The 72,089-nt window shown below is 42.9% G+C and overlaps 2 protein-coding genes across 2 annotated transcripts in view; one reads left to right on the top strand and one right to left on the bottom strand.

The window, feature by feature from the left end:
• The window catches only part of LOC134025251 (transforming growth factor beta-3 proprotein-like), a 7,969-nt gene extending 6,658 nt beyond the window's left edge, over positions 1-1,311 (bottom strand). Inside the window, exon 1 of the mRNA XM_062468151.1 lies at positions 524-1,311. Coding sequence (XP_062324135.1) covers positions 524-896 — 373 coding nt within the window. The 5' untranslated portion in view covers positions 897-1,311. The remainder of the gene's footprint in view (positions 1-523) is intronic.
• A 35,674-nt stretch (positions 1,312-36,985) lies between these two features.
• On the top strand, positions 36,986-71,383 carry LOC134025123 (steroid hormone receptor ERR2-like). Its single transcript, XM_062467996.1, has 7 exons — positions 36,986-37,455; positions 46,531-46,946; positions 50,263-50,379; positions 57,637-57,747; positions 58,056-58,217; positions 63,764-64,033; positions 67,005-71,383. The coding sequence occupies exons 1-7, from the start codon at positions 37,406-37,408 to the stop codon at positions 67,247-67,249; spliced, it is 1,371 nt and encodes a 456-aa protein (XP_062323980.1). The 5' UTR covers positions 36,986-37,405; the 3' UTR covers positions 67,250-71,383.
• Positions 71,384-72,089: the final 706 nt, after the last annotated feature.

The raw sequence follows: 72,089 nt of genomic DNA, 5'->3' as shown, positions 1-72,089 counted from the left end.
CTCTTCTTTGGGTCTGACTGCAATGAAAAATGAATACAGTATCTAGGCAAAAAGACAATGATGGAGGAGGAGTTTGAGTGAGTTTCCACAAAACACTGGTCCTGGATTGCAACAGGTTGGTTATGAGCAACCTCCGAGGTCTGAATGTGTAGACATTCCCTCTTTTCTGAAATGAACACCTTTCTGCTGAATTCATTTCTGCTCTCGAACCCAGTCTCTCGCCATTGCTTGAGGTCTATTGATAGCACTCTCTTTAAGATAGAGATCCATGTGTCCTCACTAATTGTAATACAGCAGTATACCTTGCCTGTGCAATAGAAAAATATTACTAAAATATGAATTTTCATTATGATATCATTAATATACCTATTATGAAATTATTTTAAACATAATATAGCTAGATGAGCTAAAATAACTAATTGACGCGCTTTCCATTCACTAATCTCGCGCGTAATGCAACGCCAACCTGTGCCACAGTTGTTTTCCGCGTTAGACTGTAAACTAGTAGTTTTTAATAACTTACTGTTTTCTGGTGGTCCTTGGACCATGCTGAATTTATATATTTCTTTGGCATAGTACTCGGTCTCTGTGTTGTCTTGGCCGCAACTTTGCTGCCGGTCTCTTCGCAGCTCCTCAAGTAGCTCCCTCGTGCTGTTATACAAGGCTTGTATTTGATAGGGGATTTGACTTGGTCCAAGAGAGTGTGGCGGACTGGTCAGTCGGAGTTTGCTCAGAATTTGTCCCCGTATTGCCTCGACCCTCTTCCTTTTCACATGGTCAATATCCACTGTGGCACATGTAGATAAAGAGAAACTCAAAGTTGCGCAATTTATGAGAAGAACAAACAGTAAAACCTTTCCCAAATACATATTTCTGTCTGCATTTGGTATGTTCATTCAATGAATGTCTTCACAGGTGAATATCATCCAAATTAGTTTGTCTGTTTAGCAAACTTGATAGCAGTTTCCGTTGTATTTTGTCTTCCAATTTCCAATTATTCCTTTCTTGTGGCAATTCCTTTTTGTTCTATTGTCTTCAGAATTCCAGCTGCATATTTGCTCATTAGTCATTATTTTCTTAGCAATTCCGCACGAATGAAAACCCGGTGCTTTTAAAAAGAGTATGCAGCTCAATCTCCATCTTAACGCTGGTCGAATTCTAAAAACAGTTTAGTACTTTTCGTTTGCATTCCAAGTCGTTTCACAACTTGCCATTATTTAGCCTATTTCATTTTTTCCTGAAACAAATGCTTGCCACTTGATCTGTACTCCACAATCTCCCTTAGTACCCTTTGTCTAACTGTCACGTTGCCGAATTATGCGCACATTCAGTATAGGCTCACGTTTATTTTATACAGAGTTGTGACGTTTGATGGAGGAGGGACCGCAGGTTATCGTATTATCAACATGATTCTGCAGGCAAAGTTTTTTTTCTTTCTATTTTTTCTTTTTTTTGTACACTGTTGGCCATACTAATCCAAAACACTGACTATTCTAAAACGAGTATACCCAATATGCAACTGAATGATTTTGTATATTCATTTTTTGTATTTATGTATTTATGTATTAATAATTATTTTATTTCAGATGCTATTGATTAATAATAATATGATGTGGTTAAGTTTTTACTGGAAAATTCTAATTGGGGTTATGTTCATTTGTGAGCACAGACAATACATGACTAGCTTTCACAGACTTACTAATACTTTGGGTACCACAATCTGTTCTACAAGGTCTCACAGTGAAAGATGGTAGCACTCCCCCTAGTGGAATATACTAGATCTTGTAGAACATACGGTTCATACGGAGTGCTGTTGTTGTACTGTGCGCCCCCCCTCCCCCCTCCACACACACACACACACACACACACACACACACACACACACACACACACACACACACACACACACACACACACACACACACACACACACACACACACACCGTCTAAAATAGATATGGAATTGCATTTTTGCTTTGAACTTTAAAACGCTTTGGCTACAATCTCAGTAGCTAGGCAATTTATTAGCATTTCACTCCCTAGAGCTCTCAAGAGCTCTTACTTACTGCTCGTTCACTAGCCTTGACTCCCATCTCTTCAAGGACAGCAGTTCACAAATGTAATACTATCTTCCTCATATCTTGCAAACTCCCCAGCAATTTGGCAAACATTGACTTTTTATGTGGTTTGTACACACATTCCAAATGAATCAAGTCTAGGCTTCTTGAGACTTTTTTTGACAAACATTTTTGGGGGGGATTATAACCCCCCCCAAAAATGTTTGTATCTATTGAAAAAAAATGTTGTATCTATTTTTATTCAGAGACCAGGGGCCTCGTGTATAAAAGATTGCGCAGCTTTCATACCAGAAGATGGCGTGCGGCCAAAACTTGAAAAGTACCTACGCACAGAAACATTCACGTGTATAAAAAAAACGGTCTTACGCCAGGTCCTGCGCACTTTTCCTTTATAAATCACAATCAACGTGAGATTGACCGCACGTGAACGAGCCACTGACCCCGCCTTGCCTCCTCCTATAAATGAATATGCAGATGAACTATAAATGCGCTCTTGAGGTCATTTCTTTGTCTGAATTAAAATGGCTAAGCAAAAAAGAAAAATGTCACAGACTGTGAGATCAAGGTTCTAACAACAGAGGTGGAGGCGAGAAAATGTGTCAACATTGTATTAGCAACAAAAGAAAGTCGGCGGAGTGGAAAACTGTCACTATTTGCGCCCTTTCTTGTTTTTAACCTGTAGCACTTTAGGTAATATCATGTGCATTACAAATACAATTATTATTATTATCATTATAGGGCCGTAAATGCTGTGGGTTCGGAGAACCGGACCATGGCAGAAATTATGAAGAAATGGTCCGATGTAAAACTCGAAATTAAGAAGAAACGTTCGTTTGAATGACACCCTCAAGTTTAACAGAAGTTATTAAGTGGTGGCGGATTAAACAGTATATAGCATTTTCCGTTTGGGTTTTGGCATTTTGATGTGATCATCCACATAATGATCAAACTTTTACTTGTATGTTTTTTGAATAGTGAACGTTATAGACGTATGACAGTAACGGTAGTGGAAACGTTTTTTTTTATTTATTTATGTTTGGTGGGTTTCGCACTTTTCAGTTAGAATTCGCCACGTTACAGAGCCAGACAAGACTTTGCGGACGATCAGCACATTCTCACGTCAAGATAATTTGTATACATCACACCGTGTGTGAACCAGCGTACGAAAGCTTTTCGTGCGTACTCAACGTTTATACATGAGGCCCCTGTCTTTACAACATGTGATTTAACAGGAAGGAGTTACTACCCTTTCTATAAAAAATTGCAAAATTGCAACGTTTGTGAACACTAACTCCCTTGTTCGTTTTGTACTACTGCCACATTAGAATGGACATTTTCATAAAATAGCTGAACTCAACAAAAGTACCCCTAACTTCCTATATCATACTCTATAGAGTTTCAAATGAAACTCTATAGAGTTTTTTGTCAAGTAAGGTTTTCCCGTGCCCTCTGCAACCCACAATTCACATAAAATGCATTTTTCTGCCATGGAGGAAGGTCTATTCACAGGACTTTCAAGTTATAATTATTTGCCTTTTTTCTGTAAAAAAATAAAAAATGGTCCTCCTCGATCTCTATTCCTAGAATGCGCTTACCGTTTGGTCACATTTCTCAGACCCCAAAGTTCAAAGGTCTAGAGCAAGTAGCATCTATTTTGCTAGTTATGGTAATTTCCACTGGTATGCACAATATCGAAGATTTAAAATACCCAAATAAGGTAAATATTTGTCAAATAACTTTTCCTGCATAGGAAATACTGAAGTGCAGTTTGGGATTTTCCTGTTACAGGTTTTGGTCTTCAGTCCATTCAATGTTAATCATCTTTGAGTCTGACCATCGTTACATTTTCACATGTAGCACTTACTCTTACGTTTTGAATGTTGAATGGCAATGAGATTACTTTATTTACATTATCTAAGTAACACATGCATCCATCTATAGCATAGCACAGGAGCAACGCCTGTACAATACAATAACATATCCAACAAGTTCCTTCACAAAATAATGGACTTTTGGTTCACTGATTGATCCTACTGTCTCCCTGGAGATGGCTAAAGTTTCAAGAAGGTAGGCGCAAAAGTGAGAATTTTCATGAGGCACTCTTGTTTTTTTCTGCCCTTCCCTCTTTCTCACACTACAAAAGTGTTGCCTCATCTCCTTCCTGTTGGGAGGTATCTGGGAAAAGTGAGACAGGATTGATTTCTCTGCATCAAAGGACTATTTGTGTACAGTGAAGCACATACACTACATCTGATACCAATTCATTGATCCCCTGTTTTTCTTCCCTGCCCCACTTAGTTGACGTGGTTGTCTGGAAGAAGAAAGTTTCAAATCCAGTGTCGCTACGATTCCAGTGGATATTGCAAACTAACACAGTGGATGTTGTAGTGTGAATACATAGTGCTTTACAGTTTGTTTTTGTGTCTGAGACAATGGAGAAGTAATGAAACCACCATTTCATCCTTGGGTTTCAGGGTGGTCATCATCATTCCCTCTTGGAATCTTTTGTTCTCCACGGACCCATTTTGGGTAATGGGAACGGTTCTTTTATTTATCGTTTTTGAACTTGTTTCCTTTCGAGTTGCTCCAAGTACTCGCTGGAATGTCTTCATTCATAAGATGGCCTTGGTAGGTCGGGCTCAACTGAGTGATCTCAGCCCAAAAACAGGGCCACAGACTATTTGTAGAACCAAAGAATGAGCGGGAATTAGATGGTTTCTTCCCCTGCAGAGCTATTTTAGGTCATGCACCCGATCCCTGGCATCCTTCAATGAGTTTCCCACACTCCCCGTGGCACACTTTCTTGCACCACTGACGGCCATTTCCAATTTTTCAGTCTTTGTTTCTAGGGGTAACTTGGGAAGGCAGTGACAGCAACAACGAGGCATATTTGATTTGTTGAGATTGTGAGTGAAGGTCACTTGCTGTTGTTTGTTTCTGTAGCTTGGACTGTGACTTTGTGAGGATGACCTTTGTCCAGTTTTCCCCCCCGAGGGACAATATGCTATCCTCTGTAGTTTTTCACTGTTTATGATGTTTTGTTAGTTTAGAAAAGATTTGGAGAAATGTTAGATCTCACAGTTTACTGAGATATGACTCGCGAGATGCTTGAATACTGTACCTTTTGCTTCAACAGGTCCATCTTTTGAATACCACTTTTTGAACCATTTAGGCAATGGTTTCTTGTGCAAAATATGACATAATGCTTTATGAAATTATTACAGTATTATTAAGTCTTAGTATTCAGTCTAAGGATTGAAAGGCCGCAGATTGATCACATCCACGTTCACATTTTCTAATAACATTATCTAATGTAATTTTCAGAGACATCAATGCTGATGTTGAAGCCATATTTGTTATTCGTGTGTATAATCTAAAAAGAAGTTAGTGATCAATTGGTCTTAATCCTTCTCTCTCTCCAGGCTACTTGAACAAGGACATGGGTTCTGGATCTTTCTGCTTGATGTTACTTCTGCGGGTCTTCAAGTAATGAACTTCTTCACACCAGATACTGGGAGGAAAAAGACCAGCGCTTTCAAAACCAGATGTCTGCTCCTATTGGCTCAGGTGCTCTCTCAACCTCATTGGCCAATGTAATGAAGTTGGCAGTTCTCCACTGAACCAGTAGGTGATGCTCCTCAACAAACAATACACGCGTACTTTCCCCTCTAAAGGTATCATGAAATGACAGTCCACGGATAGCTGTTTTCAAAAGTATTGTATGTTTTTTTATTGTATGTCTGCAAATCCCCAAGTGATCCCTACTCTACACTACCCAACCTTTTTATCATACCATACCAGTATATTCTTATCATTTGGCCTTTCATTGGAATGCCTCATTGATATGATTTATATAGTGGTGGAGCCAACTGAAATATTGAATTTAGCTGTTTCCACACAAAAGAAGTGAAGGCAGCTCTCATCTACTGCCTCTTCGAAAATGGGCCTGTCGAGTTGATGAACAACAGTAATTAGTAAGCTTTCATCACCTTCTATGGTGTTTGAAGGTCCTGGCTCCTCGGTCGTCAACTTCTGTCTGAATATGAGAAACCTCGGCACCCGAGCAGTAGCCAGAGCAGACAGAGGAGCAGGCAGCAGGTCCATGTGTTAAGCTCATCATGGTCATCATCATCGCTGGCTCTCGCGGATCTTTCGAATACGAGACAGAGCTGCCACCAAGGCCCTGGTTAGAGGGCTCTGATCTGTTTAGCAGCTCGCTTATCTCAGACGTGGATGTCTGTCAGTCTTGTCAATGTCTGTTGGAATCCGTTTCAAGGGATTGTCTCCTTGAATGTGAATGGGTATGTACGTTGAGTGTGTGTGTGTGTGTGTACGCATGTGCATGTGGTAAGCATCAAGTGAGTAACCGTTCCCAAGCATCTCTGGCAGGAGCACAGGGGTGATGTCATGATATTCCTTTGTAACGGTCACATGGAGGAATAATGTGAAATGGAAGACACACACACACACGTGCGCTCGCCAATCTGTCACGGGACTCCCAGACATCATCATCGAAGTCTACTCTTACTCAGAACTTCTCCCAGTGAGAACATTGCCACTGGTTGAGGGAATCACTCTTGGGCAAACTTCCTGTCTACAGCACATTACACTGAAATGTGGTGAATACAATCGAGTGACAAATTCACACATTAATCTCAATTGAGTCGAGGCCAGATCTAAATGATCAAGGTCTTACCCATGAAATAATGATATTTTGCATAATATTCATCATGGCGTTGTGGAAAGCATGTTTACAAAGTTTTGAGTAAAACATAATACTGTATTAACGTAATCCTGAAGTAACATATTGAATTGAGAGACCCTCTGAAATTCTTCATTCAACAACAGTACCGAAGCTTCAAAATGGGCCTAGTTGCCAACTTGTATGTGGCAGTAAAAACCGATACCCCACCCACAAGGACATATGGATGAATACTCCATGCCACCAACGAAAAGGGTGCCGCACGATATAGACGGCATATAATTCCTTCTTTATTTCCATGGCAGACCTCGTCTTACTTCAGTGATATTGGAGACAAAACCCCCGCCCGAGCCCCTCGAGCCTCCCCAGTCTGACTAGACAGACAGTCATACAAACGCAGATACTCTGCCAAACCAAGGAAAACGCTGACAGGCCAACACAGTTAAGTCTGCCTGTCTCAGGAATAACAAGCAAATGATTCATATTTGGGGATGGAATGCTAACAGGAGGCTCCTAAAACCTCACGCTGAGCCGTCACGAGGGAGTGCGAGATGTGGACGTCATGGCTACATTACCTCCGATGACTCATTCGATGGGTTCACCACGCGCACATCTTTTGTAACGCAGGGAAGAACTGGTAGGAAGACCAGACGATGACTGAGGGTGAAGTCATGCTCGACAGGTGTACTACGGCGAAGGGCTTGAGTCAGCGGATGTCTGAATTCAAAAAGTCCATCTGTAAATATGTACACTGTAAAGAGGGTGTAGTGGGGTCGGGATGAGTGCTCCTTGTGTCAACCCCCTGGATATGAGCAAACAATCAGAAAGGACTAACTGACAACAGAACACATTCATTGTAGCTCTTATATATGCAGGGGCATAGCCAGGACATTATTTCTGGGGGGTCCAGCTCTGGCCAGTCTTTTATTTGGGGTGGCACTTGATTGTCAAAAACTACTATTTTAAAACTCACACACTGCATTACTCAGAGCAGCAGTTTTCTAACGGTATCCAGTGGTTTGCTGTTAGCTGCGTGGCCCCCCCTGGCCAACACGTGGCTACGCCCCTGTATATATGTATAATAATATATATATATTGATATATTTTGGGCCTTTTTTTCAGCATAGATAGATGGGAAATAAGGGGCAGAGGGGAAGACATGCGGAAACCGCCCAAGCCAGAATCAAACCCAGAGCGAAGAGTTGGCGTGTGGTACACATGTGGTACGCCTTACCTGGTCAGCCTCTGGGACACCCCAACTGAAGTGATATGAATGAATTTCATCAACACATTGTGTAACTGTGCATTCGAGTGATTCTTGTATGTCAAATGTGTTCATGCATTCCTATAAACGTCACCAAACTCTACCTGCGACCTGGTTACCTGTTAGCCTCCAGAAGGGGAGGCTGCAGGCTCTTCTTCTCTAGTCACCTCATCCACGGTCTCTTTGATTTTTTGGCTGTGCCTTTTGGCAGTCCTGGCTTATGACTCTGTCCCATAAGATGGCGTTTTGTGCCGTAGTCTACGATGTCACCGGGGTGAGGGAGGTTCACTTTGCATCTTTGTCCAAAGGGAGGGGGGTGGGGCAGTATCTGCTGAGCTAGGGGATTCTGGAAAACAGAGGACAATGTGTCATTGGGGCCCACATGAATATGAAAGAGCGGCTCCACCAGCATTGGTCGAAGTAGAGGCGTATGGTACATCTTATTAGCAATTTGCTAATATGAGCTAAAGACACAGTTCATTATATTTTTTTTTTTGGTGAACCGAGTGATGAGCCAAACTGTCAAAAAACATTCTTTGGTAACTCTGAGGTATATAAGTACCCGTTTTAGCATTCATCACATTGCATCATGGAGAGTGTACGCCATGACATCATTTCCCGCACTTTTCATAGATGATGTCTTAGTTCTGTCTTGGTTATGAGCTCATAAGTGCACTGCTTTCATTTAATGCAGCAACTCAATCCATCCTTGTCATTCGGCAAGGAGCTTTTTTGGAAAGTTATGCAGAAAAACAAGGTATTCCATTAGGGCTTTCTTCCTTCTTGTACGCTGTCCACCTTTCTCTGGGTCCATACAGCATTCCAGAATGACCACATCAGGCCAGTTTACGATTCCTATTGCTATAGACCCCTTGTTTTCCCGTAGGAGCCACAAGTGGAGTCAGAGTTCGCAGGATATTAAGGGAGTGGGAGTTTGGAGCAGGGCAGTGCTGGCAGGCACCACACCGAAAGTGTCAGCAAAGAGAATCAGATAAACTTTTTTGGGGGGGGTGGCGGCAAGGCATGATTAAAAACAGACAGTTTGTGGTGAGCTTAGATGTTTCCTTTTTGGTATGGTTGGACCCCTCTGCCACACACTGTTGGCCAGATTACAAAAGTTGGACACACACACACACACATAACACAAACACACCTTGCAGCACACACAGTAATGCTCACGCCGACAGGAAGACATTTAGTACACGCGCACGCACGCACACACAGACGCGCGCACAAACAGAGAGTTGGCCAGGTTGCAGCAAGGCACACTACTGGCCTCCTCATTCAGAGTCTAGACAGGAAGCTAGCCCATGCCAGAGGAGGGATTTTCTCCCTCACACCCTCACACCATTACACACACCACTCAGACCACTGACACAGACGTCTCCTCTCATTATTCCCATCTGTGTGTGTGTGTGTGTGTGTGTGTGTGTGTATTTGTCTGTGTGCGTGTTTGTCTCTGTGTCTGTTTGTTTATGCCTGGGCATCACAGAAAGGAAGTGTGCGCATGAACATGCTTACTCCAGTGGTTTACAATCTCGAAAAGAAATCCCGTCAACCACAAAGAACAGCAATTTCGTGTCAAAACAAACCATCTCACTCTGTCAGGACCTGACATATTTCCCCTTGAAAGCGATCATTTTGATGCCCCTTTTTCCACCTATTCTTCCTGTTATATTTTCGAGGAAATGAGGAGGCGTCGAGTGAAAAGTTCAGCTCGTCCTTCCTGGGTACAGGGGTGCGGCATGTCCTGTAGCGCTTAGCCAAATTAAACAGAGCTCCCACTGTTCTCATCTGTGCACCTGTGGCCCCTGCCAGGCCTCGTTGTGACCTTTGACCCCACACAGATGGACCTGCATAATAAGACAAGGGTGCGCGCGGCTACATGCCATTCTAGACGCGCCTGATAGGTACAGTAAGGAGCAGCGTGTCTGTAGTGGGAATGAGATCGGGACAGTGCACAACTGACCCTGAAGGGTGGGGTGTGTCTTTGCGTGTGGGGTAATGTGTCCGTTTACTGTTCAGTGAATGTACGAGATGGATTTGGGTGGTTCAAGCTTGCTTTGAGAATGGCGGGGAGATGTTTTTGAGCCCCCCCCCCTCTCTCTCTGTCATTTCCTTGTATCCTTCACATGCTTCATCATAGCTCATCAGAGTCTTTGATCACTGAGGAGGAGAGCTATTTCACTTGACACTACTTTTTAGGAGGGTAATGGTATACAGTGTGTTGAAAGGGCTAGGGAGCTAAAGTACCATGTTGGGTGAACATGAGTATTATATATCAAATGGAAAATCTTTGTAAGATATTTTCAGTGCCAAAAGGAGACAATTGAAATGATGACCCATAGGTTGTAATCAAGAGAACTCGAATGCGTAACAGTTAAAGTGGGGCTTCGGGCAAAATGTGTTTTGGCTCTCCTGTAAAATCTGATACAACACACTAACACCCCTCTGGCTTGAGCCCTCCACTTGTTTTATCTTGAACTCTCTTTCTTCTTGTCATGGTTTCTGTTCTTCTGTTTTTCTTACCTTTCTTTGTCTGTCTCTTTCTCCGTCTCCTTTTGATGCTTGGCTGGACTGAGGCCCCATGACCTTTCTGCCCCATGTCCAGCAGAACGGCCTGTACCTCTCACTCTCCACGTATATGAATATTTATGGCCTCCTGGCTACCGCAACATGGCAACTTAGAGAGGGATGACGAGGAAAGAAAGGGAGGGGGCAAGGGCAGTAGAGGGAAAGAAAAACCAGAAGAGAATATAAGTTTTTTTTTTTTTTACATGGGTTGCTGTAGTATCACTTTGATAGATGAGGAAACGTATTCGGTCTGTGGCCTTTTGTTTTGTGTGCCGACTGTAAATCTGTCGTTCTGTTACTGACCCACCAATTGGATTCAACTTTTGACAGTATAGAAATATATGAGTGTATTTACACCTTGTCCCAAAGAATGCATGACATATGTGCATTAGCCATTCTTGAATTAACAATATATTTCACCCTCTGTTCTATCCGTCTGGGAAAATGGTTCCTTTCATTTCTCACATGAGTGGTTTTCTTATCACAGAGGCCCTCTCTCGCCTGCCCCCGAGACTTGAGTTAAGGCGATAAAACACCCAAATATTCAGTTAAACATGGGCGCCCTCTGCCATGTTGGCCTTCCTGCAATGCCTCCTGGGTAATTATGGTAATAACTCAGCCGTCAGCAGCGAGGCCAGAGGCCCCCGGGATGGCGAGGTCAGGGCGGGGGGGGGGGGGGGGGGGGGTGGCGGGGGGGGGGGGGGTCAAGGTGGGCCTGGCAGGGAGGGTGCCGTGGTTCACTACCCCATCAACCCCCTCTGTCACGTCTGAGGCCCGGGGAGATGTATGGTGGACGCAGGCGATCCATTCGTCCTCAGTGATCAAGATGCTGATGAGCAATGATGACATGTGCAAAGCAGGAAGACGGGTCAGTTGTGTGGCCTTGATGGGCAGAATAGGAAGGTCAGAGTGTAAGATTCTGTTGCTTGGTTTGGGCTAGTTTGGCTATTATAATATTGATGTTTTTCACGAACACTTTTCTTTCGTAGGATAATGCTTTACAGTGTATTGTAACGTGGCACACATTTTGTCAGCTAGCTGGCACACAGTCGGTTTATTTTGAAAGGCTCCAGTTTGATACGCTTCTATGTTGCAACCGTAAAAATCAATTTTGTAATATTTTTTTTCAAACAATTAAACCTAATAAATGAAATTAATAATACATATTTATCTAGTTTTCAACTTGGTAGCCTTCATTGACAATGTTGCCATTAAAAAAGGCTAGATGTTGTTGCATGATTTAGAATGCTACAGTGTTTGCATCGTTCATAACGTCGGTATTTCCTTATTATTTATGATACAAAGGCTGAAAATTCTATAGACAAATATTTCACAGTATGTGAATAATATCAGCAAAAAAACCTCATTTATTCATGTTCACTACTATAAATACCCCTCAAATCTGGGAAATGTTCAAAAAGGTCAAGGAAAGGCATCTCTGAATAGGATGAAACTCGAATCTGCAATCCATAAGAGCATGAAGTGATGCATTTGTTTTCAGCAATACCATTAGTGAAACCTTCCAAAACACTTGTTTGTGCAGGCCCGTAGATAGGGGAAGAAAACTGCAAAAAGGTCCACTTTTGGGAAGAAATCGCCCCCCCCTTCCACTAGGCTACGGGCCTGTATTGTCTTGTCATGCTTCTCTAGGGCCTATCTTTCCCCTCTGCTATATTTAGATTCAATGTTGTAATAGGAATGGAAGAACAAAGACAACTATTTGATTGGCTTGGAATGCTGTCCAAATACCACAGATATTTAAGTAAACGGTGCTACTCAATCAGTTTTTTGGCTATCTATTAGTGACCTTACTTGAAAAGTTTCCGATGGCAGTTATACAATCACCGACTGTATAACCGTACAAAACTTTAATCATGAATCTCAATCAGCATTTTAGGGCAAAAAACAACAGCATATTCTACTTTAAATCGTCTCCTTCTAGAATATCAATTTGTCGCTATGCTATCGGAATCCCTAGCTTCGTAATTGTAAAACAATTGACCCATCCCTGCAGGTCCCACAAGTTAGCTCAGGTGACACTGCCATTGTGACATAGCTCAAAAGGTCTGATCAATGAATACACTGAAGTTGCAGTATCAGATATGACCAAGAGGTCATCTTAATCGTAGCTACATCAACAGCCACAGTTCTATATTTAGCTAGCTTCGCTAAGCTATATTATGCACCCATGCTCTATATCTATCTCATTTATGCTAATCCATTCTGAAGCCCTTAGCATGAACAACACCAGGTCAAACCCTACAAGCCCAGAGAATGAACGCACGGTCTATTCCCGCACCAGATCCTGTGTAAAGCCTCTATTCATGCTTACGTTGTTTTATTCAGAGCCACCCAGTGCTTCATTGAGACCCCTGACCTGCAAACAACTATAAATATTTATTTGTGTGCACAGTGTGGCTAAAAATATACTTGTATTACAATACAGAGTGTCTTGGGGTTGAGAGAGAGATGTGCACTAAGCAGGAGTCAGCAATCCAAGTCAGGGTTCAGTGTCCACGAGAGAAGGAGGGTGTCAGTGTCAGGAGGTATACATATTGATAGCCCTGTGGTCAACGGAAAAAGGACACTTAGTGTCCACAGAGTCTCAGGTGGTATTTGTGGTACAGTGTCGAAAAGCAATTGTTTTGGCGTCCGTTCCCATGTGACGTCATCGTATCTGTGACACCGAGAATTCCCTGTGCTCGTGTTTTTTGTGTCTTTCTTTGGAAAGTTGGGAATACATACTTTGGGGTTAGCATTGTGTGTGTGTGTGTGTGTGTGTGGGGGGGGGGGGGTGGTACTTGTCATGAGGGATTGTCACTATTTACGGACAAGCCATGCTGTCGTCTGTTTTAGTGGGAAACATGCATCACCGGTGCTTTTTTTGAGGGCAGCTTTGCAGACTCAGAACTGGATCCAAACTAAGGATTCCTTTCCATGGTCACACTGTAGATACTGAGTGTAGCCTTACACTAGAAAGTATGTGTCTGCAAATCTGGCTTTGTGAACGATGGTCAAACTAGCATCTTTGCTGAAACCTGTAGACTTGAATTAGGTCCTATAGGAAAGACTTAGTTACTCAGTAGGCAATTTAGTCATACAATCCATCTGGATTTTGATCCCAGTCAGTTGCACATCCATATAATTCCCTTGGCAAGCCGAATGGTTTGCCTAGTGTTTGCCAACGTTCTGTGCCAGCGGGCATCCTCTCCTCACCCGGGCCCAACTCAACCCTGGTGTGCCAGTCACCATCCACAACTTCTCGATCCTCCTCCTCTCCAATCCCTCCTTCACCCCCAGAATGCAATAAATGTCTGGCCATCATTTATTTTAATTCACTCCTCTCCTGCACAGATGAAATGGATTCGTAACCTTGTAGGACAAGGACGTGCATGCCGGCTGCCGTCAGTTGCTGAGTTATTCTCTATTCTTCCGGCATAGGGCGAGAGAGAGAGCGAGAGAGACAGAGAGAGAGTGAGAGAGAGAGAGAAAGAGAGAGAGAGAGAATGAGAGGGCCAATGATAAAGAGAAATAGTCTGGCATGCAAATTGCCGGCTGCCACGTCCAATGAAGAGGCCTGGCAGAGAGTGTGAAACTCAGGACGGGGGTTAACGAGGCTGAGGGAAAGAGAGAGGGAGCACACTGGAGGATAAAGAGGAAGGGAGAGAGAAAGAAAAAAAAAACGAGTATGAGGAAAAAGTGTGATTTATTTGCCAAATCAGGACACGATGAGTGGATTATGGGGAGTCTAATGAGAAAGAGTGTTTAGGGGATAGCTAATTGGACGTGACTGAGTTGAATACGGAACGTGGGGGAGAGACAGATGGGAGTTGGGTGGCGTTCGTCATTCAGTTGACAGTTACTCTGAAGCCAGGAAATACACCAGGATAGGAATAGAGGTTAGTACAGTGGAGGTGTGGCGTCCGAGTATGGAACAAAGACAGGAAGTGAAGACCCGGTGCTCTATAAGAGTGTGTCATCCCGCTTGTAATGTAACAGTGCCCAGGGTTAGGTCCTGGATGTAATCTATTACAGATTCCCCTGAAATCCAAGTGATGAAGACATAAAGCAGGCCGCCTGTTTTCCTGTTCATCAAATTGTAAACAAGGACAGTATGCTCTTGTATAGTATCTGAATGATTAACTTTTTTTCACTTGACTGTTCAATTGTTGTTTGGTCAGTCCACAAAACTGGTGTCATTGATCTCCCTTCTGGTAAAAGGGTGAGGGATAAAAATGAACAATAAATGCCAGTAATGTAACTGGATATTTAAAAAAATAACTTTTTACATGAACACTAAGACAATCCCTCAGTTCTTAATCCCCACTGATGAAAAAATTATACAATTGCTGCACACTGGCTCTAGAATAGTCTTCCCACTCAGTCACCGTTAACCTGTGACCTGAGGCTTGATGTTTATTGGATTGACCTCACAGCTTCCACTAGAGGGTAGTATTTGTCCATAATCTGTGAAAATAGATTATCCTTTTGCTCCAGCCAGTCCATACTTTCTTCTGTTTATGTATGTTTTTGTTTGCAGTTTTGTTACTTTTTTCTTCAAAACATAATTTCTGTTTTTTAGAATTTTTCTTTTGCTCTCTATGTAGTAGTATGATGTAGTGTGATGTTGTAGGTTTTTTCATTAGTGGCTTGGAACAGTTAATTTACCTCAATCATTTTAAAATACAATTTTGTTTATTATAACATATAATAATGTTTCAGATATGGTCACCAAATGGTCTTCATAAGGATTCCCCAAATCAAAATGTATACTAAGTTACATTTATCAAATAAATCCCCAAATTACATTTAAACAGCACAAACATCTAACATCTAAAACACTTAGGCTATGTATCTGTCAAATCTTTTCATTGTGTTCTGTCAGTGGTTTCTTCAATATCTCATAAAGCCACTGCCTTTACCGCAACACTGATCCTTCAGTGATGACATTGCCTTTGTTTGAACATGGAAGTCCTTGGGAATGTTCGCGTTGCATCCACCCAGAGCTTCCCTCCTTTTAATTCATTGCCCAATGCTTCTTTTTCATTTCATGAGTGCTGGGGAATGCACATTTGAAATGGGTCTGGACACAAATGGGATTAATGCCCTCAAGACATCCCGTAAAGCAGCTCCACCTGTAATGTTGTTTGCAGATGCTCCAAACAAGAGTCTCAAGGTAGACGGCGAAGCCGAGCTCGGAACCGGAGGCCGAGCGAGCCTCCATTCCGACCCCCAAGACACAACTTCTACATTCTGCTGTCGAGTTTCAGCAGAGCAGGCCATGGCAGCAGGAGGAGAGCAGTGGGAAATACAATTACATTCTCTCCTAATGTAGGGGAATCTTGTTTACCTCGTAGGCCATTTCATTGAACTTTGCTGCTGTGGCGCAATTCAAATTTGCTTAGAAGTTTCTGTGTGGAGCCGTCCCCCCCAAAAAAACCTGACTTGTAATAATGGTATAACTATTTATCCATGTCATTTGCCATGCAAGCAAACATGCCCACACATTTCATTCTGAAATGTAACTATTCTTTAGATTCTCACAGTACCCTAAACCATTTTGTGATGTCATCCATCACACATTAGTTTGGCTATGCTTGACTAAATACAGCCTGTTATTAAAGCGGTATTATGTCCTGAGATAACATTTTAAGGGAATTCTTGCATTACACTAATAAATTAGCAATATTGAGCTTCGGTGAGACAAACCACGGCTGTGGTGTTGTCAAGTGTTTTATGACGGTCGATTGTGTCCCCAATAACCCTTGACCTCATGACCTCTCTAACCACAAAGGTGATGACAATGGGCTGTTTTACTGTCGTCATAATAAACGCGTCTGATGACACCAGAAATTGGACCGCTTATGCATCAAGGTCTTCTAAATTTACACCGTAAGAAAGGTAGATGTTTTGTTGACTTATTTTCAACACAATATGTAAATTAAGAAAAACACATGAAAAAACATTTAAACAGAATCATTTTCACTGTGCCTTGCTGTTCCATATTTTTCACGCTAACTGAAAATTTATTAAGTAACCTGACAACTAAATACTTTTAGCATGTCTTTTTGAAAATGTACAAATTAGCTGTTGACTCTGAGGAACATGTTTATCTCTTTGCAGTGAAGGTTCAACTAGCAGAATATTTACTATTTAAAATATTCCAAAGATAGATTCCACTGAACCTTTGTCTTTTTTTTTTTTTTTTTTACAAATACACAAGCTTCCAAAATGTCGAAATCTGTAGATAAAATTTCACAGGCATTTTTTTTGTCCACTGGGAAAGTTGGTCTCATGCTGTTTTGGCAGGTCGGTAGTGTGTGATGAGCAGTGTTCTCCATCACAGCTCATCTGCTACACCTGTCATGTTCCTCGGTGTGACACTTGACTGTGTGAGACGAGAATTTCTCACTCAGGTCTGACACTGGCTCACAACGACACCGACCTTTAACCCCCCAGGGCTCGTTGCACAATTCATCAACAGTGCGCTCATCAGAGCACTGAGCTGTGGGGAACTCTCCTTTAAACACAATGCAAGTGTGGCGTGTCAGGGTGCGTGTGTGTGTGTTTTCACAATTCACCAGAAGGATGCAGTGGGAGTTCCTCAGCACATGCATGTTGGAGGGGCGTCTGTGTGTATGACTGCTCATGTCGGTGAAACCACTACTGATGTCCACGGGTTTACCGTAACGCCGCGGTTTGAGATTAGTGCAGGGTCCCCGGGGTCCCGCTCGTCACTCCATTTCCTAAATTGACAGCTGGAAAAACTCTATTTCCCCAGACGTGATTAACGATGCGGGGCGGCAGAGGAGTGCATCGGACGAGAAATCGGAGTGATATATGGAGGAGGTTGGGAGGAATCAGGGCAGATGAAAGTTGTTGGGGGCTGAAAAATGACTGACAGCTCATCCCGCAGGCCAGGGAGGGAGTCTGCTTCTGGTTGTGCACGCTTCTCTTTTCCCGTTTCATTTTGAAACGCGCCCCAAAATGGACGCCTTCTAGTCTGCGGATGATCTTCTGGCCCTCTCTGTCGGCCATACTCTATAGGTGACTCGACAAAATGTGGATGGGCCAGAGGCAATCTCTCTCCTTGTCACATTGTGCTTTTTTTTTTATTTCAATGAATGGTCTGCAGACAAGGTGATGATACTCCGTGACTCATGCTCACATCTATAGAGTAATTGGGCCATGTGACCTCTACAAAAACACTAACATGGGATAGGTGTGCAACCTGTTTTGGATTAACTGGTTGATTGCGACTTTGATGCTTGTCAGGATTTTTTGGAGTACCATTTATTTGGCATGCCATGTCAGTGCATTTTAGTTCCATACTAAATTGGCTCTGGGCTTTGAAATTCAAAATGGATATAGGATACAATAGAATAAACTGAATGTAAATACGTCATGTTTCTTTCTATGATACATATGACAGACAGCACACCATTGTAGCTTTATAGTTTTTTGGGGGGGGTGATCAGTTCTTACTTAGAGCTGGCCTTCCATCTGATCCTTTCACTGTAGCTAATGACACACAGAATCCTGTTAACCACAAGAATCCTCCATTTCTCAATGCGTTGGATCACACCCCATTTGCCTTCCTTGTCCAGAGTAAGGTTTAGCGCTGGCTTTCAGTCAACACCCGCAGTAATGACCCTTCAGACAGTCGTTTGGATAGGAGCAAGCATCTGTCTGTGCAGTAATTGTCACCAGGATTGTAGGGAAGGAGCCCAGTCTTGTTTTCAGTCTTCGGTATCTCTTGTCTAATGCTGCGAGTGACAGGGAGACAATTTGAGCGGAAATAGTTTCCCATCAAAGCCAATTATTTGCTCTGGAGTGCTTCAGCACCACTTGATGACTGGACAGTTCCCTGAGAAGGAAAGGCGTTCTGTGGGTCTCTACTTGTTTCTATGGAAGCTTTGGGGGATCATTTACGTGCTGTATGTACGCTTTATATGTAAATTCCAGTGGTAAATGGTGTATATAGATGCCTGATGCACACTATACAGTATTACTGCTATATTATTACTAAACAACTAACCAGTACCCTGAGTTAGTTGTTGATCTTTTTCATTCAGCAATATCTCTATAGTTTCCTAAATATTTGAACATAAGAGAGGCTGCATGGGACTTTCCAATTCATCCTTTTGTTCCTGATTGTCTCACCGTGCATGCAGAGTTGTAATCGTGCGACTGACAAGAGGCAGGGCTCGTAAGACGGTGAAAGCATGGTAGGGCAAAACAATGACATTATTAACTGGCAGGCCGGTCTTGCTGTCCTGTGTGAACATGCATCATAGGTGGTGACAACTTGTCACAAGGACTGCGTTTTCCCTCTGCATCATGTCAACAGCTGCCACACCCGATCTCTCCGTGCCTCCTCCTCCCTGGGTCGCTTTCCTCTCGGATCCTCTGGATGTTCGAAAGCGGACGTTTTTCCAGTGTTGAAATGGTTATGAATGTTAATAGACTAGGTATGTGTTTAAGGGTGTAACTGTACCTGATATGGCTTATGCGTCATGAAAGGATGTTTGTGTGTACAGAGCTTTTCCAGCTTTTTGACCTCCCACGTTTTGTAATTAGTAGCGTTTATGCAGTCTTGCTCAACTGAGTTGTTTCAGCCTCGTGGCTGTTGCTGATTTTGAATAAGTGCTCAGGACACTTGAGGTCAGTTGCAATTTCAGCCCAGTTAACTGCTCTATTCTAATGTGAGATCTGAGGTGACTTTGACTTTTGATTAATGACAGCTCTCAAAAGTCCTCTGGGCCACCATACACAAGAGCGCGCCAAGAGAGAACTTTCCACTAAAAGAAAATCAGTGCCCGTCAAATGCTGTCAAATCTTTGTCCGTCCAGTATTCAGTGACAACTTAACTTTTGGTGGAAGGTGCATAGGTTACGAGAGGCCAACACGAGAAGTGTTTGTTATTAAGCTATTTGTTCCATGAAGTCCTTAAAGGCTGACTGCCTTTTTCACTTATGCATATTTATATTCCAGTGACATCAAGCATACATGGAACAGCAGCTGCCTTCCTCCTCCACCTCCTCTCTTCTCCTGAGTGGTTCCACCGTGGCAGCCCATGAGAGTATCAGTTTCCCATGAGCCCCTGGGGCAGGCGGCCTGGGGACATGCTACAGGCATATTCGAGTGGGGCTGAGAGGAAAAACGAAGACTAGGGCCTGTGCATCTTGATGACACACAATATGAATAAGAGAGATAATAGTAGGAAAGATAAGGGATGGGTAGAAGGAAGGCATCTGGTCAAGAGAGGAAACTGGATGTTGATTAATAGAGGAAGGTCATTATACGGTCTCTGCAAAAGCTTGGTATATTCCCTTCAGGCTGTGGAAGTCAGTCAATGTTTTGGTCTTGCTTGCCTTGTCTTATGTAACCGTATTTACCCAAATTGACCTGTGATAAGTGTGCTCTGAAAATGTCCCCCAGATTAATTTGTATCCTTAACATCTAAAATACGCAAGTGAATTCTAGTGTGTTAATCAGAAAAAAATAAGAAAAAAATTCCTGACACAATCATTTCTGTTGTTTGGAACCATAAATAGATCATTCGGACTTAACGCACCTCAGCAGGGTTTAATCTGGCACCTTCCACTAAATCATCTGTAGAGCTGGCCCTGTGTGTCTGATGAACAAAAGGCTTATGAAATATATTGTATTATAAAAGCCCATGGAGTGGATCAAATTTGACAGCAAACAATGACAGTCATTTATATACATAAATGAACATAAATAAAAGCCTATGGCCCAGTTGGTAATTTTAAATGCAGCAGTGCACGTAAACATGCATTTCTCTTGTGCACTGATCTTTCTAGAAGTTCATCACCTTTAAAAACAATCTTAGCAGTAATACTTTGTCACAGACAGTCACAAAATCTACTTTCGGGATGTTCAAAGTCTTACAGTACAAATTGAAAATGTCTAACAAGAGGTCATTATCTAAGAGTGTGGCACAAATTTCATTATAAAAAAGGTTGGAACTGTATATCCTTACTCAACCTTGTTTTTATCCTCAATTGTCATAGTATGATTTATTTACAGTATAGCAAATGCACGTTGTGATATTGTGTGCCACACAAGGGCAAGTGGGGTAGTCAGGACATATGAGAAGGTATAATAGTACAATATCTGCTGCCTGTAAATCAACGGCTCACACGATAGGCAAAGATTTTCAAGAAGTACCATAGGTGGACAGTTCCTCTCTTTCAGTTCATCCAGTGGTATTTGCCACTACTCTTATCACAGCAAAAAAAAAGCACAGTTAGTTTTTCTGAAGCTTAATCTGGATCCCTAGATATGTTGAGGCTGTTTCAGTAAATTGTAACACACTGATAATGGCAATGCAGTTGACCAAAGACCCGGACCCTCAGGTACAGTTGCATTGTGTGACAGAGGCTAAGACTCTCGGTCTGTACTCTCCGGTATGATCTTATTATCTGTCAGCCAATTTAACAGAGAGGTCTTTGGGGAGTAACAGTGGGGGAGGTGGAGGCGGCCTGTATGCACACACACACACACACACACACACACACACACACACACACACACACTTACACACACCTCTGCTCTAATTCACACTGACCTCGGTGGCCTCTCTACGACGGCTGTTTTTGTATTTGATAGAAAAATCAATAGCCACACTGCCAGAAAACAGCCTCCGTGAAGAATTAAAACAAGGAAAGTGTTGCTAGCGGTCAATCATTTTTTTCTGTCGGGGAACACTAAGATTTCGATGATTGGACATGTCTGGTTCTCAGCCACTGTTCACTGCCCACTGCATGTACTCTACTCAGTGTACTTGGAGCTATTTAGTCACATGGCCCAGCATAATTTACAATAGAACATGGAGGTAAATGGAGTTAGATGCTCATCTGCAATGTGAAACACTGTCATGCATTTCACAATGACACGATACCAACAAGGAGTTAGGTACGAATCGAAAATGACGTACACGGACGGGGATTGGAAAATGTGGAACCTGATTAGCACGCGCGATGCTGACCTTTCTAAATTGTGTGTAGATGGCCAAGGTCGATTGAAGCGAACGCGTCTCCCTCCTGCCAATCTTGGGGCCGTTTTGAGCAGATGTTGGCACTGCCAGCTGGACATGGCGACCTTGAGTAAAACCTCACAGGGGTCCTCGCTGGCAGAGTGGGCGCCCGGCTCCCCCTCTGGCTATCGAGAAGTCGTCAACCACGGCAGGAACATACTGAGCCGATTGTCCGTGTGTGTGTGCTTGCATGTGGTGCATGTGTATCTACTAACTAGTTTTGTGTGTCATTCAAGCTTCAGTGAAAAGGCACCGGTGAATCAATCACTTGCCCTGTCTAACACCACACTAAATGAAATTCAATGGACTGATTGAGTGAGTGATGGATGATTCACATACATAGAGCCAGAATTAAGTGATGGGGGAACTCTGAGGAGGAGAGTGAGACAGGGGAGGGGAGTGTGGATCTCTTGGAGAGAAGAGAATGTGAGTGTGTGTGTGTGTGTGTGTGTGTGTGTACAGTGTGTGATGTAGACAGGGTGGGTGTAGGCTGAATGGTTAAATGCCCAGGGGAACTTCTGAGCTCATAGACCCACATCTGCCCAGCCAAGAAGCAGGAGGTATGTGTGTGTGTGTGTGTGTATTGGTGTGTCTGAGTACAGTATGGTACGGTGTGTGGACGCTGCTACCATCTGGGCAGCACATCAGGGGCACGCCTGGACTGCACGGTGAGCCAGTCCACTTTTAATCTGCCCGGCGCCCGCTCCCCACCAAGGAAGGTCGACGCCTCAGCAAGGACATCACTGTCACCCCTAGAAACCCAACGGGGGCGGGGTGGGGAGAGAGAGGGGCTGGGGAGGAGGTCAGCACGGACTATCCATAATGGATGGCAGCTGGTATTTAGTGTACTTCTTCACTTTGCCTCGGGGCACCAGTGGAGCCCATCTTTCATTCGCTTTGCTCGAGTTAATGTGGTGCGCTAATGCAGGTGCACTCGATCGAGTGTTTGCGTGGCAACTGCACGCGTGAAACGGTCTCACCAAAACAAGTCGTTTCTGACAAGACGCCTGACTCCTGATGGTTCTGGTTGTGGTTGTTAGCCAACTGTGTAATCGTTCTGAAAGAGCCCTTACACATTTAAATCAAGGAGGTTTTCATAAGATATTGTTTAATATCTTCTTAGAGTGGAACAAGTATGGTTATGATGGTTATTAGGTTGAGTAGACGACTCAAGACACTTGTTCGGTAGCTGATGAGACAAGTTTCATGTAGGCAAGTGCAGTTTCAACAATCTGAAGGGAGATAGCCTACTGGAGGTGTTGCTACATCTGAGCAGTGGATACTGTAGGCTACGCATGTTGTCTCTAAGATATGAATTGACTACTGTGAAATCTACTCTTGTCCAAACGATCCAAGCCTACATATATTTTAAATCAAAAGGAGAATTATCCACAATGATGAGGTTATGGCCACACAACTTAACCATGACTCAAGTATAACGCATGATTTGTAAGGTTTTCAATTTGCCAAAGAGCAAAACCGTTTTAAATGCAAATGACCTAAATAAGATTAGCGAGGTAGGTAGTCCGCTCCCTGTTAATTATCACACGCTGTAGTCAATTAAGAATGCTAACGATGGGACACTTAGCGAACGCTAACCCAATTTACTACAGCTAGGGGAAAGGCAGACTCGGTAGCGAAGGGAATATGGAGGGCTGTGTCCTTATTGGACCCCCCGTCACAGAGGCAAAATACAACTCGGGGGTGGGCACCTCTCGGGTGCTATTGATTCTGAAGTTGGGTTAGCAATTTGCTACGGCGGCTACAAAACTAGAGGGACCCATCCGGTTGTAATGAGAGGTATTTAACTTGCGTTAGTGGCCGCTAATTCTACGGCTAACAGGATTAGCTGTGGCAGGGATGAAGGCGTGCTCTGATTTAACAGTTGTCACTACACCTTGGCAGTGAGAGGCATGGGTGACTGACAGGTCGAAAAGGGGGCCTCATCTGCAAGGAAGGACCTCAGGGGTGTGTGTATGTGTGTATTGGGTGACGGAAGTGTGTGTATTGTAAACGTTGAATATAAGTGTGCTGTGCATGTGTGCTGTATGGACAGTGATTGTAAAATTAAACAATTTACATATTGGATCAGATCATATTTTCCTTTTTTATGATCTAAACTAATAGGAATAATAATAATTAGCAGCACTGTCATTGTTTGGTGTCTATGGAAAGTACATTTTAGTGTATTTCCGTTTCTTCATGGGAGATGCTGTACGACGTGAAACTACTTCCTCTAAGAAAAGCACCCTGAATGTCACATATCTTGGCCACAAGCTGTGGCCAAGATATATCTATATCAATAATGATAATATATCATCCATGATACTGCAGAAAAATGATCTATTGCCCTGTTCTTTGTTGGTTGTCCAGCCTATCTGATATTGATTTTGATATCTTTTGCCATCATCCTCTTTTAGATAGAGGGTGCCATTGTCATTAACTGGATAGGGTACCAATGGCACATCGTTTTTTTGGTTTTGGTTATTCTTTCATAGATAGCCCATCACCCCAGATATTAGATTTGATTCAATATATCAAGACTTCTGATACCTGACTACTCATTGGAACACCCTCATAAATACTGTCCGAGTTTTCTTAACCCTCCCACAGTACCAGTTATTTGAACTTTGACCAACTGTACTCTTAATTAAAGTGACCACTGTATCACCTGCATCGCTCCATCAATGTGGTGTGCACCAGGGCTGCATACTGGTCCCAGTGACATTCAGATGCCTCGATCACCTCACTCTCTCCAAAATGACATCTACTCCTCCACACATAAATCATCATCATGCACAAGCCCCGCCCTCCCCCCCGTTTTCATCTGTGTAACCGGAGCCTCAAGCGTCAGCAGGAAGTATATCGGTGTGAGCGGCCTATTGATCATCGATCCGGCACCATTGATCCATACCCTCCTCCCAGGCAGGAGTGTAATCCTTTTGAATTCATATGGACACTCCTGTTCATCTTTTGGCTCCGATCCCACAAGCAATACACCTTAGGTCATAATGAGAATAGATGGCAGTTTGGACACCCATAGTACCTTTCTTCTCTCGTTGATTTACTGGCCCTAATCAATATTTCTGACTTTGGGTGTAGGTGCCGGAATTATCCGCAACCCTGCGTGGGTCTCCTTTGTTGTGTCCCCACAGGATGTCCAGTACGTCAAACTTGGGAAATCTGTACGGGATCAAATCTATTTCCAGGCCAAGCTATTCCATGGCAGGGCATCATATAAACTTGTGTCTGTATCTACTTTCATGGATAATATAGCCTTAAAACTACAATTGTATAATGCAAGTTAATATAGGCTAACGAATGATAAGTTTGTTGTTAAAAGAGTCTGTCTGATTCAGTTGGGTATTGCACTCTGGTTCGGGTATAGGTGAAGAGTGGCTATCTCTTTTATTGTAAACTACTAAACAAGTTTGGTCTTGGATTTATAGTGCATAGTTTAACACTGATCTCTTTATCAGTGGCACAAATGGCAGAGTAGAGTTGTTTTACAGAAGTATGATCAGCAGATCAATACTCATGATTTACAAACTACATCACATGTAATCAATGAGTATAAAAGTGTATGAAATATGCATTACTGGGGGTTTTCTTATAGCGATAGCGAGCCGACACTGATAAATGGTCAACCCATTTATTTTCGTCAGTATTGATTATACAATCCGTAGAGTTCACTAAGATCGTCTGTCTTGTCCTCTCCTTTCGCTGCCTCCGTTCCTGATATCTGATTTATGGTCTCAAAGGTCAGGCTGAAAGCCACCGGTTAAAGCACTAACAGGCCATAAACCTTGTTTTTTCAAAACCTTCATTTTGTGACATTACATTGTGAATGTTACCACATATTTCAGCAGTACAAAATTAATTAAAAAAAACATGTTGGTTCTCTCAGGGTTTCAAAATATGACACTTTTTGTTTGTGAACAACTGGTCGAAGCCTGGCGGCAGCTACCTTTCCTACGCTCTTATATCTGTCCTGTTTAATCACATCATCCCTTCTTAAAAAAACAAACAAACACAAAATCATTTTTACACATGAATTAAAATCCCCCAGATTTGCTTTTGACACACTGTCCTACGCCATTAACCTGTGCTGCTGCAACAGAGCATAGAGATTTGTGTTTTAATCACACTTTGACACCCAAGTTATGGGCCCCATTTTCTTTGTACTCCTGGACCTCTCCTCCAAACTCCTGGACCTCATGACGGAAAATCTCCCTCGCCTGTATGGCCACTGTGGCCGTTGCTTGTCATTAGAATAACAAATGCTCTGGGGCTCTTGATTTAGTGTGGTGCTCTGCCCCCTGATGTATATTAATACCGCAGCACAGTGCCTCTTACCCAGGGTTCATCATTCATCCGGGTAAAAGAGGTGGAATTGAAAAGCGGCCCTTGTTTTTGCTGGAACTCGGATCACAGTCATTTATTGTGCTGTGAGACAGGGCGGCCCCTCACTATGTCCTTCACCTCTAAATGCAATGCCAGTTCCTGTTAAACTGGAGGGGATATTTGTATGTTGGCGTATTCTTGACATTAGGCAGCAGAGGATAGGACACTTTTTCAATGGGGTTGAAAATGCATATCGTTATTCGGGAGTTGTTTAGGATTCTGTGAATACAGTGTTGAATAATCAATGATTTCAGTGCATGATGGATAGTGGAGTATGGACCACACGGGTAGTAGTGCTGACTAAGGATGTCTTGTTTACTTTGAATAAGCTGTGACGTTGCAGCTGGTTTCGCTTGTGATGTCGTGGTTTCGTCACGGCGGTTGTTTTATTCGGAAGTCCTCAGTGCCTCATTGTCCCTGAAATACCAACATCTGACTAGACATGAAATAAATCTGCATTTGACAAGAACTGTAAGGGGGAAGGCTTTAATCAAGTTCATCTCCGACTCGGCACGGCAATCCCATTTGTGTCCGGAGCTTCTCGCTGAGTGAGTGTGGGTTCTGAGCTTGGTTAAGTGATGATTGCCGGTGACATATCATCCTCCGGCGAGACAGCTAGCATTTCTCTCAGAGGGCCTTTTCCATCTCCGTCTCCGATGACATGGGGGCTCACCCTGCAGTGTGCCTGTCCATCCCTCTTACCAGAAACCAGGCACCTTACCACAACGCACTGTGGCTCTGCCACACTCTGTCGTTGCCTTCATGCACTTCCTCACTCCTTTGTTCTCTCTATCGAAAATCTCCTCTTTCAAACGCGGCTGTGAAGTTCCAGCTTCGAAGCAGGAATGCGCACGACACGCGCACAGAATATGTCTTTCTAGGCGTCAGCTGTTTGAACATCTCACGAAAATGTCATTTGATTTGACTCGAGAAGTAAATTGAAGTTCTCTTTTATCGTTTTTCATTGGATGTTGTGATCCAGACAGAATGAGAATGGGTTGTGATAACTGTTGCCAGGGGTGGAGGCCACAAATGTTATATACTGAGGGAGCAATTGTACTTTTCCTAATTTTCTTTGTCTGTCTCCCTCTGTTGCTGTGCAGCACTCAGGAGAATGTCAATGTGCTTGCGCGGAAAAGGAGTTGAGTCTAGACTCATGATTTGTAACTTCATAGACACTCTCAGGGAATCCTTAGGCCACATTCTCCCTAGCCACCGCCCAGGGCAATTACCCACTTTTGAAATGCAAAACGTTAGATTTTGCGTGGATTATGGGTGTGTATGGGTGTGCGTATGTGTGTAGCTTAACTTGAAAGCCCTGTGCATCTAAACCCACTGGCATCCCAGTGTGGCAGCAGTCAAATTCAATAACATCAGAAAGCTTTGCTACCTTGCGTCGCTAGGTCCATGGAAGGGACCCTCTAAAACGAATTGCAGACAAAGAACACACCTTCAATTAGCTTCTGATTAGCATTTTAGAGGGAGAGCGCGTCTGGGTCCCTTGGGCTCCCACACTCTCGTCAACTCTCCTTTCATATTCAAATCTGCCCCATTAAAGTTACCACGCCTTATATTTAAAAGAGGACTTCAATTATTTTGAAAGAAATGTTGTCTCACATCCTGTATAGGCTATATATAATTGCTAGATTTTAAAGATATTAGACACACAGTCAATATACTCTCAGCATGTTTGTGCTCTAAAGAGCCAGGAGTTCATCAAGATTCTGGCTGCATCCATTGGGAGTTTTTGGGTGGGACAGAAAAAAAACTGAACGGACCGTAAGCAAGTCGAACTAATCTCAACCCAAAGCTCTCCAGAGCTCTCCACTCTGCGCAAAAACATTATGTCCTATTAGAGCACTTTCTCTCACAAAAAAAACACACACAGTGGATCCTCAGTAACTGCCTGCTCCAATTGACTGGGTGATTAGTCAATCATGCAGCTATACTCAGTCAAACCACGTTCCCTTGGGGGCTGGCACAGCGGTTGAGTGGATTTGTGGTCATGGTGGAATTATCATCTAGTGTTGCGGTTCGCTGTTCTCGGTAGGAGACGCCACTATTGATTTGTGCTGTTTTTGTCTGGCTGCCGTCACCTGACTGTGGCATCAAGGTGGCGGGGAGGCAAGGGTGGCACAGTGTCTGTTTGTCACACAGTAGGCGTCACAGTGTAGATGTAAACTTTGTGTGAACTTCGATCACACATTGACTGCTTTTGAAGTCAGGGTTACAGTATGTGAATTCTCACCTAAACAGTTAACCTCAAAGTTAGAGAAAGTGAATGCCCCTAAAACACTGTCATGTGTCAGTTGTAGATTTGCAATCCTTCCATCTTGTGAATGTTCATGGCAATGGGATCACTGCAATTAGGCTCATGGATAATATTAATCTCAAACTTTACATGTAAACCAAACCACATGAATTTTACATGGGCACACATGGTCATATTCAATTCACGTGATCACTGGATTAAGCTAAATGAATGTGAACACGTGTTCACTAACCTTACTTTATATATATTCTAAAATAGTTCAGAACGTGTGGTGTGTACTGTATCTCAACAAATAAGAAATATGTTGTTTCCAAGATGCAGTAGGATGTGAAAAATGGTACATTCACTTCTATTAAGGTATTCTAAATATACATACCTTTTTTTCTTGGTGAATTTTGCAGTGTTATCAGATGGATACAAATGGACGTGTGGTTGATTGTGCATGGACAGACATATCAATATTGAATGGCGGTAAGCCAATTTTTTTTCTTTTCAGAAAGACATGCTTTGATGGGGTGCTTAAGATGCAATATTACTGAAATAGATGATAAGGAAGAAAAACTCACACAAATAAATTGAGACATTCCCTCAATTGAAGGAAATACCCTCTGAAATTGTGAAATTATTTATTGATTTTCCTCCTGTCTTTCGGTCCAATGCCTTTGGGTAATTGCCTTGCTGCTGATGTTGTTGCATCCACCTCACAGTGTCCCAGTGCAGACCACGGGTACTGGTCCAGTACCAAGACTTCCTTGGTCCAGTTCTAACATCAGCAGAACCTAGTCAAAGCAAACCAGTCCCTATGCTCATGATGTTCACCTAAGGCTGTTCCCACCAGTGAAATCCTATTAGTATTCAAAAAATAAAAAACGTGCTGATTTTAAAAGGCAGTCCTAATTAGATTTTGGCTTTTAAAAAGCTGTCCTATCTAGATTTGGGCTTTTAAAAAGGAGTCCCATCTAGATTTCGGCTTTTAAAAAGGAGTCATATCTAGATTTATTTAGTTCTCGGTAAGAATGCTGTCTAACAGTCTATACGGTATAAGAATAAAGCTTACATTTACCAGGTGGCCCTTGTTTTTTTTTTATAACCTTTTTATTTTTTTTACATCCTTCAGCACCTGAATTCTTTTTTCATGACTCTGGTCTCTTGTTTCCACAACGATGACCTCAAATTATAGGGTGAGGGGCAGAATGAGTGTATTGGAAAGCAGGAAGGCTAGCCCCACTGCTACTGTTGGACAACTGTCAACCTTCCATTCTCCATGGTATATTTAAACTAACACAACCTTTGACCACAAGGTCTCATTCCAAAGTGCTAAGTGGGTCACTAAATACCTCCATTGCTGGGCCATTGAAATAGTTGACAGTTGTTTACAAATGGTCATAGAATACTGTATGTAGTACCTAATGTAGCACACATATCTTTTTAGGACAATGATCCTTTGGGCTTTTGGAGAAAGAGAGAGACAAACGGTGGTTGGCAGTCTTTTATTCCCAAGCCCTCATTAATGTTATTTTCTTTATTTAGTCCAGAAAAAGAATCCTATATCCATCACAAAGTGTACCTTCAACACAGTCAGTAATTGTTTCTGGGTCTACTGGTGGGCTACATATCTGAGGATTTTAAGATAGTAAACATGCTTGCAACATTCATTCCGAAGAACTCTAAAAGCTCAAATTTCCACAGACAACACAATTACCCAGCATCTCTGACACGAAACTGCAAGGGTTGAAATCGATTTACATTTTCAGCACCCTAGTGTTGTCTCACTCGCATGCATCATTGAAAAAACGAAATCATAAAAAACGAAGGTAAATTGCTCTGTGATTGTGGCCAGTGAAACCAATACTGTTTTCTTTGCTTTGCTAATTATTAATTACCCATCCTCCTGCATATGTGTTTATTCTCGGTGAGTCCTAATTGTATTTGATGGATGACTGGCAGCTTTGACACCTCATTAGGCCAGATTAATTGAACAACACAATATTTATGTCTCAGCAATGACCAGTTATCCTACCATCTATCATTGAGATGATCTCTCTGATTGAAAATCACTGAACCGTGTAATCCTAATTATTTGGTATCCCAAAAAAACGTATAGCTTCTTGTGGCTTTTTTCTGTCATGATGGTAAATTGGAAACGTTAAATGCATAACGAGGGGGAAAATGAGCAGAAGACACAATCAGCAAATTAATGTGGGTGAATGTTGGGCTGGGGGGGGGGGGGGGGCAGGAGAGGGGGGCGGCGGGAGGTGGGTGCTGGGGTATAGAAGGACATATTGAACAACTGTGGTGTCAAACATGTACACATTTCTGCCACTGAAGGTTGTTAGAATGGTGGCTGGAAGACCATATTGTACCATGTTCATGTACCCAGAAAATGTTGAAAGGACAAAGATGGTAGGTAGTAAGAAATGCTTTATCTTTGTAAATAGGAAGCCTTCAAGAAGCATCCAGTTGTAGTGTGACGGGATCCAAAATAATGTTTCCGCTTTTGCTCTGCTTCTCTATGCTTCAGCCCCTCCCCTACACTTCTCTGCTACATTCCACCATCTACAATCATTCTTTTCACTCAAAGAAAGTTAGTTTAGTGCTCCTGAATGTTACTGAACCCGATATAACCCTCCACTAACTTCTGCAAAGCTTCACCCCTCATGGGAAGAGCACAAACTGAAACTAACAGTACACCTACCTTACAAAAGCAGCAAGAGCAAAGCTTTCGCTACTGTACCATATGGAAAGCCTCCAGGAAGATACCTTTTTTTCCAGGGAATGAAAATTTAAGTTACAGTACCCTAACACCAACACTATGCCTGACTCCCTTGTGGTCTTAGTGGTGCATATAGTAAAAACGAAAGAGAAAGTTTTTCTACCCTGAATAGATTTGGTAAAAAATGTAACTCATTTTCAAATATATACTGTTTTTTCCATTTACACACACAGAGATCACATACAAAGCGTTTGAACAACACACACACAGACACACACAAAGCATTTGGAAACAACCTCTTTGAAACTGCTGACCATATTAAAACAATGGGAGGTGGACCATTCTTAGAAGCCATTCTATTATGCTATTTACACCACAGAATTTAATCAGTTTAACTGGCTTTTTTGGATTGTCTTGACACTTGTTTTAAAAATAGTCTTTTGGAATCCAACCCGGAGAAGTTTAATCCCATTGAACGTGGCCGAGCCTGACGTACAGTAGAATACAAGATTATGCCATCCTAATATAGTCCTTCCACCACCCGGTTATTTTTATCTTCTATTAAGGCAGTGATATCCTTAAAGGCTGCCAAAATTATCCCGTAAAAATGCTGACTGGGAAATATGAAAGGTTCCAGGCGGTTCTAGTGAGCAATCTGCGCGCATGGTGGAGCAATGTGACTGCTGTGCTTGCTATACCAACAGGGGTGACCCCCGTTGGATGGGAGGTGAGACTAAATGAAAGTCATCCGGTGGATCTTAGGAGCCAAGTCTGGACTACCGGGCACCATAAATGAGATTTAGCCACCTTCCCATTAATGATTCATAGAAGAATGCCGTTTTGAACGTTAACCACACATTTGAATCATAATACACTCTTCAAGACATTTAAAAACGACATTTTTGTGAGACGGTTTTATTTTGCCTATAGATATGCACCGTAGATGCAAATGTACTTCAATCTTATTAAAAAAAATCCATGGTCAAACTTTGCCCAATTCTGTGTAAATTATGTTCACCCCCCCCCTGCTGTCATTTTACTTTAGCAGTTGTGTGGTGATTAAGTGCTTTCTGGCAGATGAGCATCGCCCATATGGGTGAGTTGGTTACCCCACCCCCTTTCTATTATCTGCTTTCCTGGACACAGAATGTTGTGTTATCAACAGTATATCAACTTATAAACACAGAATATATACATATATTTGGTTTCAATGAAAGCTGCTATTTGTTATCTTAGAAAACAATTTAGCATATTGTTAAATGCTTTTGGAGAAAACATTGCTTTTAAAGGAAAAACAAGCTAAATGGATTCTAATCGAAAATGCATATTATTGAGAGTAATTGTGAATCTGCTAATAGTTGAATATTATACCTACTTCATCATAGAAGTTTGTTGATCCTATTGAAGCATTTAACCTTTCAAGAGAACTGCAGTGCTGGGAAAAGTTGCATCCAATAAAATTATACAATCATTGACTGTTAAGAAACAATTTTTCCACAAACAATTTCAGTGTGACTACTGGATGTGCAGTAGGAATATTTTGCTGGCCCTGCCTAGAGATTATAAAGATATTATCCTTTACAGCCTGGGGAATAGCACAAGCTAAAAGGCTAATTTCCTTATCAAACACGCAGTGAATCATTTGAAATATTTATGAGGCTGCAAATTCAAGTTAAACATTTCTCAAAGAGAAGGTGATAATTGAAGTTTATATTGCCCAGTGGGCTTTATGAAGAAAATGTTCACGAAGGACCCCTTATTCCACAATTAATGCAGTAAAAAAAGGTTTGGGTTTAAAATAAGTTAAAAAGTTATTAGTAAGTTCAGTTCCTAGCCGTTTTTGTAGTAAATAATTTAACCTAACTTACAATATAAATGTGTAGTCTCTGTAAACAGGTAATGAATATGAAACTCTTGACATTATAGCTGTATAAGAATTAGCTCACACATACTGTAGTTTAGCATGTTTAGTTTGCAATGGCCACATTACATTCTTTTTTCTGATTCTCTTTTCAGGGTTCTCTTTTCTTTTGATGTTACACAAATTCATTCTCTTTTAATGATGCCGCATGGATAATAAAATGAAGGTTGTAAGTTAATATGAAAATGCTGTCCTCGAGTCCTAAACCTTCCTATGGTTTCATATACTCTCCATTGAAGCTTCCTGTGTACACTGTATACTTCATATAAAGGACCACGTTGCTTGCAGCTTCAGAGCTTCACACTTACGAGTTTAGACCTAGCAAGCTTGCTGTCTATGCAAGAGCTTCCCAGCTCTAAAAAGCTGACACCATGGGGGCTGTTTTTGCTAGCTATTCCATTGGAATGAACTTGAGATGAATATATTGATCCACCCTTGCATGACAATGACACAACCTAGCTTGATTTTAGAGGTGAATCCAGGATGGCGCTCCTTGTGTTATGCTGCCGACTTAAAGTGGCCTCAGATTTAACTAGACGAGCTGTTTATAAAAGAGATCAACCTTGGGTATTGAGTGTTTCCATGTGTGATGAGATTTGTAGCTATACAACATATTCTACGGTAGCAGTCAAGATATATTAACAGAAAACGATACCAAAAAGATATACAGAGTAATCTTAGAAGAGGAGAATATATAGGAAATACAAAAGATTGAAGACTTCCTTTTGATGTTATCTCCAAAGAATTTCTTGTGGAAAAATATTGAACGGCTTTTGTTACACATAGAGATAAAGTATATGTTACAAATGTAGCTATCATAGTTACAGCTGTAATACAGGTAAATGTTCCAGCGACTTCGTATCAAACAGTTCTGACTCACGTATTAGCTTACACACAGCATTACTCTCTTAGCCTCCACTCAGCCATAAAGAGTAGAGGCACAAAGTTACTTTAGGGCACGGGGCAAATTAAATGTTCAGGTGAAAGCAACACGGTTTGAACTCGTATCAAGTGAATATACATGTAACTCATGGCTTATGACTGACATCAGACAGGCAAGGTAGATTTTGGACTCCATCATTCGAGTTCGAACATTAAATCAAGAACGTATGACTACATTCTGATTAACAGAGGTGCTTGAGTGGTTTTGTTGGAATTGGTCTTCGTTAAATGAGAAATGAAAGAGCTGGAGATAGAGGCTAATAGCGTTTATTAACCCAGCGTGAACAGACAAGCGTGGTAGCACGGCCTACTGTTGGTCTGCTCCTAGTCGCACAGTTGCCGTTGCCCAAGGAGGAGAGGACATAATAGAAATGACCAATTGCCCTGGCCGATTAATGCAGCCCCGCGGCTGAGGCAATTATCTTACTCTCCACTCCTCCAGTAGGGAGGGGCGGAATGAGGGAGTGGCACTGTGTGCTCTTCACTAACGTTTGTGTCTAGCAGCACTGGAGCAATGGAGACCTGCTTTATCCAAACAGAGGACTTCTGGATTGGAGAAGAGAGGGGGGGAGAGTGTTGTATGTGTTGTTTTGATTAGGAGGTGGTCCTGGGTGTGACATGGGGTAGTGGAATGAATCAAGGGAGGATTAAGTGAAAGTCTCTAGATTTGCATTCACAAACCTTTTTTCATGATTTATTCCGACATGGTGCAAGCAATGCTTGTTTGTGTTCGAGACTTCCTTTGTCAATCTCTGGGTACAACTCTGGATGTTGTTGTTTGGTACAGAGGTCAGTGTGGATGTCAGAAGGTCCGAGACAAAGGGCCACTTACACTCATCAATCAGGATTTTAATTACAGACACTCTAGGTGACGTACAGATTGCGTCTCACTGCCCGCCACAAAATCTAATTACAGCTTATTGACAGATAATGATGGGCCTTTTCATGTGTCAAAAACAAGGTGCTGATTGTGGTCCCTCCAAACAATGCCTAATATCAGTAAACGGCCTTATAGATGCTATTAGGTGGCTTTTGCCAGATGTATGTATCCCATGTCAAAAATAGTGCTGATTAATTTCCTTTTGTAAAAGAGGGATATTGGTTGTTGTATAGCATATTTGTTATCTCTAAGCCCCATTTCTGAGCAATAATTATTTCCATCTAAACCCTTATTACCTATTAGGTACTATGTAGTCTGTTTTGGGTCTTGAGCTGAAAATCAGTTTTGGGTAAATACAGACTAAATGATTGGATTACTGGTCCTTCGTTCGGTGGTAGCGTGATGGCGGGATTAGGGACTGCGCGGCACATGGATTTCCTGTCAGTTACCATGAATCACATCCTCTCTCTCTTTTCTCTGTCAGAGTGAGCCAGGCTGAGAGGGGTGGAGGGTGGAACACACCCGAACACTCCAAATCCTGTTCAAAGACTTAAACCATGCTCCTGCTTTAAGTGTCCAGGGCATGAATACAGACTAAAATAGAAAGGTTGACAGAAAAGGATAAAGTCCAAAGAGATGAGTAGAAGGTGATGGGAGAAGGGACCATTTTAAGCTTCCAATTATAACGTCAGGTAGTTTAGTGAATCTTATTTACTCATAACGCAACCACACAATACCTCAAAACAAATATGTAGGTCTTCACAGTCAAACTGTGGATATTAGGTCAATGTCATTTTAAATGACTGGTGTTATACGTTGAGTGGCCTTTGGTTGTCATAATGTTTGTCTTTGTGAGACAAGAGAAGGAAAAAACGCTTCATGTCATCTTAGCTCTTGGTCAACTTGGTGGAGCTCTCATGCACTAAAACAAAAACAAATCTCTTATATTGATTACGTCTGGATGCTTTCATCCGACCACAAGAATATCCTGATTTCCACGGACTCTGCCCAATGTAGACAGAACATTAAATCCCTGTTATTGATAGGTTGACTTGCTTATATTAAACCAATCAACTTAAGCTCGAGTTGATTCTGATGGAGACTGACATGAAAAGAAATGTATAATTTTGTACCTTTTATGTAAAAAGACAGTTTGAAAATCTTTCCCTGAGGCCCTTGGCTGCGATGCCATGATCAATAGTAGCGTGTGATGGGTTTTGTATTGATCAGGAAAATGTGGGTTGATAAAGTATGGGAGTACACTATCTGTGTGTTTGTACTGTACGTTGAGACTGTGCCCGTTTTATTCAAAGTCACAATATAAATTCAAATCTTACTGTACCGACTACATGACTTTGTCTCCCTCCTTGAGCTGAGATTGCACAGACATGGAAGAGGATATTCCTACAATATAAAACTGTGAAATGCAGTCTGAGATTGCTGGCATTCTTTAGTAGTTAGAGGGTCTGTAAAATGCTAGCTGCATGGAAGGGAAGATAAAAGTGAACATGAAGGATTTTGCCCTGCTAAGCTGCAGCTGAGCCCGTTAAGCACCGTACATAAAGTCATGGCCAAACTCTAGGCTGTAGTAGGAAATGTGCAGTTTGAGAATTGACCGATATGACTTCTAGTCAGAAGATGAGGTTATTGATTCCATTCACTTCATGCGCATTGTTTAAATTGAAAAGGCAACAACAACAAAAATACGGACAAAATAAATGTTTGTGTTCATGTTTTGTGAATGTTGTCTTATAATTCAGCTCTCTGTGAAAAGGCCTTCTTTGGATGTTTGGATTTTTGGATTTATGTTGAGTCCTAATTGGATATTATTTAGTTGCTCTTATACCGGTTGTAACATTGTGTCATGATACAAAGACAAGAGAACTTTACTGAATGTGTTTATACAGTAGAGGATTATCTGTGTTGTGTGTTTATGTCTGTGAGTGTGTGTACTTCACAGGATTCCCTTGTGAATGGCTGTATCCTGACTGGACGTCTGCTGGCCCCACCTTCTATTGCCGCCTGCCAACCCCCTTGGCTGCTGTAAGTCCGCCCCCCTCAGAGCCAGCCAACTACAGCTGCTCCATATTCATCAACCCCCCCCCCCTCCCCTCCCCTCCCCCAGTCTTAAAGAGCCCCTGTCTGTGGAATGGAGACAGTCAATCCTCTCACTGACTCGGTCAGTCTCAGTGCGCTCTCACCATTGCTACACTCTGTCCATTTCTCTCTCTCTCTCTCTCTCTCTCTCTCTCTCTGTTTCTCCCCTTTTCCTTGTTCTCCCCCTTTTACTCTTTCGGCAGCCTCCTTACTTTTGTCATTTCTGTCTCCGCTTTCTCTCTTTGTCTTTGTCTTTCTCTCTAAGAGCCCACACGTCATCGCACAACCTGAGGTACCTGTGCATGTTGGAGTGTGCTGGGTCGAGCAAGAGGTGTTATTTTTGCTGGGGAGGGAACAGGGAGGGAGGGTGACTGCTCCTAGGAAGGTGCACACCTGAAACAACCTTTTTGCGAGTGTGATGGGGAGACTTTGGGACTGACTCTTTCTTCCGGCACTTTTCCTTGTTTCCCACACCTGGAATGCTTAACCTGGACTGATGGATGTTTCCGAACTGTGTATCCCAGACCCTCTCTGCTATCATAACCAGTAGGTGCATCTCTTTTCTATCTGCTTTTCCTCTTTCCTCTTTTTGTCTCGAACTGTGCTCAAACGCCAAATGACTTCAAATGACTCGGCATGGTAGTATATTTTTTTTCCTTTCTTTTCAAAGTTGTGTCTATGTACATGTTTCCTATGCTTGTGTATGGTGTAACTTTGTCAGTGGTCTACGGGTCAAAGATGAAAAGGTTTTTCTAAAAAGTGCAGAAAACTCGCACTCCCATCATCAAGGTTGCCCAATTCAGCCACACGGTTTAAAATGTTCCTCGTCCAAATAAGCACAGTTAATTAATTCACACTCAAGGAATTTATTCAGGATTTTAAAAAGTCCCTTACTTTAATGATAACTGTTCCACAATCTTTTTTGTTGTTGTTGCCTGAGTAAAAAAAAATGCATATAGATGTAAAGTTGCAAATGTTGGTATTTCTCTAATGATATACCAAGTATTTACAGTCAGTCGTGAGTTTCTGTGAAGCCTTTCGGTTCAGTCGCACCAGTGGGATGGCAGTCAGAGCTCAGTGTTTTGGGGAACCTCACCGAGCGCTGGCAGAGACAAGGGGACCTCCTGGGGCTCCTGTAGGCCATCGCCCCCGCAGCACTGGGTCAGGATCCAGGGCTTACCCTGAGCCGAAGGGAATATCAAGCACCAGATTAATCAGAATGATCGTCAGGCAGCCGTCACTAGCAGCTGTGTTTTATCAGGAGGCGAGCCAGACAAACCCGTGTCGGGTCTCGAGCGTGTGTGTGTGCGTGCGAGCGAGCGAGGCTGCTTGTGAGGGAGAGGGAGAAACCACGAGGGTGTGTATGGTGAACATGCATTCGTGTACCAGGCTTGTTCATACACCCCAGGGGTACAAGTTAAATAAAAAGGACTTACTTGGGTGTTTAGGATACATTATACTGGCAAACTGAAGACTATTTTTTGTGGTACGAAATGTCACTAAAAGAAAGTAGCTTTTAAAAGGATGTGAAATTGTAACATAAAAAAAGACCTCATGCTAACTTAAAGCTTTTTTATGATCACTCTGATCCTTTCAGTAAATGTCTTGAATTAACAGAAAAATAAAGTGGCTGCATTACATTTAACATTTCATTGATTTAGCAGATGCTTTTATTTAAAGTGACATAACAATTCTGCATAAATAAATGAGACACGATCATCGTGAAATTATTTGTTTCATGGTTCCATTGAAAATGGGAAATGGACAACCAGTTCAGCCTAAGTTTTATAAAGCGTCCAGCTGAAGTAGACTAAGATTGAGGAACGCTCAATGCTTACACTACTTACACTAATGTTCCCTACCTGTTGCATGTCCGGTCATCTAACGCATGAGTGGAGAGGAAGACGCCTGGGTAAGCCTCTCTAAACTCCAGATGGGATTGGGGAGATTTAAACTTCTTGACACTTTTCATGGGGACTTTGTTTACGAGGGTCTTCACTTCACTTACAAGAAATACAAACACATAAAGACGTGCACAGACAAACGCACTTTAAAATTTGATTTTTAGACCTTATCAAACATTTCAAACTGAATGGAAGATTTAATATGAACATTAATAAACATTTGGTGGTAATTTAACATAACCTAATGCATAATGTATTTAAAAAATGGCCAGGAGGGTTGCTAAAATGTTTTGTTATATTAATAATCTCTTTAGTAATTTTTTATAAACTCATTATTAGCCGTTTGTCATCAATGTTTTTTAATTTGAAGAAAATCCTAGAATGCAATTTTTTAAAGTAAATGACGGTTAATATGCAAAGCATTCAGACTAGTTTGAGTAATGATCCAGTTGACAAGTTGAGCCCTGTTGATCACTGATCATTTTGTTTGTAAAACCCACAAAAATCACCTTTTTGTTGGTACTGTGTAAGGATTATTAAGTCTTGGTGTATCTAATATTTAAATGAAGCTGAATACTGTATTGATATTGATATTTAAATTGCAATATTTGTATTTATGTGGTTTTAAAACTGTATGACCATGGTCTGGGATTATAAAACCCTCTGGTGCGTTAAAAGCTTGACACAAGATTTGTTCACAAGTTGAACAAACACTGATGAACCAACAAAGGCAAATTTATTTTGTCATGTGAAATGACAAAATGAATGCATGATCATCTACAATTTGTTTAAGCACTAAATGTAACTTGGTTCAATTCTCTCAGTGCAAATACCACTACAGAACACTCTATTTAAAAGGTCTCAGTCACTTTGATTGTGTGTTAGGCCGGCCCCATGACATGTCTAGCCATGCAATATTCCTTTTTATGGTTTCACACTGTGTTCAAAACAGCATATGATGTTATACTCTTAAATACTCTTAAATAGGACAACAATCTAACACCTTTTGGATTTTTATTATGATGTATCATGACTAATGAAATAACTACATTTATAAAAATGTATTCATAATAAACATATTTCCTTTTGTACATAGTCAGTAATGAAAGTGTAATATATGAGTACCTGTGCAGTACCTGTACGGTACATATCTGTTCATAATATATGTTCAGTATGTGATATACACTATATATGTTCAATTGTATTATAATGACTACAGATATGAACAGATATGACAGAAATGTATCTGTAACCACTGAAGCTTTCATTTACGAGAGATCTACCACTTGTGCTACACTGGGGTGACCCGGTGCTGAGGTGTATGTGGGATATGTGTTTGGACACGGTTTCTATCTGGCAAATGAGGGAGTGAGGTATAAGCAAGCAAGTGTGTGTGGTGTGTGTGTGTGTGTGTGTAGGGTGAGGGGGGGTGGAGGAATGATTGATGAAAGGAGCATGGTGTTGAGTTTGTCCCAGCTCTTCATGTCCTAGTCTATTCCCCCTATCCCTCAGTGTTACGCTTTAGGTGTGTCCGTACAGCCATGTGTCATGTCTCAGTCGAGGAAGTGCTGCCACAAAAAACGGATTTGACTTCTTTAAGTGTGCTTATTGACCAATCAACGTGAATGTGTACCCACAATGTGGTTACCAAACTGTATTGCTATGTAGTTACATGATAGTTCATGGAACCTTTCATATTATGTTGCCCGAATTGACTTATGCGCTGAACATTTTCACACTCCAGGGTGGGTAAAGAGCTAAATAAACCAACACACACACAACAGGAGAGCTCAGTAGGAGTTTTCTCTTATCTCTCTTAGTATCGCTTATTGTTTGACTTGAGCCTCCCAGAGTTGAAGCTCCTACACCAGTTGTCCCTGACCATGTGACCACGCAAACCCTGGATTTAAGTGAAGCTGGGTCTTTGAGGGTGCGCGTCTGACCTCTTCTGCAGATGGATGAAGTCATCTTACGAGGTGGCCCATGACCCAGAATATACTTAATCCTAACTTGGGGGATTTTTGCCCACCTTATTAGCCTGAGGATAGAGGTTCAATGTCTGTAATGCCCACCTCTCACGCTACGCACTCTGACAGGGGATAATAGAGCTAATAGGTGTCCTCTCTCACACGCTCACACATACTGTACATGAGAGGTCCATTCATGGGTGAAATATGATTTTAGAAGCTTGTCAATTGACTTTGATATTTCTGCGGTGTCATTAGGGCATTACAGAAATGTAACGTAGGCTATTTGGAATCTACGTAGAGATTTCACTATTTCTGCATGGTATTGTTGATGTAGCACAAATCCCTTAAATGGCTCTCCCATGAATGTTATTTCCATCTCCACAAATCAGTTTGATCATGTTCGTGAAGATGAATCAGGTTTCAAACCACCTCATAATTCCTCTGTGGTGATCTGGCATGTGCTTGTCATGTTTATCACTTGAGTTCAGGGACAGTCTAACGGCCAAAATTTAGGACGTTGCGTTGTATTCTACCCTTCTGTGACTGAGCTGGGGAGTCGAGGGTTTTATGTTACAGTCACCAGTGTTGTTTGTCATACTGTCCCTGAAATTTCCAAACAGACCCATGCAGCATTTTTTCTGGTTCCACTCAGTGTTCCTATACAGGTGCCCTTACCCAGCAGACAGTCTTGGAATACAGCTGCAGTAAACGCACACACACACACACACCCACGCACACACACACACACAGAGAGAGAGAGAGAGACAAGACTGGGAATCACATTCCAACCTGGGACCTAATTTTAGAGACAGCATATCATCAAACAGCCCTATGATATTATGGAACACCTGACTGTGTCTGTTAAAAGTATCTGATCGTTATTCAATTTAGAAAACTGTGCTTTATTCAGAAATGATAGGTAGATATGTATAAGGATGACTATAATAATATAATGGATAGCAGATTTAGCGGTTTGTGGATCTGTGGCCTTCTGGCGGACACACTGCGAATAGCAAACTGGGCAGAAATAAATACATTTTTTTTATAAATCTGTCTCCATGAATCCTGAGCTGTTTTGAATACTGTCAAACCAAATATAGTACATTATTAATTTTAAAAAGTCAATAGATCTACACTAAGTAAGGCAGTATTACCTATCTGTAATATGAGTTTGCCCAACATCACACATACCTGAAATGGATCTTGCTCAGATTGTATTGTGCTTAACTTTAGGATTAGGACTCAAAACAGCAGTAACATTAGAGCAGAAATCCAATATGACAATCGATAATATACAATATGGTAGTTGTATGTGTGTTGCAGTTTTCCAGTTTTAATGCCATTTGGAATCAGATGAAGATGGAGATGTTGCAGGGATATGCTATACTGGTATAGGCCTACTGAATTTAAAAACATGATATATTTTTGTTGTCACCCAACAGCCTGTTTACAGTCTCTGTTGAATGACAAAATGGTACCCTCTGTGCCATGTTGGTAAGTCTATCTGACTTTGTCAATGAAACTCCTGTCTCGCCCTTGGCAAATGTGGCACAAAATTGGCCTAAGGAGTCACTGGCAGTGTACATAGATCACATTGCTAGGATCCATCTTGGTTTCTCCCAGCTCTGTTCAACTCCCTATCCCTTTTATAGTGGGCAACATCCATATTGAAGTATCTCCAACACTATATGAGAGCCAAAAAGGAAGTAAAAATGCGATCCCCTATTCAAGAGGGAGTGATCCATTCATTCATTAAGCTCATTGGTTGATACAGGAACCTAAACGGAAGCTGTGTGAGACTGTTATAAGTAACAGTAACCCGTGCGAAGGGAAACCAAATTTTAGAGTTTACTGATGGACAGAGAGAGCAGGTGGTGGAAAAGTGCCGTTTTTTTGTTGTGGCGCCCCGTTCCCCTGTCTTTCCCAGTCACCGAGTGACATGTTTATTAATGACACTGGCTGCTACCGCGCTGGTACTGTACCGCTTTGTGAGAGAGCGTTGTGTGTGCGCGCGACGGCATTGGCGGAGAAATAACTTCATTACATGTCGTGACCCCCCTTCTTGATGTAGATATATCCTTTAGGCATGCTGTCAAGGACTTTGAATTCATCAGAGTGTGAGCTCTCCCCTGTCTGTGGGTCGTATTCAGTTAGATCCGTTTTCTGTATGGCTGGATAACGACGTAGCCTACCTCAGAGAGCAGGCTCGAAATGGAGAATTGAAATGGAGTTGAGTTTGTTTTATTGATCTTGTGAACACACACATACACGCACACACACACACACACACACACGCACACACACACACAGGCGCATTACATCAGAGCACTGAAAGTGGGTTATCGTCCTTGATTTAATGGGCCTACTACGCCTGTTACGACGCAACACATTGAGAAGTTAATCCCTCTTTATCATGTTCATTTGCATAGCGTCAATTGACCGGAGTGCTTACTGTATCTGCTTGATCCTCACTTGAAATTCAGTCCATGCCCTAATGTCATTAGGTAAATGCAAAGTTGTTTCGTTTACACATTTGGAAAAAAAGAAGAAGAAAGAAAAGCCAATTTGCACCAGACTGGGGCTAGCTTGTGATCATCAGGGTTTGTTATTACTATGGAGAGCGCACCCGTTTGAAGGTAATGTTTCTAGGCAGTAATTGAAATGCTAAATAACGTTAGGATCGATGGGCCATCTCTGTTTATTTATGAAATCAATATCGTAACTGTCCCTCACGAGTCCCTCTCTGATTCCCAAAGACGGACTAAGTCATTACTCGTTTAATTTTTTGCCCCCTCCCCCCCTTTCCTCGTTTTTGAAGGCGGTTAGGGGTGTGTTTGACTTTGCTGCAAGTGCAGCTCGACAGAGGTGGTGGATGTGTATGTAGATGGGGGTTGATGTTCCAGGTAAGGAGACATCATCCATGTGGGAAATCTATGCAATCTCTCCTTGTGGCAATGACATTGGAAGGACCAGATGCTGAAAGTGCTGTGTGCTTGCATGTGTGTGGTGTGGTTGTGTATGTGTAATTAAATTACAGGTAGCTATAGCTACATATATAATATTATTGTATATATTGTTTTGCATGTGTAGTTTTTATTAATGCTTTGAGATAAAATAGTGTGTATAATGTGTGTTGGCTTAGATGTCAGTGTAGTCAGCAGACTTAAAAGACAAAAAGGTTTGACTTCTTTTTCTACCTCAAACAATAAACACAATACAATCATTTTTGTTGGCTTAGTTACCATTTGGTTTAAGGAATCAGTCTCACAAATTCAAGTTATTGCTAGGAGCCTGTACAAGTATCTCTGCATAGTGTGCAGCTTCAGATACAGGATGTCATTGTCTTTGTCATATCACTGTGTTGCTACCTCTACCCAGTGCCATCCAAAGAGAAACATAGCCTTATTCCCTCCCCTTCCACAGTTCTATCCTGTTCCAGTCAGCCATGCGCCTGATGAACATTACAATCTCTTGTGTCAGAACGAAAAGGGTCGCCAGTTTTAAAGCTGATAGAGTTTGCCCCAAACAAGGACAGCCTATCATAGAAAGATTAATGAACTAATTTCATGCATGGTTCCTTGCCTCTGTCCCCCTGTACTTCATGTTCAAGCGTGTGTTTGCCGTCCTGATTTACGCCTTGTTCCGCACTACAAGCTTAACCCTTAACAATAACATTTCCCCTCCGTGGATAAATATATTGGGGAACCAAGATGGGGGCTAGGGGGCTGATTTTAACCCTTCATGTGTCATGGCGCTCCATGTTCAAATCTGCGTTCAAGTTTTTTTTCTTCTTTTCGAGATTATAAGTCATTTTTAGACTTTTGCTGTGCTCACTCTTAAATACTCAGTCTGGAAAGTACATTTCATGGTTTAGAGAGAGAGAGATTCTGAATTTATGCAAGGGGGATATTCAACGCTGCCAGGGTGAGCCTACACGCAAGCACACACTCACACACATACCAACACAGACACACACCCTCTGTCTCTCAAATACTGTATGCACACACACATCTGGTTGGCAAACTAAACTAAAGACTGAAACAGTTTCATTGTAAACATTGAGGCCTGTTTTTTGCACACCGGCACAGTTCACCTGCATTGTAGCGCAGTCACTGATACCGTGGGTTTTGACATTTTCGATGTCCCTGTCCCTGTGTCCCTGTTATTTTTATTTTTTTTAATTGTCATTCTGGTGGGTTTTTCTGTTGGAAAGGGTAGTGTGACACGTTTCAACCCCCCCGTCCTTCACAGTGGCGGACAAAGCCCCGCTCGGCCACGCGGTGCTCCGCCCAGGTACGCTCGGAACCGGACCTCAATGGAAGGGCGTAAACGGCGAAAGCCAGGTGACCTTCACGTCTCCTGCCCGCTTCGCTTGTGCCTGTTTTCTGCGCGGAGGAGCAAACACGCTTCCATTGAATACCGGGATAAAGGGGGAGTGGGGGGAGAACAGGGGCGGTAAAAACCGAGCATCACAAAAACCTGCGCCCAGGACACACTGTACCACTTGGTGGGAGGAGGACGTAGTTGGGGTGGGAGGGTGGGGGTGGACCAAATTATGAAAGTAAAGCAGAAGCTATTTCTGTCTGGAAAGAATTGGTCGTGCCATTATTTCATTCCAACAGATTTAAAGGGGACCATTAGAAATTTCCATTAAATGTAACAAAAAAACATCTCCCAAGTGTTACTTTGCGCTAAGTGAGGAATGAACTACTTTTTACATATGCCACAATGTACAATTCTATAGGGAATCCCTCCATTGGGCTGCAGAGGAATCCAGAATGATGTATTAACCATTAGATTGCCCGCACTCTCCTGACTCCCTCCAGTAGACAAAACATGCCTTCACAATTTGCTCGGTGTGAGTGGATTACCAACTGGATTCACCTGGAGCCTTTTGAGTCTTCATTAAACACGGTCTTTGAATCAAGCCCACCAAAATGTAGTGTATCTTTGTCTAAAACTGTGTTAACAGTCCGATCTGATTAAAAATGCATAAGAAATGTCTGGACTGTAGGAGGGGGGGGGGGGGGGGGGCAGGATAGGGGGGTATTTATTCATGCCCCATCTGAAACAGGAAGGAAGGAGAGCTTGGGTCGATAGATCTGATCTGTGCCCTGGGGGGGGGGGGGGGAGGGGGGGGGGGTTGGCTATCTACCCTAGCAGATATCGTCTGGACCTGATGACCTCACATCGTATATCTATATATACACACACGCACGCACAGATAGTGGGTGACGTCTTTAAGCTATATTTAAGCCTTTTGCTGGAGTCTTAGGTGCATCATTGATAAGACCACAGTGTTCATTAGTCAGGTTGGGACATGCTCCCCCCCCCCCATCCAGTCCCTGAACTTCTCACTCTTCTCTGTGGTAACCTAGCACCAACCACTGGTGAACCATGACCATCGATCTGCTCACGTAGAACCCATGATCTTACTGAAAGAGACACTTCTTTATCCATTAACAGGTTTCTTTCATTTGTCGCTCTCTCATTCTTGGGTCAAATCTTGTGTCGCGGCCCGTTTAGTTCACCATCTAAACCAACACATGTCTTCTGTTTCGAACGTTTGTCTGATATTCACATGCGCCAACGAAGGCGCTCTTCCTTCATCCGATGAGAGAAATTATGTATTTTTGTTCCGGAAGTGTCCAAAAAGGGTCATAAAGGGACATGCTCGCTCACAGGTTTTTTTTTTCATAACGATACCGAGAGTGACGCTGTCTGTGTCTTTGTCCTGTGTTCGACAGGTTGCTGACCAGAATGCCCTCAGAGGACCGCCACCTGTCCTCCAGCTGTGGCTCCTACATCAAAACCGAACCGTCCAGTCCCTCCTCCTCTCTCGTCGACACCGTCAGCCACCACAGCCCCAGCGGCAACTCCGACGCCAGCGGCGGCTACATCAACGGCCCCAACGGACGCTCGCACGCCCTCGACTCGCCGCCCATGTTCAACCCGGGAATGCTGGGAGGGGGCGGAGCCTGCCTCAGGCGCTACGACGAGTGCTCGGGCGGCGTCGCCGACGACTCGCCCATCAAGTGCGAGTACATGCTCAACGCCATCCCCAAGAGGCTTTGTCTCGTATGCGGTGACATCGCCTCAGGGTACCACTACGGGGTGGCTTCCTGCGAGGCCTGCAAAGCGTTTTTCAAGAGGACGATACAAGGTAGTTGTCACCTCCCTTTCTTTGTTTGACCTTTCAATAGTTCACCAGCTTGCCCGACACTCAATATTTATATCTAGTCAGCAGTTCTTTTGTGTGTTTTCAAGTCTAGGGTGACATGAGTCAACATTTAGTCAAGCCACTTCAGATAGTAGAAAAAAAAGTAGGCAATTTTCATTAAAATCCTCCTATTAGCAAGCTGACCCAAACAACATTTCTATTAATTAATTTCAAGGATTAAATTCAAACTCAAAACTCAATTTACCCAAACACTGGTTTGGAGGGATATGATCAGCAGGATATAATTGTGAATGTGATCAGGACACAACTCTTTGTGTGACCATGTGTTGATACCTGTCCCATACATTTACATTTAGTCATTTAGCAGACACTCTTATCCAGAGCGACTTACATTAAGTACAGGGACATTCCCCCCAAGGCAAGTAGGGTGAAGTGCCTTGCCCAAGGACACAACGTCATTTGCACGGCCTGAAATCGAACCGGCAACCTTCTGATTAATAGCCCGATTCCTTAACCGCTCAGCCATCTGACCCCCATAACCTGGGCACTAATACCATGGTGATTATTATTGTCTACTGAGGGCATTAAGGCAGGGACTCGAAATCTGATTGGGTAGCATGTTTGTTTGCTGTGTTTGCGTGTGAGTTGCCCCGTTGGCATCCCTTTTGCCATGTGTGTAATGTTCCAAACTAATCTGTCACACCGACATAATATCCAGAATAAATGTGCTTATCTGCAGCATTTTTGACAAAAACTGGAGCATCAGACCTTTCTACAGATTTGTACTGTACCTTATTTTGGAGTTTAAGAATGACCTGATGTGAATGGCATCATCAGATACTTGACATCGTACATCTTTATTGAAATTAAGGATAATGAAGTTGAGGTATCCATAGTCTTTTCAACGCTCCAGACACTACAAATGCAATCTAGATGTTTGGCGTGTGTACATTGCATACATCTTCCCCGAGCCCTACACACACAGTATCGCAAAGGCAAAAAAAACGGGAACTAAAAAAAGAAGTCGATAGGGGCCGCCATAGCAATAGGCCGCGAGCGCCCCTCGTCCGAGGCTTTGCGTTATCCGTCCACAAATCCCCCCCCCTTCCATTCTTCTTCTCCTGCCTGGAGGACGGACCACCCCTAATGGACCTAATCTGTCCGTCATTCGTCCCGAGCGCCGGGACTTTTCAGTCAATAACGATCAGCGTTGAAGGGGCGACTGTAATTAAGAACCAGGCTTTTCATTGGGAGAAAGTCAGCGGCGGCGGCGGGGGGGGGGGGGGGGGGGGTTGGGGGAGGTGGAAAGGGGGGGGGGGTTGGGGGAGGTGGAAAGGGGGGGGGTGGCTCGCCCCTCTGGGAAAGGAGACCGAGGCCAATTAGGAGCTCAGGCACGTGGCGTTGGTGTGGAGTGGAGTGGGGAGGTGGGGGCAATAACAAGGAAGGGGATAGGAATGAGACACAGAGAACTCCTCTAAATCAGAGGAGAGGGGGAACGAGGGGGCACTCATCGGAGGGAAAAGGCCCTTTAATGGAATGGTAATCAGGAACCGCGGGTCCCGACCTCGCAATGGAGGGGGACAAGGAGAGGTCCAGCTAGAGACGAGATGGGGGGGGGGGTGCTTTGGGGAGGGTGGTGATGGGATGGGTAATGGATAATAGCATAGCATAATAATATATCAACATTTCCAGGGAAAATAAAAGAGGTTGACAAAAGGTAGGAGGTTGGGTGGGGGGGGGGGGGGCGAGACGTCCTATGAGGGAAGAAGAGGAGGTGATCAAGGATTGATTAAGGATGCTGCGAGCGTAAACCTTTTAAGAAATACATTTGACAATACAGGACTGGTTTGAAATTCTTATCAGGTGTGTGTATTTCTGTTTTCTTAGTGTTTGGCAGACCATCTCTAATTGTGTAATTGTTTCTTGTCTTATGTCTTTCATATGAAATGACTGATTAACAAAATGGTGAAACTAGTTCACACACACTTATATACATTTATACACATATATATATATTTTTAATTATTATTAATGTATTTGCATTCAATTTTCAGAATATATTTGTTGCCAACCATGTGAGAGAGAAAAAGAGGTTTAGAAAAACCCTTTTGTTCTCTAGATGCCCTGATTAACTCCAACAGTGTTTTTGACTCATGTAAAACTCCCTTGGCTTAGACCTCTCTAAATGACTTTACCCACCCCAAACTCTGTCAGCAATCTCTGCCAACCAGCTGGCGTGAAGCCACAGCCCCCATGCTGTGCATGTGACCTCAATGCCACCCTTGATGCCAGGGATCCTGACAAATGTTGGCACCTTCTCCTTGACCAACTGGGAGGCACTGGCAGATATACAGTAAACGGCACCTGGTTAGCTTTTTTTAGGAACCTTTAATATATACTTGGTGTTTGGGGAAATCACTTACATGCTCAATCAAAGGATGTGGACTTTGCGGATTTGTCATTGATTCTCGGAGGTCATGTCAACTTTTTCAGAAGCACAGTTAGTATCCAAAACAAGCCCTTTTTGCTGGGAAGTCGAAGGGAGTGCAATAAAAGACTCATCCTTTTGTTACAGCGAAGCGGATATGTCTGCGTTTCTGCCTGTTTTTTGGACAGTATGATTATGTTGCAACGGAATGTTTTTTTTGTTTTGTTCTTCCATTGTGAGCCAAGATGTGCCGAGACAGAGTTGAATAATGCATCGAGTCTTTCGCTACATGATACAGGGCATAAAGATTGGCACCATTACAACAGGGCCTGGTTTAGTTGGAGAACATTATGCAGAGTGCTCAGTTGTGTGTCCGTCTTCTAACTGTCTTCCGCTGATGGGAGGGGGGTGGGGGGGGTGGGGGGGGGCTTACCCGTCGTCCTTTAGGATGCGAAGGAGGGGTTGGGAGAGGTTGTGGGGAAGCTAGCTGAGAGGACGCTCTGCATTAATGAAGCTAATTTATCGGAGGATTGGAGTGGGAGTGGGATGCAGGGGGCAGGGACGTGCTTTCAACGTGTCCCATCAAAATGCCGCTATACCCTCCTTCAGGAATGTCACCCGAGATCACCTTGGGACAGTGTGCGTGTGTGTGTTTGTACGTGCGCGCGCGCCTCTGTGTTTATGCGCACTTGGCCGAGTGAATATGTGCATGCGGACATCCACGCTCGCAGGGATGCGCGTGTGTTCCTTTTTCCCGCACACACAAAAAAAAAAGAACTTTTGTTGTCCCTTATAACATCGATTGAGTACGAATGATTGCCTCCATGACATTTGAACTTTTTTCATCTGGCCTTTGCTCGTCCTCTGCAGGAAATATCGAGTACAGCTGTCCGGCCACCAACGAGTGTGAGATCACCAAGAGGAGACGCAAGTCGTGCCAGGCCTGTCGCTTCATGAAGTGCCTCAAAGTGGGCATGCTGAAAGAGGGTGAGTCTCCAACACCGTCATCTCTCCGTCCATAATCCCTTTTTTCTCCTCCAGTGTCCGTAGATCTGTGCAGCGTGGCTGGGAGGACATGGACAGACCGCGACGATAGATTGCGGCGATTAGACCATGGTGTTATCACTCCAACAATCTTTTGAGAAGCAGCAGGTCGAGGAAGTCGATCTGCCTTTCGAAGCCCTTAGACTTTTTGGTGCCTTCCCTGTGACGTTGTCACGGGACAATATACACATAATTGTGGGGAGGCTAGACGATGGCCAGTGAGGAGGTGGGACAGTTGTCAGCAGCCGGAGAGAGGGAAACACTGTAGTGACATCATCCACAGTGTTTACCTCCTCCCTGGGTTCGTCTGCAGGCTCTCAGAGACAGAACGCGGCCCGGCCAGGGACAGGAAATGTGCTGAGTGGGTCGATCCTAGCGGCCCGTCTGGCTGAGCTAGAAGAAGTGTAACAGTACTCTTGAAAAGCACAGTGCCGCTCCCCCGAGACTTCACTCCTCTGGGTTCTGTGTCTCTCTCTCTCCCTCTATCGCTCGCGCTGTTCCCTCCGTCCCTCCCTCCCGTTCTCCCTCCCAGCGTATTGATCCGCTAAATGCTTTCCGAACATCCCAACTCCCTTCCTGTGTGTGTTATGTTTCTCCCTTGGTGGGGGGGGGGGGTAGGTGGGGGGGGGGGGGGTTGGGTCATTCATTGGGGAAATCTAGTTTGGTGGATCAGGTAGATTCCTTTCTCTGGCTCGCTGAAACGGTTTGCCTTTGATGTATATAAACCCTTACATTTATATATATACAACTCAACAATCTATGGGTACAGGTGCTGTCATTTCGACATCCGTACACATTTTAAAATATTTAAATAGCTATTTTATAATTTGACAAGGAATAATTTATGATAACTGGGCCTTGGGAAGGGTCATTATTTTAAGGGTCATTGAAGGGAAAAAAAAGAAGCTGAAATCTCTTAACAGACACGTGTAGACATTTCTACATGTTCGAAACACTGTGAACACTTTCCACACAAATTATCTCATTGACTCGCACAGTTAACCGCAGGGCCAGTTTGTGGGGTAGGATTGTGTGTCAAGTTCTTGATAGACCTCCACAAATATAACTCATCTTTAACAGCATTGCCGTGTGTGTGTCAACAGAAAATAGGACCAACGTCTGCTATTGTCCTGTCGTAACCATCCTATTTATAAAACCAACTTCTCCGATATCCACTCTCTCGCCTCATCCCCAGTCTGATGTCTCCATCCTACACCCAACATCTCATCCCGCAGCCTTGTCCCCCAGCCAAAATAAACAAGGTTGCCTCAGAAATAAAGCTCAAACTATTAGCGCATGCTTAGGAGAAGAATTGCCGTGTATTGTCCATGGCAGGCGACGCTAAGCCGTTGATGCGTACAATTGGAGTGCAAAGAGAATTTGACTCCGTGTCCCCCCCTCCCCCCCATCCCCTCCCTTCCGCTGCTGAGCACCGTACGGTGGCAGGCGATTCTCTGAAAATGACGGCATTCAATTAAAAGGAAAGATGACATTTAATCGCGAAGCGTGTTGTGGCCCCCTCGCAGACATGGGGGCCCGGGGAGATGGGGGGGGGGGGGGGGGGGGTTGATCACAGTGGCTGTATGGGATCCGGATTTGCCCTAGTTCCTGTAACGAGATCACTGTCGAGCAGGATGCGTGGTGCGGTCATGGAAAAAAGGAATAATGGGGTTGTGGACGATATCTGCAGGTGGCATGTATGGAGAAATGTAAGACTTGAGATGAATGGCAAGTTGTAATGGCAACAGAATATGGTTAAGAAAGCGTAGTTAGAAGTTGTAACCTATATTGGTCTCTGAATATATCCACATTCTAGATGTTATATTATATTTCAAGAGCAAGAGATCAATTAAACCCTGAAAATACCATGAATTTTCCCAAAGAATTGCGCCATGCTCAGTGAGGTTTCCTCCACCCCCTATACCCAACACAAGTCCCCGCTCCTGTATGTCTGACATAGTATCGCGTGAAATACCATGCGCCCCTGCGAGGTGCTGAGAGAACTTATGAGAGCAGATATCAATGTTTCTAAATGTATTTAATATTTCCACCAGGAGCTTATATAAGCCCCTCTAAGCATGGGGTCCTGATTTATAAAGCACCAGCTGCTGGGGTCTGTCTAGTGTTGGTGGCACCACCCCCTTGAGCTAACCGCTAGCCACTGTCCACCCTTGTCGACCCTCAAAGGTGGCGCCAGCAAAGCATTCTGGGAACCCTCCTGGCAGGTTTGAATGTCGAGAGAAGTGGAGGCAAGTAGAGCATGGAAGGGGGTGGTGGTGACCTCCATTTGGGGCCCTCCGACATACACACATATCCCCCCCCCCCACCCCCATTCTCACCCCTCGCACCGATCCTCCAGGATTGTGATCAAACGTAATCAAAATCGGTAAATAAGCAATTGACAGCGGCGGTGAGAACGGCGTCTCCGGTCTCCTTAATGCAAGGTCAGGAAGTATGTGTGTGTGTGCGTGCGTGCGTGCGGCTTGGGTCGTCTTTTTGTGCTAGTGTGTGTGCCTTTGTGTGTGTGTTGTTGCGTGAGGGGGAAATCAATGAGGCTGGCGGTAGACATTGCGGATTACAAATTTATTTTTCAAAATCAGGTTTCTCCTGTGTGGCTCTGAGAGGACTTGGTAAGGGCAGGCCGTGCTCACTGGCCCCTCACGCTAAGGCTCACTCTGGTAAAAGGTCACCAGGCCAGTGGAAACATCATGCCATAATAATAACTTGAAGGAGGTATGGTGCTGCTCACCCCTGCCAGCTCTCTGTGCCAGTAGCTGGAACTCCTATCAGAAAGGCCTGCTGGAAGGTTCCGCTGTCATTCACTGTCTAATCACAATTCGTTGTAGAATCTTTCAATTAAAAGAAAAAAAAATGGTACTGTATTAATTTTACAACTTTGAATGCCACTTCAAGTGTTGCATCAAATTAGCTAAACTGATCCATTAGCATAACATTATAATAGCTTGATAACTGTAATCCACTTGTTTTAGTTTTTCTTTTCAGTTCTAGAGATGATAATAATTAAGCTGTTAAATATGCACAGCAGTCTCTGCAGATTGGGTCATATATTCCCTCCACATTTTTCCTAAGGAAGTTAGCTGTCGCTAATTAGCTTGCTAACATTGTAGATAGTGCTTGAAGGCCACTGGTGCAGATTTTCCAACACTGTTGTAATGTTATGGATGAGCGTACACCGCCAGACTATTTTGGCACCTTGGATTACTTCCATTCCCCTCTCGCCAACCACAGAAACGCCTCAGCAGCGGTCTTTCCTGAGAGGACGTTGTTAGCTGATTAGCATCGCAGGTCTGATTTTCTCCTGCCACATGGCCAAAGATTAGTAAGGCAATACCCAAATGTCAGGGGCGTGCGGGCTGCCTCTCGATCAATACACTTGGTTCAGAACGGAATCAATATGACGAGATTACATCATCAAAATAAAAATAACACGTAGCATGCATTTCTTTATGACCTGAGACATAGTGCCAATAGTGGGTACTATATTATTTGACATGTTTTTATGTGATATACACATGGTGCTCGTCTAGGATTAGCATGCATTCAGTTCATCTCGTTCACAGTGGCACACCCCAAGATGCCAAGCTGTGTTGTGGACATACAAACTGTTGGCACTTGGGTCGTCTTGTCTCTCACAGTTTCTGCCTATCAGTCAACACATGCATACAACCTTGTGTGCCTTTAGAGGCGTTGACCAACCACATGGCCCCCAGGCCCACCCTGAGAGCCCGGTTTGGCCTGTCCTCACTGTCTGACAGGTGATAGATCAGACACGGACGCCAACACGTGTTCCTCAGAAGGGGGGGAGGGGGGGATTAGATGAGGTGTTGACCCCTTACACTCCCTTCACCCCCCCCCCCCCACACACACACACGGATACATGTTCACACACACACCCATGTGTATATCACATCTGAAGAGTGACAAGGAACAAGCTTTCAGCTCACACCCACAAGCACACACACCACACATCTAGCGCTCGCCGCACGAATACACCAGAGAGCCCGAATCGACCCAGTCATCTCCTGCTATGCAGATGCTTCCGCTTACCAACGCGGTTGTGGTTCAACAACCCTTGTAATACACAAGACACAGAGGCTCCAAATTGCGAAGGGAAAAAACAACAACCTGTAAAACATTTGAAGATGGGGTGTCGCTGACCAGCGGGAGAAACAGCTCGGTCTTTGTCTCTTGCCGGTCCTTCAGGGGGGAAGCAGGTGGGCGGCCATCTTGCTACAGTACCTTGCAGTCCTCCTTTCCACTCTTCACACCCCTAGCCCCCCGCGATTAAACACACGCTGTCACATGCTTACAGTGATCTGTAGTCTGGCAGGGCAGGCACTTAGAAGTGCTGGGGGGGAGGCGGGGACCTGTTTGCCTTGAAAGGGGAGGGGGGGGGGGGGTGCGTCCCTGATTTTTTCCCAGCTAAAATAGGGTCCTCCTAATCTCCCTTTGGCACTGTTAGCCATCCCGCCCATTCTGACACATTCTCTAGAAAGAAGCACCCCTGACAGGTGAGGGTCTGAAAATAGTGTCCTTCCAAACGCACACACACACACACATACACACACACAGAGGACACACACACATCCTGGTGGTGATACAAAGCAAAACAGGCGCTTTGCAAGGAAGGCACTTCAAGGTAGTCCGGGGTCGATATTGTTATTGAATGAAAGGGAAGCCAGGGGTGAGGTGACCCTAAAGATTGCACTGAGTCCAGTGCAAACATCCCTGCTTTCATCCCCTGTCCTGCAACCCCCGCCCACACACACGCACACACAGACACGCACACACTCACACACCAATGATGGGACCGTCACCCAAGTACGCCACGTCCCAGACTGCCTCTCATAGCCGGCAGTAAAACACAGTCATGTGTATAATGTGCATAGATCTAGCTGAGCTCATCCCTATGTCTGCCCCCCATCCCTCTCTTTCATACTCCCCCCCCCCCCCACTCCCCCCCCACCCTGGAGTGAACCGAGGACATCAGTTCCCTCCGACCACAATACACGGTCGGAGGCATGAGGCAACTGTCCGAGGTGTGGAATGTGCCGGGATGTCAGCGTCCCGTAGACCCCCTCGGCGAGGCCTCGTCCAGCTGTCTTGTTGTGGTCGGATTCCCAGTATATCGGATCGGATCACATGCGGCCGAGCGAAGCCGCCAGTGGTTGGACCCGGACACCCTGAGGACGAATGGGGAAAGGCGGCACTTTGCCACCCTTCACGGGATGACGGGAAAGCAGACGGGGATGAGGAGGAGGGAGGAGGGGGGAGGGAGGAGGGCGGAAGGGAAGGGAGAGTGGGAGAGAAGGATGAGGGCAGAACGAGCAGCTTCAGGCAAAAGGATTCCCTTCCGTTGTTCTTGCCGTCTCTCTCTCTCTGTCTGTCTCGTTTTTCCTCCTCATCCTTCCTTCTCTCTTACTTCGGTTTCTGTCTCGCCCGGCTCCTCTCCGTTTTTTTTTCTGCCTCCCTCGCCTCTTGTGTCACTGGTGCTGCAGGCCTGTAAAATGAAACTGGTTAGCACCAAGCTCTTAATTCCTGTCAGCATCTATTAATTATGGGCCAGTTGGATGTTCCAGTTCAAACAGGCCCCCGCAGATCTTGGAATTCCGATTACGGCTGTTCGGTTGCTTGTTGTTCCACGCAGTCACATGACCCTGGGCCCACAAAGGGGCAGCTGTGTGCATGCGTGTTTGTGCGCGTGCGCATGCATGTGTGTGTTGTCAGCATCGCAGTAACAATTGACATTGCAACATTACAAGTATCTTAGGTTGGGGAAATATGGGCTCACGGTTTACTATATCTTTCCAATGAAATGTATTAATTTGACGCCTTTGGTGTCTGGATGCCGTCTTTTGACATTAAGGTCTCAGGTAAATACCTACACAGTCATTTAACAAAGTAAATGTCTCAAGATACTATTCTACTATAGGCTTTCTAAATTAAACGGATTTCCCACAAAGACTAATGGGGCAAACAGTGTGGAAAGTTCCCGTTTGCTTAAAACTCAGGCATCACAGTCAGATTAATTAAAAAACACATCCTTCCTTCAAACAGAAGGATAAGTCTATTTACAATCCTTATTGATTACTTGAGTCGTACAAATGGAAAGGCTCTGTTAGGCGAGGGCTCTCGATTTAGCTCCAATCTGCCAGGCATAAAATGATCTCACTGTGTTTGCTGGGAAGAACATGCTCCCTTTGGGCATTGTGGGTAATTAGGTTAGTGGATAGTCGGTGTCAGGAAATTGAAAGACCATCCTAATCGGATTCCTTTGTTTCCAGGGGAATCAAAGGAATTTGTACGAGTCACTGGAAATCTCACAACGCTATTCCACATGGCGGTGGTAAAAAAAGAAAAGGAGTTTGTTTGCTCTCCCTGGCTGTGAATACGATACAAGCTCCCTTTGGAGAGTAAAGGACTATGAGTCCTCAGAAATGATGGAACACATTAAATTAATTCTTCTTATTGTAATACCTACAGCAGAACAAAAATCATCCAAGTTGTAAACCTATTAAATTGAAAAAAAGAAACTGTTTGAACCCACATTACGATGTATTTTAATGAATTTTATTATGTTATACTCTCTATTTTTATATTCTCATGTTACATTAAATTAATCTGAAATATCCATGCCAGTCAGTTGTCGAGCTTCTAAATTATAATGTCCAATCTAGTTGATGGAAGAGAAGCAGCCAATGAGCAGTTAAATGAATGGGATTATCATGCACTGTCAGTCAATCGCTGATGCAACTCAATGGAAGCTCTTTGCTTACTGCATCAAAGGCTCTCTCCCTTGGCTTAGTGAAGTCAGTTAGGGATAGATAGAGCATTATAAGGTGTTTCTTTGAAGGCCTCGAACAAGTCTAACTTTACCTCGACACAAGACATCTCAATGTGTCAGTCAAGTGTGGATATGATGTCTAGTTAGCATACCTGCATTTTTATGTTGAAGATGTGTGTAACCTACACAGCTGGTATTGTGTGTCTTAGTGGTACTACACGGTTTGGCGACGACTGTCCTGTCTTTCTTATCGCAAACCGGAAGATGACATGAATATATGATATAGTTCATCTATATTGCACTAAATTGTGAAATAAAATGTACAACACGAAATGAAACTCCCTTACACCTAAGCTTTGGTGTTTTAAGTGTTGATTTGATGTGTTTGTTCACAGGTGTGCGTCTGGACCGGGTAAGGGGGGGGCGTCAGAAGTACAAGAGGAGATTGGATGCAGAGAATGGAGGTTATCTCGGACTCACAGTCCCCCCTCCAGCCAAGAAGCCACGTGAGTACCACACACTGGGTTAGCCTCTGCAGCCTTGTAATAGTAGATGTAGTTACTCAACTGCATGGGTTCATTAGTCTTGCCTCTTGAACTGGGTCATTTTATTGAAGATACACACCATTACCAGAGTTTGAATATAATTATGATTATGCTGTTTATTAGCCATATTAATGACTCTAAAGGTAGTGCACACCCTTAGCTCATTCATGATGTTTCAGGTTAGTTCATGCTGAATAGAGAAATAACACTCTCTCTCTCTCTCTCTCTCTCTCTCTCTCTCTCTATCTCTCTCTCTCTCTCTCTCTCAGTAACAAAGATTGTGTCCCACCTCTTGGTGGTGGAGCCAGAGAAGATATATGCCATGCCAGACCCCACTGTGCCTGACGGTGACATCAAGGCCTTGACCACTCTTTGTGACCTGGCTGACCGCGAACTGGTGGTCATAATAGGCTGGGCCAAACATATCCCAGGTAGGACCGTGACCGTAGGGTTCATTCACACCACTCTAAATTCAGCCAGCCGTGAAGGATGTCTCCTCTCTCTCTCTCTCTCTCTCTCTCTCTCTCTCTCTCTCTCTCTCTCTCTCTCTCGCTCTCTCTCTCTCTCTCTCTCTCTCTCTCTCTGTCTCTCTCTCTCTCTCTCTCTCACACACACACACTTTTGTCTGTAAAATACACACAAATTGCTCTAAACTCCATATGCAAACACGCTCACTCACACGTACACGCACTTACACACACGCACACTCACACACTCACACAGGATAATTAACATCTGCTACTCATCTGCACCTAGGGGAGCACCAGTCCCATATTCAAAAAATCTAATCAATCGAGAGCAGCTGAAACCTTTGATTTGACTGTGTGGGACGGGGGGTTGGGGTTGGGGTGGAGGAGGGGGTGCCACCCCTATGTCAATGTATTCCATTTCAATCCAGAGAGTAAAAAAAAAGGCAATCCTCTTACATACTTAAGAAGACTACACAGGGCTTGTGCAGTAAAATTGATTTATTTAGGGAAATACTCATGGACTTACTTCACGGACTCCTGCTTAAATAGGACTTGTTATGCAAGTTGCTTAGATCTCTTACACTCTCATCTCTTTGAAAGAAGAACCCCTTGATTTGAAAGACATTTTACTAGGGTGCTGAAAACACTGCCATTTTTTTTTATTCAACACCAAAAGCACACTCAACACAAGTGGTGGTAGATGAAGAATGACAGAATAGAATATAATTTAATTTAATGTACATTGCCCGTAAATATGACCATTTTGTTTATTTCTCCCTTTATCCCTGCTGTGGAATACCCACCAGCATGCATTTCATTCCCTATCCGTGGCTGGCTCTCTTGCTCTCCGGTCTACCTTGAGCACAGGGTTACCCCTAAGGGTTGAACCTGGGTCAGATTATCCATGACGCCCTAATTAATACAGTTCAGAGTGGGTGAGGGTGAGCTGACCCCAGACCTGTGCTTAACTCCAGTGGGTTCATGATGCAGGGACGCAGGGGAGGTGTGGAGTCTGATTAGGAGATTAGTCCGTCGAGGGCCCTGGGAGCGTGTGAGGCAGGGTTGCTGCATCAGCACCAAGGGAGTTTACAGCAGGGACAGACTTACTCTCAGAGAAAGAGAGAGAGAGAGACAGAGAGAAAGCGAGAGAGAGAGAAATAAAGGGAGAACCACTGACCCAAATGCCCATTTCCCACACTGACCTGCTTCTTGTCATGGATCTTGAGGATAAAGGACATGTGGCTTAGCTAATGCTTCCTGGTCTCTTTAGGGTTAAGGTCCTGAGAGAACGTTGTGTTTCTAGATATCACAGCAATACATCTCACTGTCTGTATAGTTTCCCTCTTCTGAGTAAAAAAACGAAAAATACCCAAAGTAACATGGACCTGCTGTAAAGTTTATCACGATGTGACTATGAAGCAAAGGTACCACAATCCGCTGTAGTCTGATAGTCCACATCACACACAGGAAGTTGGATGGATAGAGATTTCTATTTTGAATAATCTACTTGAAGTATACCCAACAATCCATCCGCTTCACCACAAGCGATTCCAACAAGACCTGACGAGCGGAGAACAGAACCATTAAAAGTGGGATGTGACACTCTGGGGACGTTTTAACCGGGGACACGGGGGCAAAGTGTCACAATGTGACGATTAAGACAAAAGGGGGTCCCTGCACTTAAACAGTCCTCTCCCCCCATTACACTCAATAGCCCACAGCACAAAATGACTTTAACGATGAGCTAATAAGTGTCATTAAAGCAGATCGGTCCATTATGAGAAGGGACAGCAGTACTCTCAGCATTGCTCTTCCTCGTCACTCCCAAACTATTGGATGAAAACGGGAGGAAAATATGCAGTGTGTGATGTGCTGGTCAATCTATACTTTCTGTTGCCATTTTTAGACGCCTTGCCAGCCCTTTTCTGTTGCTAAAAATGTTGAACTCATTCCAAGCACCCACTGCAATGTCTGACCATTGTAATAAATTAAAACTGTACTGCAAAATATTGCATTTTCCATTCCTTTTGTTGGTCCTAGATTGTAGAAAATCTCACCGTCTTATCTTACATTGCCTCATACCTGTAGTTTATAACTGTCGTTTTTTTCTACATGGAATTAATGGGTACACGATAATGATCTGGTTCTCAGTATCTGACTGTTGAGAGGCTGGCATGACTGCATGTGACTAACAAAAGCCTCGGGTCAGCTTGTTCATGTGGAGTGCTGTAACTCACTGCCACCCCGCCATTGATTTGGTGCTACACATACACACGCTGTCATGAAAATGAGAGAGGAATCATTGCTGGCCTGCCACAGGGTCAGAGGTGGACACTCATTTGTGCAGCTGCATGCGTGCCTCCTGCTTTTACACACAGACACGCACGCCCGTACACGCATACACAAATCTTGTTGGCCCGTGTGCAAGTGGAAATGGCAACATGTGCACCCGCCTTGTACATGCACCCACTTGAACCCCCTCGCCGCAAATACACACACACACACACACACACGTTCAGACGTGTATTTAAACATGAACCTGCAGCGCAACTTTGAAATGATCTAACAAGATATCAAATAATCGGTTTGAATTATCTATCCCTTCAGCCTTCCCTACTCCCCCCCTCCTCTTTCTCTTTCTTCTGTCTGTCTGTTCTCTCTCTTCAGTCATGTGGGCCCTCTAGTCTCATTATTACCTCTGTCGTTTTATTAGACCCATTAGGGCCCTTAGGAGGCCTGTAATGATACTAAATGAATAGAGTGAACTACTGCTGTCTGCTTTAGACCCAGAGCTATGACAGCTTCAAGCTTCACTGCCGGCCAGTCTGTCACAGACTGTGATACTGAGTGTATCACACAGGCCAATTCTCATGATATGCTTTTCGGCAATTTTTTCCTGCCATTTAAATACAACGCACTCATACTTTTAAATAATTTAGTTTTTTATATATATCGTGTTTGCTACTACAAATCAAACCAGCAGAAACGTGTTTGTATTTCATATGCTGCAAGTAAACGTATTGTAATGTCAGGGGCAAACAATATATTACCATAATGTGGTGCTTTGCTTTTACTTGAATAGAATATTGTATCTGCCAATATTGCTATGCAGTATATCTGGTGTGCTGACTTACTTACAGTAGGCTGCAGGTCCTCCATGATGCTCTTTGTCAGGGAGAGAAAATGTCAGGGGTAGATATAGACATTCTGCTGCCACTTGCTCGATATTGTGTCATGTTTGGTCAAACGGCAGTAAATCAGTGGGGAGAAATATTGATATTTCATCAGGGTGAGTCCACCTTCGGAGCTTCACTTAACTCAGCCACCTCCGAGCGCCGCACCTGGAGCAGCGAGCGACCCCGGGGAGCCAGGAAGTCACTCCATCACTTCAGTAAATTGAGTGGAAAAAGGGGGGTAGACACGGCAAAGACAGAGAGATAAGAAGGAGAGAGTGGAGGCTGTGGAGCTAGTTTTTTCTCGGCCCCCCCAAAATTAAGTGTTGGATCAACTTGGATTAGAAGCTACTTTGTTTATTTGTTTGTTTTTTTTCAATACTAAACGTTCTGGAGGTATTAATGAATATCTCGAATTCAACTTAAAACATTGTCAGTTATTATTACAGAATAAAATGATAAAAACAATATATATATAGCACACTTTGTTTTACACCACTGAGAATTCCAGCACTCTTAATATGAAAAAGAATCAAACATAATTTTAGCAATAATTCATGTTTGGTCATTATTTGTACATTCAATGATCTGTCTAATGTGTGAGCCACCTCTTCAATCAAATCCTCCAGTTTATGTTTAAGGGAATTAGGGAATTCCTCTATTTTACTGAAGATCGTAGCCAGGAGAGAAAGATAAATATTTGATCAGAATGACAAAAAAACTTTTAGAAACATTTAGAAAAAGTAGGTATTTGTTTATATTACAGCATTGACACCACAACAGTAAATGCATTTAAGTTCAATTGAATTCACTTCACGTATCCGGAAGTTAATTCAAGTGTTCAGGTGTATAGTAAAAGTAGAGTAGCTAAATAATAGCGAGATACCTTCTCACTGTAAATATGAAATACATAAATACACATATATATAAAATACACATATTAAAACTAAAAATGTGTTTTCCTATCAAACTCTCATTAAGTAAGGATCAATCTGTGTGATACAGTATATTCATCCCCCTCTCTAAACCTCTCAACTCTGCCACCTCCTCCTGAATGTGTTCCGGACGTCCTCCATCAGCGTACCGTGTGTCAGACCAGGCGCCTTCATCGATTCGGCCCTCACATTCGGCGTGCTGATTACAATCTACCAATCAATGGAACCCCCGCACTCTCTTTCTTTCCCCCCCTCTCTCTCCCCCCCCCCCCAACTTGCTTGATAAGAACCTTTGAGGTGGAGCTTTTCCTAGCCACACTGCCCCCAGGTCCCGATCTCACCTCTTTAGGTTTGTATAGTGCAAGAGGTGGGTTCAAGGACCTGGTCAATAGTGCAATCAACCCCTATTCAACATAAGGAAGTGCACTGTATTGTGGGGGCCAGGATTCTTTCAGTGGCCTGTCTGTTTGATGTGGTGGAAATGTTGAGGATGGAGATAGTCTCTGCTTGTGCTTCCAATCAAGGTTGTTAATGGGTTTCACTCTCAATGAGATGGAAGGCTATTGTTATTTGGAGCGGTTTGCTTTTAGGTATACGTTGTATTGCTTGGTTACAAAAACAGCATGCTATGGAGTTGAGACTGTTTTTGTTTGTTATTTGTGGTGTGTTAGCTTTCCGTTTTAATCAAGTGACTTTTGTTTAGTTGCCGGGAAATGTCACTATTGCAATCAAAGGCATGATGTAGGTTGCTTAATTTTAATGTTCAAGACATGAATGTTCAAGTCAGCTTTGGGTGTTGCACTGCCTTTCTGTTTTTGACACAGGCTTTGACATTTGGTAAAAAGCCACTTGACTTCAGTTTTATTGTAGCTGGAGTGCAGCCTCGGTCAGTACTCATGTAGTTGTTTCTGGGCCGCGAGGCAATGAAAGCCAACAGGGCTGAGTGGGGCCCCTCGGTGACGATTGAGGGTTAAAGCGGCATGGAGTCGCGTTTCAAAGGCCTTAACCCTCTGCTGATTTATGTCCTTCCCATAAGCCGCTTTGCGGAGGGGACGGCCTTCGTTTCAAGTGGGCTCTTCTGGGGGCATTCATAAATACACACACACGTACACACGAACGGCCCTAAAACCCATATGGGCCAGTGAGACCACAGACCTGACTGGGTAGTGGGGTCACTGTGTTGAAGTTTGAGTGCAGGAAGGAGCCCTCCATTGAGAGAGAGTTATAATGATGACAAATAGATGAATTGTGTATTCAGAATTGGCGATACACAAGATTCCACCAATAAAAAATGGTGTATAAACCAATAACATGCTTATTCTAACACAAACCATGACCAAAACCACCCCAAAAAATCTAAACAACCAGTAACAAACCATCCATTTTCTCGCCCCTGTAGGCTTCTCCACGCTTTCACTGGGAGACCAGATGAGTCTACTCCAGAGCGCCTGGATGGAGATCCTGGTGCTGAGCATCGTGTTCCGCTCGCTGCCCTACGAGGACGAGCTGGTGTACGCGGAGGACTACGTGGTGGACGAGGAGCATGCGCGCCTCACCGCCCTGCTGGACCTGCACGTGGCCATCCTGCCGCTGGTGCGCCGCTACAAGAAGCTCCGCGTGGAGAAGGAGGAGTTCGTCACCCTCAAGGCCATCGCCCTCGCCAACTCGGGTATGCTTTGCTTTTTAGGAACTTGGTAAAGGCTCGCTGTTTCTTGATTGAAGTCTAACAATCAAAATACATGTACGTCTTGAGATCGTTTTCTATTTTTAGTTTACATTTTATTTTTTTTAAGCATTTTGACAATTATGACAGGAGATGACGACCTTATAATAGTCAAAAGTATATCCATCCTGTTCATGAAGTATTAACGGATATAAATACTTGTATCTTATTTGTTATTAGTTCATTAATGAGGCATACATGGCGGGAACAGTAACCCTGAGCTTGACAGTAAAGTACATCTGTATGGAAAATCTCAAGTAAATCTAGATACTTGACACGTAATTAAAACAAACAAAGAAATAAAACAAAAAAAATGTCAGCTGCTTTTCTATCTCGGACGGCGATCACCTCCACAATGAAGGGTGTGTGATAAGAGAGGACAAAGGGGTCAGGAACATGGCTATTTAATTAAATACCCCAATAGTGTGTGTGTGTGTTGTATGTGTAAACGCCGTGTGTGTACCTGTGTACAAACACCCAAGCCTTGTGTGTACTGTGTGTGTGTGTGCGTGTGTGTGTGTGTACATGTGCGCCTGTATGTTTATGTGTGCATGCGTGTGTCTGTGCAATTGTCACTTTGCTCCCGCTCTCTCTCCATCTCCATGACAGTAGCTGCCAGGGCTCCACAGCCAAGGGAGATATATTTAGCATTTCATTAGGAAAACAGGGGCTGTCAATAAAATGTGTTAAGTGGAGTGGAATGAGTGTCGGGGAGCGACGGGCCTCGTTTGTTCTGATGTGAAGATGCGGCACTCGTATCGACAGTTTGCTTTTCACGAGGCAGGCCCTGTCCCCCCTACTAATCAATGCCTGTTTGGAGTCCTTTTTTCCCCTTTCCGTTGCCTGACTGAGAAATGAAAAATGCTGAGCAGAGAGCTTTGGGTCTACAGATGACAAACCCTCAACGGGAGCAGGAGGGGGTGGAGGGGTGGGTGGACAGAGAGGACGCTGAAAGAAGGCTGGGGGGGGCAAAAGAAGAGAGGGGCAGGTTTTCGGGAGGGCAAGGGGGTCGACCTTGTTGCATTTGAACCGTCTCAGGGAGATTGGACTCTTGGGGTTCTGTGGGTGTGACAGCTGTGGAAATTCATGGCTTCATTGATTTAGTAATTAGCGGTGTATCGACAGGATTGACGCCAGGCTGCTGACGGATTACATAGAAATTGTTTCTTCAAAGTTAGTTTCGCATTCCGCCCCCTAACCCACTGTCATGCGAGCGCACACACACACACACACCTAACAAACACACACCACTGTGCGTACTCATGAGAGCACCCGAGAACACCGAGATGCACACACACGTGCACACACACACACACTCTGAAGAGTAGGATCAGATCGGCATTACCATGAAGGCTTCAAATGAAGACTCCTGAAACACATGTGCGGTCCACATAGCCTACTTAATTTCCCAAGATAGAAACGCAATTTACACAGAAGGCAACTGGTAAAAGAGACTTAATCAGTCAGTTAGGAACATAATTAGCCTTGTACTTTCCTTTTTACTGCCTCATTTACTCGCTCTTACACGGTGCCTCACTGGAACTATTTCTTAACAAATGGTAGAGCCATTCTTCTTTATACAGCGGCCTCCTTCTTCTGTCACTGGTCTCATATATTTAACTCATAATGATCTATGAGTAAGATTCAATGAATGTATCTGAAAAAAAAACATGTGTATCACTACTACTTATTCATGTGTGTAAAACAGGTGTGGTACACTTTGGTGTGTGTTCTATTTTCACTTCGATTTTCTTCCTGGCTCAAATTTCCACAAGTGGTATACAAAAAACACACGCATGTTATTGCTTCCAAGTCAGGAAAATGTAACTGACTTTTGAGAGAATTGCAAGACCATTGATAGCAGATTCGATTCATCGAACATGCATGTCTGTAAGTTAAAACAGTCAGGTACATGTCATTCAAATTGGTTTTGTTTTATATACTCACTACTAGTGTACAACCTTGTCCATAACCGGACATCAAAGCTCACAATGTAAAGCCTGTTCATCTTTACAACTAAAGCTGACGTTACCAAATAAAATACTGTGCATTGACAGAAGATGATAAGTTTGTCCATTTTGATATCTCCTTTGGTGGACAATTACATATTTTATTTTAGGTTTAAACTACTTACAGTGTAGAGCTTCTTTTCCTGGTTTTATAGAGCGTGTTACTGGTTTTATTTTCAGAGCCTATACATAAGGGGACCTTTCTTATGGAAATTAAGGCCATCTGCCACTATCATTCAGTTGAACGATATGCTAGTAATGCAGCCATCTGAATTCATTAACGGGAAAATACATACACTATATGGTCCAGGATAACAAAAGAAATAATTATTTTCCCTACCCACATTTTTTATACGATCTTACCTTTCTCTTCTCTCGCTCTCTCTCTCTCTCTCTCTCTCTCTCTCTCTCTCTCTCTCTCTCTCTCTCTCTCTCTCTCTCTCTCTCTCTCTCTCTCTCTCTCTCTCTCTCTCTCTCTCTCTAGAGAGCCCAAGTCATGTGCAGGCATTTATTTAAGGCTAGTGATTAAGCACTAACAAGAAAAAGGCTCTCTCCAAAATTGGATGTTTGCTAAAAGTGAGCTGTTGAATTTTAAGTAGGCAGAAATGATAGCCAAACGGTGAGCTCCAGTTTCAGGTTACTTTTGTTTTTAAATCCATTGAACTGTAAACAGTTTGACTTTTTTGACCCCCATAAGAATACCCTTTGGCGGTGTGTTGCATGAAAAAATAATCGAACAAAGGTCACTTACTTAGAACTGTTTATGATACAAAATTATAAATACATATGTAAAACGCCTATTTCCAAATTGCAACAACTGCACTACTAAATGGATTGCAAATGTGAAATGGTTATTTTGCTTTCCGTCCCTCATTCTCTTGCCCCCTCTGTTCCTCCCTCTTCTCCAGACTCCATGCATATAGAGGATGTGGAGGCCGTTCAGAGGCTCCAGGACTCTCTCCATGAGGCCCTGCAGGACCTGGAGGGTTCCCAACATGCAGAGGACCCACGACGGGCCGGAAAGCTGCTCATGACCCTGCCCCTGCTCCGGCAAACCGCCGCCAAAGCTGTGCAGCACTTCTACAGCATCAAGGTGCAGGGAAAAGTGCCTATGCACAAACTCTTCTTGGAAATGCTCGAGGCCAAGGCTTGATGCTCGGACATGTATCTGACGGACAGCCGCGTCGTCCAATGAGTGAAGAGACAGCCCCCATGAAGACGTGAGAGCAATAGCATGAAGTTGTTTTTGTCGAGGCAAAAGTGAAGAGATTACCAGAAAAGAAAATTAAACAGAAAATTCAAACCGATTTTAAGGGTGAACATATATATAAATAAATATCGCTCGGATTGATATAGGACATCAACATGTATATAAAGATGCTGTGTACAGAAATTGGCACTCTGGGTCTTGTCATAGGCTATAGAGACCCTTTACTCTATATCACCCGAAGCTTCTGTGACTTTTTCTTTTCTTCTTGAAACTGAAGTGTGAATACTCGTTCTGATAAACTGTATGGCTATATGGCCAGTCATGTGTTTTTTTTCTTTATTATCTTACTTTCTAATCGCAGTTGTGATGCATTAGAGGCACCCTCTGGTATTATATATAAACTGTATATGTGTACTGTATTGTGTCAAATTGCACTGTATGGGTGTGGGAATGATTTGGTAGACATATTCTTATATTTGTCGTCAACATCAAACACCGAGTCATCTGTAATAGGGATGTTATATTCTGAACACAAACACATTTACCTCCTTGTAGCTTCATTAACTCAACAGTTTTAAGTCAAGCCTGGTGCTTCATGGTGGTACACAAGTGTAGAGAATTGAACAAAGACTTTGCACTGAGCATCTGGTTTCTGGTTAACATTGTGGCAATAATGGGTACAGTATAGAACTGTAGTGTGTTTTATCTAGTTGTGTCTTTTACTGCTTGTAGAGACTAACACCTAAGCTCTGTGTGTGTGTGTGTGTGTGTGTGTGTGTGTGTGTGTGTGTGTGTGTGTGTGTGTGTGTGTGTGTGTGTGTTTGTGTGTGTGCAGGGGGTCGTTTGTGTGCGTGTGTGTGTACGGGGGTGTTTTTTGTGCATGTGTGTGTGTGTGTATGTGTATGTGTGTGTGTTTGCTTGTGTGTGCATGCGTGCGTGCATGTGTACATCTCTGTGAACACTGAAATTTTCAACACTGACTGTGGTGCAAAGAATAACTTAATAAACTGCATAATCTATTCCTTATTTTAAAGTACAGATGTAGAAGATTTCGGCACATTTCTGAGAATATACAGTATGTCTCTAGAATACTAAAGATGGACTAAAAATATATATTCAAAAAATATTCAAAGATGCAGTCAAAATACCGTGGTAATAATTATTCCCATATTTACCCAAAAAGGTGTATATTTAAATGGTGTAATCCTAAATTAGTAAAGGTATGCAGAACATAGTGTCATTCAAACAAGACTCGATAACGTAACATTAATGTAACGCAACACACATTTGACCAAAATGCCCAGATATAAGTAAATAATGCAGATGTAACTTTTTTGATATTTTAGAACACTGCATACATAGACACATTCAATGTTCAGGAATATTACAATTAAAATTACCAAATAGCCTAAGATGGTGCATAACCTCAATACACTTTTTTCCACCAATAATTTTTTCTGTAATTTTATATGTGATATGTAGCATTACAAAATTATTCAAAACTTTGACTTATATCAAAAAGTAATGGGTGGATAGTACAAAGTTTGGTAATGTTAGTTTACATGAATATCCTATATATTTCTGTAACTACACAGTAATGTGTTTGTATCTACACAGAAATACTAGTAAAACATATTGTAAAACCCAAAGATGTTCACCCTGTTGTCGTGTGAAATGACCTTTGTTCATTGTCTTTAAAATTCTTAGATAAAGACAGTTCAATAAATTTACTTACCTGAAAAGAAAAACATGAGGATGCAGAGCTAATTTGCGAACACCATATAAAATCAATAACTCTGAAGCTCAAATGTGCCATTTTGTTTTTACCATTGTACAACCAAAGGAGATTGTAGGTAAGCTAATATAAGGGCTGGCAGCTAAGCTACCCTAAACCAAAGCATATACCTCAACTCAGAGACTACTCTCTGGAGTAGACCAAAACCACCACTGACTTGCAGTAATGTAATGCGTAGCTAATTAAAGCTCAATACAATAGAGACTTACATTCCCAAGATGCACTCCAGCTTCCCTCCTTGAAGGTGCAATGATCAAATTCATCTTTGCATAGACTAAAATATTGGCTCTCCTCTACACCGAACCGCAACTTGGCCTACGATTGTAATTACAACTCCCATTCAGTGTTTTACAGCATGTTGTTAGTGATGAACCCTTCCACAGTATTATGATAGCAGCCACATTGTGCCACTTGTTCATGTTTATTCATAGTTGGGAGGATTTGTCAGTTATTTTCTGCTTTCACAGATTATTATCATAATCACACGATATCTGTCGGTAATATTTTTTTTCCAATCAGCATTAGGGTTTATTGGATGCCCACATCTAATCAGTAGTATCGTTGTCTATCCAGTCCCAAAAAAGGACATCAATGATTTGCCATGAATCCTGCTTTCGGATCACTTCCCAAACCCTAATAACTTACAATTAATGAAAGAATTCAATAGAATGTGTTCAACGCGCATGCTTAGCTTGTGTCCTTCTGGCTCCAAAAAGTCCAATGTGCTTGATAGACTGAGGTCTGTACTGTTTGAAATGACAGCCACAAAAAAGGATTTTCCTCTCTCCAATGTGCTGTGAGTTTTAGCACTATTCCCACCTCTTCTTACTACGAAGGGCAATTCAAGATAATTATTGACCCCTTGTTCAAACTAACGTAGAAAAATAAAAGAGAAAATGCTTAATTTATTTTAAGAGGCTAAAGTGGTATATATCCAATTAATTCTAATTGTCTTGTAAGATCAAATTCTCAACAGAAATGGAGCAATTAAATTTCTGCATTGGCTCCACCTTGGGGACAGCAGTCAGTTAAGTTGATTTTGGCACAAAGAGTTTAGCTAAACTGCTAATACAATTTCATGGGTGTCTGTAACAGTTTTTGAACAAAGTGATCACTGGGCTATGCAAGGCAAATATGGCCGATTGTCTGTTTGACAAATAATTGGTAGCACTTTCTTTACAGTGTTGTTTTATGAAGCATCAGTAAATGTCAGTTCAAATACATCATCATTTCACTGTATGTTTTGCTATGTACTAGAGTTCCATTGCATTGCTGTTACTATATTTAGAACTGTAAGAGAGTTTGGTTTGGCCCATGTTTTGCCCTTTGATGTGATTCTTCATTCTGTATTCTACAACCTGAAAGAAGTTAAGAATGGCAGTATTTGCAGGGCCCTGTGAGCACTGATTATGCTAAATGTATGTTACTAACACCTTATTACTTTATGAAAAACTGTACGATAATTACACAAAAGAGCAAGAACAAGAGTCAATATTTATTTAATTTTGTGTAAGAGATTCTCATTATGTGTTTTGAAGACACATCTCTGAGTCTCAGAATGATGGAACGACATCCTGCTCGAGCCTAGAACTTGGCTGAAACAGAACACATAGTGTGCGTTTGTGCGTCTATACCTCAATTCAGATTTTGAAATTACTCGTGGGTGTGGAAGCGGGCTGTGGGGTTCCCCAGAGAGTTGGTGGCACAGAAATGAAGTGACATCACTGACTGCGTATTAAAAAAATGTAGATGAACTGCAATTGGGGGAACACATTCCTCCGGAGAAAGCTGCTTATTCGCTGTTCCATTTGTGGAGTATCTTATCTCCATGCACACTGAGATGACGAGATTTACATAAAACATGGACAAACCACCTAGGCCATTGTGGTCCGCAGTGTATAAGAAACAGTGAAGGTATACGCACCATAGACATTTGATTACTCTAGAGGTTTGGTCCCCTTAAAAGAAATATGCTAGCAGTTATGATGTATGAATCAAGTTAGAAGGAAAAAGGTTTGGTCAATTTTAATTATCCTACCTGTGAAGACAATGTAGCACAACTATAAACAAACTGTAGACTACATTCATCTAATGTTTCATATGTTGGCATGAAAAGCTAGAACCAACAGTACCCTATGTGGTTGGCACACATATTGGAAAGTATTCTAGGGCATTTCATGTGTTGAGTTATGTTGTGTTCATGCATATGGTATTCATGTGTAAATACATGCTGTTTGGAGTGAGTCAGTTGTCCCAATGCACTAAATGTACAGTGACAATAAACTCACATGGTTTATGTAATTTGCATTTTTGTGTGCCCATTTTCGAAATGGAACAACACATCTGTACATTTTATTACTTAAATAGGAAGTTAGATAAGAGTTCATTTGATATTGACACACATCACCCTACTTTTACTTCAGCCAAAATGTTTTAGCAGTAGAAATATAATTAACGAAGTTTTTGTGCCAATATGATACCAATTAATGAATATTCAATTCAATATATATTCAATCTTACATGACATGATTTTAACGACTAAAGTGAAGAACATACTACACCTTTAATGCAACTCCATTGTGATAGTTCTGTATGTTATCCTTACAAAAGAGAGTTTAAATACACGTTATACACAGTGTTAAAATGCACACAAAAATACCAAACAAACTGTAATATCACTATTTATCGAAGTCATGCATTCACAGATGAAAACGTGTGATGGTTGAAAACCTTGACAACCAAGATTTGGAGGTGTTACAATTTAAATAGCCTATAACAGATACCATGTTCGTATTATCACCTTGTTAAGAAAGCCTTGACCACAATGATAAAGAAAGTCATTTCCCAGGTCATTTAACCCTGTAGGGAATAGACTGTTGACAAGGCTTGGCCTCCACCTCTTACTGAGAATGTAACGTGAAATGAACAATGAAAGGAGTGCACGCGGTCAACTCTGTGTGTGTGTGTGTGTATGTGTGTCTAGAAGAA

Source organism: Osmerus eperlanus, chromosome 8 (assembly GCF_963692335.1).
Source record: "Osmerus eperlanus chromosome 8, fOsmEpe2.1, whole genome shotgun sequence".
NCBI lineage: Eukaryota > Metazoa > Chordata > Actinopteri > Osmeriformes > Osmeridae > Osmerus > Osmerus eperlanus.
The sequence above is the reverse complement of the archived record's forward strand: the minus strand, read 5'-3'. Positions and strand labels throughout refer to the sequence as shown.

Excerpts from the sequence above, each read along its gene's own strand:
- LOC134025123 (XM_062467996.1), top strand. The coding sequence starts at position 37,406 with ATGGATGTTTCCGAACTGTGTATCCCAGACCCTCTCTGCTATCATAAC. Across the intron at positions 57,748-58,055 it reads CCCTCCAGCCAAGAAGCCAC|TAACAAAGATTGTGTCCCAC; the intron begins GTGAGTACCACA and ends TCTCTCTCTCAG. Across the intron at positions 58,218-63,763 it reads CTGGGCCAAACATATCCCAG|GCTTCTCCACGCTTTCACTG; the intron begins GTAGGACCGTGA and ends TCGCCCCTGTAG.